Source organism: Sylvia atricapilla, chromosome 6 (assembly GCF_009819655.1).
Source record: "Sylvia atricapilla isolate bSylAtr1 chromosome 6, bSylAtr1.pri, whole genome shotgun sequence".
In the NCBI taxonomy this organism is placed as follows: domain Eukaryota; kingdom Metazoa; phylum Chordata; class Aves; order Passeriformes; family Sylviidae; genus Sylvia; species Sylvia atricapilla.
Window position 1 is genome coordinate 34111663 of NC_089145.1, and position 69629 is coordinate 34181291.

At 53.4% G+C, this 69629-nt stretch overlaps 1 protein-coding gene across 4 annotated transcripts; it reads left to right on the forward strand.

The window, feature by feature from the left end:
- Nucleotides 1–9679: 9679 nt before the first annotated feature.
- LRFN5 (leucine rich repeat and fibronectin type III domain containing 5) lies at nucleotides 9680–49807 on the forward strand. 4 transcript variants are annotated; one of them, XM_066321456.1, is made up of 4 exons: nucleotides 9681–9929; nucleotides 40177–41584; nucleotides 42574–43286; nucleotides 49401–49807. In XM_066321456.1, exons 2-4 carry the CDS (start codon nucleotides 40197–40199, stop codon nucleotides 49508–49510), a joined length of 2211 nt encoding a protein of 736 aa, XP_066177553.1. In that variant the 5' UTR covers nucleotides 9681–9929; nucleotides 40177–40196; the 3' UTR covers nucleotides 49511–49807. The 4 variants fall into 4 exon arrangements, with proteins under 4 accessions (XP_066177552.1, XP_066177550.1, XP_066177553.1 ...); XM_066321455.1 differs by lacking the exon at nucleotides 49401–49807 and having other exon boundaries at nucleotides 9680–9941; nucleotides 42574–44106; XM_066321453.1 differs by lacking the exon at nucleotides 49401–49807 and having other exon boundaries at nucleotides 9680–9929; nucleotides 42574–44106.
- Nucleotides 49808–69629: the final 19822 nt, after the last annotated feature.

The window sequence follows — 69629 nt, forward strand, 5'->3', positions numbered from 1 at the left end:
CAGTGTAGCACTGCTAATTGTACAATTGTAATGTAGCATTTGGTAATTGCTCACTATACAAACACTGTAAAGGCCCTAGAGAATGCATCTAATTACGGCTTTTGACAGACGGCAGGCGGGAAATCAGCCCACGCTGCTGAAGTGAGCGGCTCAGCTTCCTCAGCTTCCTCAGCTTCCTCATCCTCACGGGGCAGCGGCAGATGGAGCTACAAGCCAAGTACATCCACTAGCCCGTGGCCACCAAAAACTTTCTTCATCCTCTTGTTCCACATCCTGCTCCTCCTTCTGGGTTTGCTGTCCAGCTTCTGCAGCAAAGGGCTGAAAGAGGTGCCGGGAGGCATCTGTTGTTTTCTGGCCTTGGTGAGGGTGTAACTTCAAAATTAATCCAAGAATGGACCTTGGCTTTTACTGAAAGTGGTGTTGAGCATTTTGGAGTGGTTGTATGTGAGTTAGCTGTTGTGATGATTTCTCGCCGGGATGAAGTTGATTTTCTTCCAGTAGCTGGTCTGGGGTTGTGTTTGGGATCTGTGCTGGGTCCCTGGGGATGTGTCAGTCCCTGCTGAGCAGCACTTGCACAGTGCCAGGGGCTGCTCTGCTCCTCACCCACCCCACCGCCAGGGGGGCAGCAGGAGCTGGGGACACACCGCTGGGCAGCTGATCCTGACTGCTCCACGGGATGTCTGTGAGCAGCAGGGACAGGGCTGACCACCTTCCTGGGGTGCAGGAGGTGTGTGGCTCTTGGGGTCTGGGCCAGCTCATTGGCACCCCAGGAGCCCCACACCTTCCTGAGCAGCCCTGACACAAGGGGAAAAGCACCCGTTTCTCTCTGATTTTCAGCACTTCTCAAGCTGTTTAGATGACCAAACTCTATTTGCAGCCACATTTTTGAGGCCCGTGTGGCAGCACCAGTCTTCATCCTTCGTGTCCTGTGTGAGCTCCCAGGGCTGGCAGACACGTGGCCTGGCAGGGCAGCAGCTTGAGGGTGGGAAGAGAGAGGTTTGGTCTAGGGGTGGGAGCACGGTCCTCAGCAGCCCCTGATCCCCTCCCGTTAACCCACAGCCAATCCCAGCACATTGGGAAATGTTACCCAGGGCCTGAGAAAACCTTCCTCTCTGGGGCTGGACTTTACAAAAACAAAAACAAAACCAACAACAAAAAGGAAAAAACCCGCTGTGTTTGGAAGTTACAGTGGGAAGCTGAAGATCAGAAGTAAAACACACTCTTTTTTTCGAGGGCAGCAAGAGATTGGAGCAGCTTACCCAAGGGACCAGTTGAGTTTTGCCTGTTGAAGTCGCTGTTCTTTAGCCCAGCCTGCGTTCATTTCCTGAAGAACTCCGAGCTGTAACAAACCCCAGGACCGTGTGGCTGTGGGTCTGTGCCTGTGGTGGGATGCACCTCCCACCTCTCCTTAGGGAATGGAGCCCCCCCGCAGCACCAGGATCCTGTCCTGGGGAGGTGACAGCGGCAGCAGCTGCAGAGAGCTCCTGTGAGCAACAGGAGTGACAGGGTAATTAGCAGTGACAGCTCCTGACCCAGGCGTCCCCGACCTCCCTGACTCCTCTAAAGGAAGTTATTAGTCAAATACTGCGCCTTTGTGGGAAACAATTACCGCTAATTACCGTCGAGTCACGGCATCCCGAGACTTTAAACACGGTGTGTGCATGGCTTGTGTGATTAGAGACCCTCAGGAGACTGTCTAAGCACTTGCCATGCAGCATACTCCTGGCAGGATGGTTCATGCCAAACAGGGGACTCTCAGTGGTGTTGAATCTGCACATAATATTATTAAAATGAAGCAGGCTGGCAGACTGAGATGCAGCAGACAGCCTAAGCCCTCCTCTTGAACCTCTCAAAAGCCAGATTCAAAGGGGATACCTGGGCCCTTCTGAGTGTTCCTGTGACTCCTGATCAAATTTTTGGCTGACACAGCCCACAGCTCAGCAGCCTGGTGTGTGGTGGGAGCAGCATCACTGGGTCAGAGCGAGAGCCCCACGGTGGCAGGAGGTGGCCAGGAGGCAGAGGTCTGTAGTGTAGCTACTCTTGCCCATCCCTGCAGCCAGCATCTCATGCCAGCATGTCACCTGTCAGGAAGCTCAATCCGAGTCTGCTGACTCTTGGGAATAGAACAGACCGTGCTGGGGGATATAAAAATCAGCTCACCCCAAAAGCCTTTGCAGTGGATCCCACAGCAGTGACACTGCTGAGGTTTCCCGGCCTCCTTTTGTGCTGGAGGGGACACTCCATGATGGAGGAGGAGGAGGAATGAACGCTCACTCCTGGACTGAGATCTTTGCTCAGTTATGGCTTATACATTATGGAATTTCATATGGCTCGAGTGGTGAATTCATGTGAATCCCTCGGGCAAAGGGGATCAAACCCTTGTTTGTTGTGCTTGGTTGTTGTATCTCCTAATGAGCTCATTAAAAAGCCTAATTTACAGAGGCACTTTGTCCTGTACATTTAAGGGATCCAAGAGACCATGACACCCCTCCTTTGGCTCTTCCTGCCAGCTCCCAGCTGTGAGGAAGTGTCTGTGGCCAGGCCGGACAGCAGGGCAGACAGAGCAGGGGAGCAGGGCTGCAGGGGAGCAGAGCTACAGGGAAGCAGGGGCTGCAGGGGAGCAGAGCCTGTTGGCACAGCTGAGGTTTCCACCTGCTTGGAGAGGTGCAGCAGTAATGCTGAGCCTGCAATATGAAAGGAGAGTGGGCACCAGGAGCAATGAGGTGATTTTTAGCATCTCTGTTTCTCTAGAAAGGGTTAAATCCAAGCCTGACTCAGGACCTTGAGCCCGGTGTGTGTCATGAACACACCCAAGACCCTGGCAGTGAATGCTCAGGCCAGAGAGAAGAGCAGATCCTGGGCTGGCAACTCTGTGTCGTGGTTAAAGTGAGGAACTCAGACTTGGAAATTGCAGTCTCTGCCTTATTAGATTATCTTGCTGCTCTTTCTTCCTCCTCTGTAGAGTTCTTTATTCAGAATTTGCTCAAATATTTTCCTTCAGAAGATTTAATATCTCAAAGTGCAAATATCCAAACCCTGTATCATTTTGTAATTTCATACTCTGTGGTTCTTTCATATGCATATCAATCATTTGCCATCCTTTTGAAGGATGCAGCTTGAGTAATGGTAGTGAAAGAAAACCCATTCACTGTTGATTTTAATTGAACAAGCTTAGAAGCAGTGGGGATCCATGCCAGACACCAGTTTGCTCTTTTTTTAAGAGTTATTACTAGAATTCTTTTGCTTCTGTGGTTTTTTTTTTCAATTAGCAACTTCTCAAAAATATTAGTTATCTTATTATTTTCCCAGTTCTGCTTGTTTGGGATGCTTATGCATAATAACCATTAAATTCACATTCTCCTCCTGTTCCAATGGAATATTGTATTCCTTGTCTCTGCTGGAGCAACACTCCAGCCTGCATTCCAGAGTAATTTTTGCAGTGAAAATTAACTCATTTCTGGTGCAACCTTTTCATTGTGGTTATGGCAGTGGTGAGCTCCTGTATGCTCTAAACTGCAACTGTAGAGACTGTAAACATTATAAATTGAAGACTGCAAAGACTGTAAATAAAAGTTTATTCTTTCTTCTGTGTACAAATGAGGTGTAGGGTAGCTCTTCATTCTCCCATCATGATGAGTTGAACATTAGGCCTCAGATAATGTTGCTTGAATATAAGAGAGGAAATGGAATATCCGGAAGAATAATAGTTCGAATTATAGGACACTCCTATCCATGCAAAATTTGGCTTAAGGAAAAGACTTAAATCAGCAGCTGGTACAAATTCCTGTCTATTATGGAAACAAGCTGTGTACATGGCTCTGACAGTGCTGAGGGAATTGAGGCAGCCTGGTGATGGAGACTTTGCTGTTTTCTATTGAGAAGTTGTCTGAACAAAGAAGAAATAAATTTGGTAAGAAAAAATATGAATAAGGAAGAATTTTAAAAGAGCATGGCCCAGAATTCCAACAAGAAGAGAGTGTGAGTGTTAAGGGAACATGTTATTAAAATTCCAGAAGGAAAGAGGAGGAGACAGGCAAAGAAGCACCTCTTTGGGTTTAAAGAGGCGGGGGGAAGGGTGCTGAGCCCTGCTGGCACAAGATTAGGTGTCTGTGCTGCTTGTCAGGTGATGTTCATCCCATCTGCACAACACCCAACGCTTCTGGCTGCTGAAATCATGGAATCACAGCATCATTTAGGTTGGAAAAACCCTCTGAGAACATTGAGTCCAACCATTCTCCCAGGACTTTCAAGCTGTTTGACGACTGGAAGCTGCACTCAGGGATGGGCAATCATTGTTTCTCCAATTCAGCAGGCTTAGTGTCACCTTCAGAAAAAAGTGGAGCTGTTTTCCCCTAAACCAGCTCATCAGACCACTGCACAGCAGCCTTGGGTCTTTCCCTGGTGGACAGATTGGCTTTGCCTTCCATGGCCCCTCAAAAACACAGGAATGTCTGTTTATAGAGGTGGAAAGATGAGGCTGGGCTGCCCATGGTGTCAGCAGCCCTCTCCTCATGTAAGCTCTGCCCCAGCTCCGTCCCACACCTCAGCACTGCCTGTCAGCTGCAGGGAGCCTCTGGCAGTCCCCAGCTGCTCTGGCCTCTACCTGCCTTGGGAACACCAGTCCCAGTGCCTGGAGGTGACAATGACACCTGCCAGAAGGAAAAGGCCTCTTGCAGGTAACAGGGTTTTTTTGGACAGGCTGTTTTTCTAAATTATGACTGGGCTTAGTCTCTCTTTTTTTTATCCACAGCCCTGCAATATATCTGTTTCTTCCCATAATATTTCCTCCCACCTCTATTTCCAAATTAAACCAGCCATGCTCCGGGCGAGCTCGTGTCTCTGCCAGGCCACCATGGGGGTGAGAAGACCCATTGTGTGGGGCACAAAGCTGGCTGAAGAGAGAGAGCCCTGAGCTCGTGTGCTGGCTCTAGGGTGGGCAGAGCCTGCCCACGAGGTTTGGGCTGAGGCAGACAAAGATCCTTGTCAATACAGCAAACTTTTCCCAGTTGTGCGTCCAGACTTTCCCAGACAGAAGTGTGCTCGGGCAATGCAGAATTGTGGCAGGTGTGCTCATCCACCAGCTTGTGTCTGACAATTAAAGCACTTTTTAAATAAGCCAGGTACCAACAGCTGGAAGCCTTCATATAATCATGCAAGAAATTTCAGCACACTATTTTATTTCTCGATCAAATCTGTTAAAGATTAAGCAAACAGATTCTACAATTACTTTACTCATTATTTTAAATCTAAGCTGTTTTTTGATTAAAAATGCAAGAAAGGGTGCACTCCAACTATGAAGTATCTTGGTTTGGCTCCACCAGGTGAAGCAAGGGTGTTTGAGGATAAGCCTGTCACCACCCCCATAGTGGTTTGGGGTGTGAGGTGATTCCCTGGCGGTGCCAGTGGCAGGGTCAGGCACTGTGGGGCTGGCACATGAAGGCCAGGGCATCAACATATGCTGGGGCTCCACCACCCACCGACACACCCCAGGGAGAAATGTCACACCAGTTCACCCCAAATAAACACAGAGGGAGTGCTGAGGGACCTGTGTGCGTGGGCCAGGCTCAGCACCGCTTGTCCTGAGCCTCTCTGGCCAGTGAGGGTGACAGCTGGGGACACCAGAATAGCTGGGGAGCGTTGTCACCTCTGGCCTGGCAAAGGGGAGGCAGAGGGCTCCGGCAGGAGCAGGATTGGGCCCTGCCGTATTTTGTACAATGCAACAGCTCCCCCATCTTACAGACTTTAAGGAGAACTTAAAATGCAAAAACATTCCCAAGGAAATGATGGATGGGTTAACTCCACATGCTCCCCTGGTTCTTCTGGAAGGAGAGGCTGGCGTGCACTGGCACCTGAGGTGTTCTTGTCTCCAAGGTGCTCCAGGGAAGGGAAATCTACTTCACACAACGTGACATTTGACATTTCAGTGATTAGGGCAGTGAATTCTCTCCTCGTAAGGATGAATAAGCACTGCCGGTTCCAGGCACTTTTTCATGAGGCACCACGGTCTCTCTCGAGGAGTACCATGTACTGCCTCTTGACATGTTTTCCGCCGGGCCGTCGGAAGCTGCCGTGCCCGAGCGCCGCTCCCCTGCACTGCCGCTGGTCTCCTTTAGGGTGTACACGCAGCACGCGGTACAGCATCCGCTGCCTGCCGGGGAAGGGCTCCCGTGCTGATGGAAACCTGCTCAGTGCAGTGACGTTATCCCGAACAGCTCCTGCTCCCGTCCACACCACGGCCGGCACCACCGCGGACACGGAGCCCCCGCCCCTGCTCTGCCCCCGCGCTCCGGCAGCGGCTCCCGGGGATGCTGCCGGCTCCTGGGGATGCTGCCGGCTCCCGGGGATGCTGCCGGCTCCCGGGGATGCTGCGGGCTCCCGGGGATGCTGCGGGCTCCCGGGGATGCTGCCGGCTCCCGGGAATGCTGCCGGCTCCCGGGAATGCTGCCGGCTCCCGGGGATGCTGCGGGCTCCCGGCACAGCTCCCGGCATTGCTGGGCTCTGCGCGGTGGGGCTGGGCAGGAGGCCGGAGGGGATGAGGGACGGGCAGCCCCCTGTGGCACCCGGGGTGTGGGTGTTGTGGGCAGCAGGCTGGCTGAGCTGGCACCCTGTCGTCAGCAGCTGCAGCACGGTGGCACCGTGCCTCGGCTCCAGTCCCTCCTTCCGGAGGCGACTAAGGGTTAGAAAGTGCATAAAAGAGCTTTCTGTGTTATTTAAACAGAACACTTTCCTCAAGGTTTCATTATTTCAGCAAAAAAAAAAAAAGAGAAATGATGAAATAATTTTAAAATTATACCTGTGAGGGGGAAAATATTTCAAGCTAAGGAGTTCCCAGCTCTGTCAGGAAAAAAGCATTTTAACACTAGCTGGTGAGAGTAAGACAAAACCCCCAGAAAGAGCTTGCTCAGAAGGGTAATGGGGGAGGTGACTGAGCCGCAGCAGTGCTCAGCCCTGAGCCCCTGAGGGTCCCCAAGGCAGGGTGAATCCTTGGGGATTCACGCCAGCCAGAGTGAGGTGGGACCTCAACTGAGTAATCCTGAGCATCCTCAGGCCCATGCAGGACAGTGCTGTCCATGAGGTACACTGCTAGGGACTGGGAGTAACGACGCCTGGGGGACACAGACCTGCCCCTTCCCAGGGCACTGAGGTTTGTCCCAAAATAGCCTGTCCCTAGCAGTGAAGACGCAGGCACACCCATGGAGTCACCAGGGGCAGCCAGGAATGCCCCAGGAGAGGCCCCAGAGGAGCGAGGGACAAGAGGGAGGGGAAGAGTTTCAGGTTAAGACCTGCACAGCACAGCAGCCACAGTGGCACTTAGGTCTGTGTGCCCAGGATCAGACAAGCAGGGTTTCCATCCCAGCCATCAGCGAGGGAACCTCCCCAGCACACCCACAGTTCCCAGACTCCTGGACATCCCAGGAGTTTTCCCAGTGGGTACATTAACTAGGTGGTGTTGTCGTCTCAGTCTCACATCCAGCAGGGATTTCAGACTGACAAAGATGCAGCAGCCCCTGCTCAAACACCTGAGGCCAGAGGGCACAGGACATTGCTTTAGCTGCAAGGTTGTGGAGCTCCTGGGCTGTGCTGTACTGGCACCAGTTCAGAGTGGTCCTGAAGCAGCCCTCACAGGGTGTTTGTGCTGGATGGTGCAAATCAGTGCACCCCCCAGTACATACCAGGCTCTGAGCACAAGCTTCCACTGAGTTTCCACCGAGCTTCTCCATGTTCCTACAGCCTGGGAAGCTGTACTCCGATGTTTGCCTCCTCTTCCAATGCCAGCCCCCCTGCTGGCATCACTGGCATGCCAGCCCCCCTGCTTCTGGGGCAGCAGAGAACTGACAGAGCAGCAGATGCTGGAACTTGAAGCCCAAGACACTGGTGGATGCCAGCCAAAACCATGGATGTTTTCCCAGGGAGCATCTTATTGTCTCTCTTCTCTCTCCACGGGGGAGCACACTGTGAACGCCAAATCAGTGCTGAGCACGACACTGCTTCCAGCTCCAAAAGCGACCAGGGCTAGGACCGAGTGTGGGGCAGAGAGCACCCCAGCAAAAACAGCTGTCATGAGTTTTCCTTTGAGGGAGAGAATATTTAGACTCCTTTCCTCCTGCCAGCCTCTCTCCCCCTGTAACAGCAAGAACTAGCTCTGTGAAACAGCAGCTGGTACTTGGAGATAAACACTAACTCAGGCCCAGCCTGCCAGCCCAGCCCTGGACAGCTTCAGAGGCTGCCAGAAGGACAGAGGATGATGCGGCTCTGGCAGCTGTGCTCCTTGTGAGACCAGGGTCACAGGCTGCTGTGGAGACCACTTCAAAGTTGTCAGGAGAGCCCTGAGCTCAGGAATACTGATGTGTTCCCTCTTCTCACCCTCACCGAGGCCAGATGCTGCATCCCAAGGCAGAAAAAACTTTGGCATGGTATCAGCAGAGAGGCGTGAGGACTGCCACTGCTTCTTCCCGTTCCTGGAATGAGGATCCTACCACGTGCATCCCCAGCGAGAAGATGCCCGTGTGTCCCAGCAGCACTGCTCCCGCTGCCTCCAACCGTGCCGAGCAGTCCATGGGTTTTCTCCTGCACGCCCAGCAGCAGTGGCCACGCGGGCTGGTCCGGCCGCAGAGTTCCGGGGCAGCCCCGGAGGAGCCTGCAGCTGCCTCCCATGGCAGGGGGAGGCTGTCGGGGGAGACGGGGCCGCTGCCCAGCGCTGGTAGGGCACGTGCCTGCACATCTCTCCAGGAGCGGGGTCACTGGCCGCTGACGAGGTTCGCTAATTAACTCCTCTTCCAGGCTCTCCAGGCAGTGCTCCTCTTCTTCGGGTCCTGCAACTTCCCCGGCGTTTTCCCACAAAAGAGCATTAGAAAAGCGTGTCAGTGTTCCATAGCACGAAATGCACTCTCGTCCCTTTTAGAGATCCAGGAGACAGGTAACGGTGCCGCAATCCCCAAAAAGGCTCCAATTCACTGCCCCCACAGATGACCCAGCCTTTCCTTCTCCTGCAAGGATCATCCCTGCTAGAAGTCCGGTGTTGCAGTCCCTGTCCTCGGAGCGGCAGGGCGCGGGCAGGATGCGGGCAGCTGCGTGCCCCGAGGGTGGACAGGAGCCCTGCCCGTGCCGGGCGGCGCGGAGCGGAGCCGCCGCCGCGCTCCCACCCCGCGTGGCCGCTCCGAGCCGCGGGACTGTTCCGCCGGTGCATCCACCGGCTGGATCGTCAGCTCAGACTCCCGCGCACCGCCCGCGGCCGCTCCGGACCCGGGGCCCCGGGCGGCGGCTGGGGAAGGGCTGCGGGGTGCCCCGAGGGCCGCGGCCGCTCTGGCCGCCCGTGGCCGTAGCCCGGCCCCGGCGCGGCGGGGCAGGCGGAGGCGTGTCCGTATCCGTGCCGGTGCCCGTGCCCGATCCCGCCCGGCGGCGCGCAGCCCCGAGCCCGGCGCGGCGGGGGGCGGCCCGGCCGCACGTCTGCGCGGCAGCGGTCGGGCGGCTGCGGCTCAGCCGTGCGTGCGGCGGGGCGGGGAGGGCCCGGCTGCTCCAGCCCGCCCCGGCGCGGCGCGGCGCGGGGGAGGCGGCGGCTGCTCCATGCGGCAGCGAGCGGCGCGGCTGCCCGCGGCCGGGGCCGGGCGGAGGCCGGCGGCGCGGAGGATGGGCGCAGCTGCCGCCGCCGCGGAGGGCCGAGCCGCGGGCGCCGCGCTCCCCGCTCTGCCCCGCCGCCGCGGCTGCTCCGCCTGAGCGCGCCCGGCGCGGAGCGGCGCGGAGCCGCATGGCCCTGCCGCCGGCCGCCCCGCGCTAGCGGCACCCGCACCCGGGAGGCGCCGGCCCGGCGGCGGGGCTGCCCGCGCCTCGGCCGCGTCCGTCTGTCCGTCCGTCCGGTGCAGCGCCCGGCGCGCAGGATCCCGCAGCGGGGTGCGGAGCGGCAGCGCTTGGCGAGGATTAACCTGGCGCAGGTACACGACAAGGTCAGCGCCGGCGGGAGCGGAACGGGGCGGGCTGCCCGGTGTCGGGCGGTGCGGGCGGGCCGATGCGGGCGGGTTGTCCCGCGCCTCCCGCCCCCGCCTCGCGTGCGTGCATGTGCCGCCGCCCGCCCGAGCCGCCGCGTGGGGCCGTCCCCGGGCCGCCCTGCCGCCCCGGCCGCGGGCAGCTCCGCCGCGGACCCGCGGTAGGATGCGGGTGGTGAGCGCCGGCTCGGGGCGGAGCGGCGGGCAGCCCGCCTGCCGCCAGCGCCCGCAGCCCGCCGGGGCTCGGCCGCGGCCGCACCCGCAGGGGACGCGCTCCGGCCGCCGCCCGTCCCCGGAGGCACCAGGTAACGCGAGGGGAGTCGCGCCCGGCACATCTGCATTGCACCGCGGTACTGGCCCAGGGGACGGGGCGGTGGGGGGGGGGAGGCGGTGAGGGGCGGCCCGGCCGGTACCGAACGTCCCGGCCAGGACGACCCCAGGGCGCGGCGAGGGGCGCCGGGATGACGCCCTTTCCCGAGAGGGCGGCGGCCGCGGGGAGCGCGGAGCGGCGGGGCGGGTGCCCCGCGGACGGGCCGGGCCGGGCCGCGCTGCCGCCGCTGCCCGCGGGACGGCGCCGGCGGCCGCCCGCGCTGGGCTGGGCCGGCGGTGCCGCGGGACCGGAGACGCCGCGGGGCCGGAGATGCTGCCGGTCTGCGATGCCGCGGGGCCGCCCGTGCCGCGGCCGCCGCCCCCTCCGCGCCGCGGTGCCGCTGCCGCCGCCGCCCGGTTACCCGGCGCCGCTGGCGCTGCGGCGCTGCCCGAGCGGGCGGAGGCGCCGCCGTGCGCGGAGCCATCCCGGGGCGCTCCCGCGGGCGGCTCGGGGGGTGCGGGGCTCTGCCAGAGGGCGCAGGATCCCCGCGGCTCCCCCGGCCCTGTCCTCCCGCCCCGTCCCACCGCCCCTGGCCGCCACGCACACGCCGCTCTCCGCGCGCCTCTGTCCCTGGGGCCGCCGCGGTCCCCTGCGTCCCGGGATGCAGCTGCGCCCCTCTCCCCTCCGTCCCCTCCTCCCCCTCCGTGGCGAACACCGCTGTGTGCGGGAGAAGAAATGTAGGACAGGATGGACCTTCCCCGCTGGAAGGTTCCCGTTGGGGAGATGGCAGAGCAGCGGCGGAGAAGCCGGCGGAGCCTCGCAGCCATGTTGGTGTCGGAGCATCAGCCCTCGCGGCTCCGGGAGCCCAGCTGCGGCCGGCGGCGGGTGTGCGAACGGGCATGTCTGAGCCAGGTGTAATGGGGAAGCTCCTTCCCGGGCTGATCCTTCCCACCATAGACTGGGGAATACTGGCTTTGTGGTTTCTCTGCGTTCTGGCACAGCAGCTCTTCCTTTCCTGCGCTTTTGCCTCTTCCCTCCCAGTCTGTTGCATCTCCGGGGCACTCATTATGTTGTGTGTGTGGAGCAGAGGGATGTGTTGGTCCCAGCTGTGGTCATGAACCCGGCCTCACCAGTACTGGAGACCAGGGGTGGGACAGCAGGTGCCCCCAGCCAAGCCCAGCCCTGTGTGGCCTTAGGCTGACTGCCGTGGGACTGGACAGGCTGGGAGCCCCTGCCCTTGGCCATCGCTGTCGTGCTGGTGATCCTCCCCACCCACACTTCCATTTCGCATGTTCCTGTGGCACGTGGTGTCAGCTTGTTCCTTCTGAGCATCCTCGGGCGAGCAGTCATGTCCAGGGCTGTCAGGCCAGCACACCGGTGAGGCGAAATCAGTCCCTCCTGGAACTGAAGCCTGTTTGGTTCCAGCTGTGCGTCTGCAGATGGAGGGGTCTGGACTGGCTCTGGCGGCAGCGATCCTGGCCATGGCTCTGTCCAGGAGCGTGGGGCAGTACTGCCCAAATGGAGTGCATGTGCTAGGACCAGTCTGTCCTGGTGTGGCAGGGCTGCGTCCCAGTGTGCTGCCTGGAGCTGTGTGTGCTGCGACAAGGACTCTGAGGGGGCACCCCTGTCCTGTGCACAGGCCACACCTTGGAGCTGGCCCATGGACTCTATGGTATTGCCAGAGTTGATCCTGGCAGGTAGAGGTGTCCCAGGCCTGGCAATTCCAATGCTGGTCTGGGTGTCAGGTTTGATTTTGCACAAGTCTCTTTGTACCAGAGGCTGAGTGTTCTCAGTGCCCAACACCTTCCTAATCCACGTTGCTAAATATATACTGTACTCAAGGGATTATGCATTTGTTTAAATGCATAATAAATGTGTTTAAATGCATAAGACTGGATCATAATGCACACCAGAGCTTGCCAGTTTGGCCTCCAGTTACGAGCCTCTCTAAGATATATCTCCTGGCATATTAGCTCATCTTTCTGCTTTCAGCAAGAGCAGTTCCTGGTTTTATCATGGCAGAGCAATCAGTGGAAGCAAATCCTGGATATCTCAGGTACCCAGTGCAAGTTAAAGCTGAACTAGTTTGCCTGTTCACCAAAACACTTCCAGCAGCAGGAGGGGTCTTGAGATTGACCCATTCCATGAAACACATGCGGCTGCAGAAGTGGGCTCCAGATTGTCCTATGGCAGTGAGAGCTGGTGGGCTGAGTGCCCGTGTCATCATTACAGCCAAGAGAAGCTGTTCTCGACTGCAGCACTGCTCAGGATGGTGTCTCAGGGGCTTCGTTTGAATTTTTCACGCAGGTCTGTTGTCTGGAGAGGCTCCTGTTGGCCATAGAAGGTGTGAGTGGGGCCAGGGGGAGAAGGATCAGAGGTGGCGCCCCAGCCCAGGATCTGTGCTGGCTGGGAATGTGGGGAACCCAAGAAGAGATGTGGCTGAGCAGCATGGCAAGAAAAAAAAGCCAGATCTTGCCCATTTTTTTTGAGAACCATTAGAGGGGACATACAGGCAGGTGCGTCAGGAAGGGTGGCCTTGGCACGTGGGGTGCCTGTCTTGGGTAGGTACAGAATCCCGAGGTGCCTGGGGGGCTCATGCCTTTGCTGGGGCACGTGGAGATGGTTCAGAGGGTGCAGAGCTAATGGCTTTCCATTGCTGATCGATCCCGCCCGTGCTCTCAGATGTGGTGACGGGCTGGGTTTTAGAGAGCAATCTTTGCATATTCCCTGCACAAGCAGCTGGGCCCAGCGCCGCTCTAATGGCCTCGCTATTAGCGGGCTCAGAACCTGAGCCAGCCTGAAAAGGCTGTGTAAGTGCTGCTCAAGCGTTTTGGGCCAGGCATATTCCATGCATTAGGGAAGATTTGTACTCCTTGGACCAGACATCACTGAGTGTTGTCTATTTATACACATCTAAATATATCCTCTGCAGTCTTCAGACTTTTCTAGCTAGTAGTAAAATTATTTTTCAATATCATGCTATTAAAACATGCTTGCTGACATTATCTGATGCAGTTTATGCTAGGAGAGGCTTACGTGTGTGTGTTTGTTTTAAATAAAAACTATTCTTGAGATAGTTACCTAAAATGCTTTGGAAACAAAAGCTTGTTGTCTGTGTGGCCGGGTAGCAGGGAGAAATGTGGTTGAAGAGAAGCAGCACTGGAGACATGCTCAATCCTGGAAAACCTAATCCAAACCTTATGTAAAGTATAAGGTTTTGTTGCTGAAGAGTGAACCATTCTTTCTAGAAATTTTTTATCAAATAATCATGCACTTTGCAGGAAAATGGAAACATTTGCTTCAAATTAGTCAGATTTACCTTCTGGTACTCTGGAGTTTGAGATGTCATTCTGAAAACAGAATGACAAATCTTGAAGTAATGTAGGTAATGGAATTCCTCTGCAGTGCCCAGCTCCAGGCTGTGGAGGGTGTTCCCACAGAGAGCCCTGCTGCAGGGTGGGTCTGTGCCCCTGTGTGCAGTTCTCTGAAGATGGTGTCAGTCTTAGTGGGGCTCCTGGGGAGGGGTGGAGACCTCAGCTACATCCCCAAGCAACCCATGGGCTTGCTGGCTGGCTGGTGGTGACAGTGACAGCTGGCTGAGTGCCTGCAGCCTGACATGGAATAGTGATGACCATCGTTTTGTTTTCTGTGGCAGCTCTTGCTGTCGGTCCTTGGAGAACTAGGAGGCTGTGGAGAAAGAGTGAGAAGGGAAAAGGGTTGGTATTCACAGGGGAGCAGGTGAGATGAGGAGAGGAGAGGACAGGACTCTTGGAGAAGGCCCTGGCCCACTGCCCCTTGAGCCAAAGACAGTGCTGATCCCCTGGGCCGCTGCAGGTCCCTTGGCTGGGGCTCTGGGCTCCACAAGGCAGAGGTCTTTACTGTTGGTGGCATGGTGTGGTGCCAGGAGCCGTATCCTGCCCAGGGTCATGGGCCCAGGTACTTGGCACTGCTTTATCTGCCTAATGGACGCATTTACTTAGGTGCTGTGAGGGTGACTGTGGTGTCCCAGGGCTCGCTGCCTGTGTGCCTTGTCCTGCCTGGCTCGCTGGCCACTAAGGCACAGGCTGGGCATGCTGTGCCTGCTGCTGGGCTGGGCAGCAGCTTTTGTGTTTCCAGGGAATAAATGGCTCTACAAGTCATATTTGTTTTGAGCAGGCTGGATAATATAGAAGGTGGTTAGTCAAATGGCTGAGGCAGCAATGAGAGCCTTGGTGGGTGCCTCTAATTGTGTAGCACGTGGCCAGTGGGACGTTGCAGTATTTGAGCCGATCCCAATGCTGCAGAGCTCGTGTCCAGTGCTGTGGTTTTGAGTTTGCTCTTGTAGATGAAGCTTCTCCCCAGGAACTGTCTCATGGCAAAACATTTCCATGAAAACATGATTATGTAGCTTTGCATTAAAGTTGAGTATCTTTTTTTCCCTTGAAGTTTTTATTTAGGCTTCTCTGTCAAGATCACGTTGGAATTCTTTTGGATTGGAGACAGATAAAATTCTTCAGTTTTCGTTGCCTCAGCATTGTTTCATTGCCAGACAGCTGATATTCCCTGTGTATCTATTTCCAATTATTTATACTTCCTGGTCTCTGTAGTTGGCCATGGGGAATGGAGAAGCAGGAGCCCACCACAGTGAGCTATGACAGCTCTGTGACTCCTGCAGCAGGACTCACCAGATGTAGGACAGCAGGTGTAGAGGGAAAACACAAACAAAGAGGAAAAGATGTGGTGGAGAAAGTCATACTGAGAGGAATCCCCAGGATGTGTTCTTAGTCCCCTGATGCTGCTGGTTCTGGGACTGGGATGGGATTGACTTAACGCCAGTGAGGAGTCATGCAGAGACATTCTGCTGCACATGGGTGAGGTGCTACTTCTCTGTGCTTAAGCCAGAGTTAAGAGTTTGCCTGGGATGTGAAGTGTCTGCCCTGGCACAGGAAGGCAGGTGCTCTTGGTACAGAAGGCACAGGATGGCACAGGAAGGCAGGTGCCGGTGGGCACAGGAAGGCAGATGCCACTGGCACAAGAAGGCAGGTGCCATCAGCACAGGAAGTCACAGGAAGGCAAGTGCCAATGACACAAGAAGGCAGGTGTCACTGGCACAGGAGGGCACAGGAGGGCAGATGCCATTTGGTACAGTAGGGCAGGTGTCACTGGCACACGATGGCAGGTGTTACTGGCACAGGATGGCACAAGAAGGCACAGGAAGGCAGATGCCAATGGCACAGGCAGGCAGGTGTCACTGGCACAGGAAGGCACAGGAAGGCGCAGGAAGGCAGGTGCCAGTGGCACAGGAGGGCAGGTGCCAGTGGCACAGGAGGGCACAGGCAGGCAGGTGTCACTGGCACGGGAAGGCAGGTGCCGTCGGCAGCGCTGCTGGGGCTCTGGGAGCTGCGTCGTTCCTGTTTTCTCCAACGCACTTTGGAGAGCCTTGATGTAAGGCTCCCTGATAGGGCTCGTGGGAGCGGGTCTGAGTAAGGCGAGCGGGATTTGTCGCCTTGTCAGCTGTGAGTCAGTGGTGCTGCCGGGTACGTGGTGTTTCTCAGGAGCCTTCTGCTGCCGCTGCCATCGCGCGCCGAGCCGGTGTCGCTGCTCTGTGCGTGCTGTGGGCAGCTCTGGTGTTGCCGTGGGCAGCTTTGGTGTCGCTGTGCCGTGGGCAGGTTTGCTGTGCTCGTGGCTCCTCCTGACACGTCAGCCTTGTGTCTCATCTCCGCCGGCGCCCAGCTGCAGTGACGCTGCTCTCAGGACTAGGCTCCAGACTGCAGTTCCCCAGAAGTGACTGCTGCTTTCCTGCCTCTGAGCCTCAGCTTCGGCCGTGGCTGCCTCTGGGGACAGTCTGCTGTGTCACAGGTGTGCAGGGAAGGCTCTGCACGCCAGCAGTACCCCGGTCAGGAGAGCACCGAGGCCCTGAGTGCCACAGCTCAGCCTGGGCAAGCTGACATAGACAACTGAGCATCTTTCAGCTGCAGTGTAAAGAACCAGGATAACAGCACAAACCCTGGTCTAGGCTGCAGTGGTGTCTGTCAGTGCCCAGCAGTGGGATGTCCCAGCAGGCACTGTGCAAAGGTCCTTGGCTTGGCCTGTGGTAGGTTGGAGATGTGCTGCAGGTGTCTCCAGGTGACAGCCTGACCTCATAATGTGGGTCTGGTAACATTCAGGCCACATATGCTGTGCTGAAGACCAGGGATGGGGATGAATGTGGAGACAATCAGCTGCCCTGGTTACATGTGGCTTCAGAGGCTCAGCCAGCAGAGCACCTGCATGGGGACTCCTCTGTGGCTTGTCATCACTTGCTGCCCTGGTGTGTTGGGCCATGTCAAAGAGATGTGTCTTCATCCCCAAGTATATAGCAAGGATTGCATTTAGTGACTGGAGGATGCAGCCTCCTTTCTAGTACTCCATGAGCACAGAGCCCCCTGCTCATCTGCAGCTGGATCCTGCAGGTGTCCCTCAAACATCTCCCCCTCTGCATTCCCACTGTGGTCAGCAGTGGGGATCCCTTCATCAGGGTCCAGTGTTCTGATGTGATTGAAATGAGGTGTCTCCCCAAGGGCTGGCATTCCTGTTGGGTTATTATTGCCCATTTCTGCTCTGAGTTGAACACACCTAACCTGTGTTACTTAAGAAGCATTCTGCAAACATACAGTTTCTGTGGATTGAAACAATCCCCTGTCCTTTCCTGATCTAGATGGAAAACATAATAAACACCATGGAAGAAGACATGGTGGGTCAGGATGGGTGGTTGCAGCTGCTCTTGGTGCCTGATGAGGATTGTGTTGATTTCTAAAGGAGCAGATTAGGACAGTAGTTTTTACATGAGCATTGTGCTGTGTATCCAGATGGGTCCCAGCTGAGCTGCTCAGGTGAGTGCCCTGTGCAGCTCCACTGGGCACCATGACCCCTCCTGGCTCTGCCAGGGCCTCCTGTGGTGTCACCAACAGCCACAAAGGACTCGGCTGAAAAAGCTTCATTTCTTCTAAGAAGCGTTAAGGGAGCCAATCAACATACAGAGTGTATGACTGCGCTTAAATTCCATCTGGAAAGTTATAACAACAGTAAATAAAGAACAATAATGAGGGGTGAAATTGTGTGGCCAGTAGAATGCGAGACTTGTAATGCTGGGGAGAGGCTGGACTTGCTCCTTGCCACCTGGAATTTGGGTGTAGGTATTAATAGGATATCCCCAATGGTCAGTAATGCTTCCCTGGTTTATGCTGGGGATGTGGGGGGAGAGGTGAAGGCTAAAGGAGGAGCGAGAAGGACAGTAGTGTTACAGCTGCCACACACAGATCAGAGGAATCACTCGTACTCCAGAGGCACAGCATGGTGTTCCTGTGATGCCAGGCACAAGAAGTCTGACCCAGGCATCTGGGGAGCAGCACACATTCTCTGGCTATCCAGGTGACCCTGTGCAGCAGGGACAGCATAGAGCATGTGGGTCCCAGCCACACTCCCAGCCCCATGCTGTGTTCCCTCCATGCTGCTGGTGTGGCCAGCAGGGCTCTGTGCCCTCCAGTGTGGCCAGCATGTGTCTGTGCCCCCTTCTGTCCTTGTCCTCAGCATGGCCAGCAGTGAAAGCTGGAGCAGCAGTGCTGGGGGTTGAGATACTGAAGTGGATTTTGTGCAGCAAAGGCTTGATCCTGAGCTGACACTGTGTACATGAGGCATCATGGAGCAGGATCCCTGCCTCGTGCACAGCATGGTTTGCTCTGCCAAGGCTTTTGAGGTGTGCTGAGTTTCATCGAGGTGGTTTTGGTTTACATCTACAGTAGCAAGTTGTGTGAGGCAGCAGAAGGGCATTTCTAGGGTGAGATGGTGGGTGAGGAGGACCCATGTCCTCTCCATGTGTGTCTGAGGAGTCAGTGGGACTGTGTTGGCAACCCCAATGAATCAGGTGTGGATGGGGGCTGGAGGCAGTGGTGGGGCTGCAGTGCTCACCTGCCTACAAGGCTGTGCCTGCAAGGGGCAGTGGGTGTCCTCTGGGGCAGCAGGGGGGTCACCCCACACCCTGCACACGGGGTGGGAGCAGGCTGGGAGGGAGGGGGCTGCAGGGCAGTGGGGGCTGGAAGGACAGGGTCTGACTGCCAGCCCCTGCTGGTGGTGGCAGCTCCAGAGCCCTCAGCAGCAGTGCTGGGAGTGCTGGTGCTGGGTCTGCTGGTGGTGTGGAGCAGAGCAGAGTGTGGCTCAGCTCCCTTTCCAGCTCAGCCCAGAGCTGACTGCTGGCATATGACACTCGTTATCTTTCCAGCTCAGAAACGCAGTGCTCAGGGCATCCTGATGGATTTGTGACACTTCCCATGGGACTCTGTGCTCATAAACCAATTAAAGGATTACATCCTTGTAATGTGGAGAGCATTCTTTGTTTATTAAGTAATGCAGGTATAATTCAATTAGTGACAGGCTGACCTGCTGATGTCAAATGTGGATGCCAGCCAGGTTGGTCTCAAGCTCTGCCCCCTACCAGATTGGAGCAACAGGAGGTGAGGGGAGCAGCTGCCCCTCCTATAGCTCCCCATGCCCAACATGGAACAGTGAGAGTTTTTTATGGCCTTTACTGACATGTTTCCTTTACAGAGTCACAGAATACCGGAATGGTTTGGGTTAGAAAGGACCTTATGGCTCATTCCATCTCCTGCCATGGCAGGGACACCTCCCACTGTCCCAGGCTGCTCCAAGCCCCAGTGTCCAACCTTGGGCACTGCCAGTGACCCAGGGGCAGCCAGAGCAAAACTGGGCACTCTCATAGGGAAGAAGTTCTTCCATGGAAGTGAGATGGTTTATTACTGTGAGATGGTTTCGGGCTGGGCTGAGTGTTCACTCACTGCTGTGGCTCAGAAAGCCCTGTGTCACCAAACAGTGTCCAAAGCACAGCCTGTGCCCCCCATGCCTCCATGTGGGTGACTGGGTGGCTGCTGTCCCCTCCCTGTCCCCAGCTCTGGCTCTGCCATGTGCTGATCCTGGTTCCTGCAGCACCGTGCTCTGGGTGTGGGCACCGCTGCAGGAATGCCATGGTGTGGAGGGGTGAAGAATCTCTCCCTTTGGGGAGGTCCTCAGTGCTGACCTCAGTCCTGTCCACTGGGAAATCCCTCTGCTCTGGGGCTTGTGACAGCCAGGGAAGGCAGAGGGCTGCAGGTTTTTTTCCCTCTGGAAAGGGGAGTTCAGGGGCTTGTGGGTGACTCGTGGTGCCTTGGCATCAGAGCAAAACACTGGCTGGGCCCCTGTCTGCCAGGAAAGGTGGGGAGAAGCAGAAGTGTAAAATACCCTGTACATCAGTAAGGCTGTGCAGGAGAGAATCGAGTAGAACAGGACTGATTCAGCAGATTTGGAGAATAAATTAAAGTTCAAATCTCAGTAATGGGTGGTTTGCTCCTAGGTGAGAGAGTGCAACTTGGACAGCACACCACCGGTGTGGCTGGGAAGAAGTGAGTGCAAAAGGTATTTCCAGACTGCCAGACCTTTCCAGAAAGACCAGTATGTTTCAGTGTCCTGAATAATAAATGCTGGTCAGAAGCCCACCCTGGTTTTTCATGCAATCTCATGGCCGAATTGCACTTAGTTTGCGGCACAGATCAAGCAAAACGTTGTGTTGAATGCAAATATAATGTGGAAAAGTGGGATCTGCAAGTGTGGGCTAAATAGAGGCACAAAGCAGCTCATGTAGCCTGGCACTGCTGGAGGAACATAAGCACCTGACAGCAGAATTATCTCTGAGGACCACAGACTGACTTGTAAACTGTGGAATAAATTGCTCTTATTTTGTAGCATTTACTTGCTCAGCTGCACTTCACAGGGTTTTGCTTGTCTGGCAATTCCTATTTGTCAGGTGGAAAACCTGGACTGCTGGGGGCTGGCAGCCAGTGAGCTCTGAGCTGGGCAGAGGGTACAGCCCTGGCAGTGAACCCTTTCCTGACAAAAAGTAACAGGTAGAGAGGCCAGGAGAGTGATCTTGGCAGCAGGGCAGAGAGGCTGAGGGTGCTGCAGAGGGGGGCTATCCTGGCCCCCTCTGCCTCTCCCAGGGCAGGGCAGTGGAATCCCCAGCCCTCAGCAGAGCAGCTCTGCCCTCATGGGCATGGCACAGGCTGCCTGAAGCACGGTCCCTGCTGCCCAGCCTTGTGCTCCTGGGGCTGCCTATTTGACACTGGGAAACCTCTCAGGTGCTGCTTCTGTCAGTGAACCTTGAGCAGCTGTTTGAAGCCTTCCAAAATGACGAGATTTGGATTGCTTTTCTTGGCGGACCGAAGTGAAAGCCCAGGATCTTCACGCTCAGTCACAGCCTGGCAGCTCTCCTGCCACGCTCCTGCTGGCAGTGATCCTCTCTCCTGACGTGTTTCCTGTTCCTGTCCTGCTGCAATGCAGTGCCTACTCACCTGTGCCCTGCTGCTGCTCCCAGGTCATGGCACTCCAGCCCTCCGCAGGCTTTGTGCCCTGGCACACCTGGGTCATGGCTGTGGGATGCAGTTTTGGTCCTTGGGAACGTCCGCTTGTGTTGGTGCACTAACACTGTTTCCCCGTGAGTTTAATTGCAGCTGTGGCACTTGTGGGCACGCAGAAACAGCCATCACTGCCATGCTCACTGCTCCTGAGATAAAGATTACAGAGTCTGAAGGAGTTCTTGGAGGGGCTGGAGCTGGGAGGGTGCTGATTACCGATGAGTGAAGGGGAAAGAGACTGTCTACTCCCAGCGCATGGAGACAGAAATGGAAACAGCAACCTGTGCACATCTCTGGTGACTTAATGCTGATACAAATCCTTGCAAGTATTGGCTTCCTCTGCACAGTTTGTAGTGACCTGTGCTCCTGGAAGGCAGGATCCCTGTGCTCCTGGAGCTGTGGCAGCACAGGGCTGAGTGGCAGGTTCAGGATGGTCTGGGCTGATGGATGGTGCAGGCTTCCAGCAGATGGGGAGTAAGAGGCATGCAGGGCCTGCAGCACACATGCAAAGGTGCTGGACTGCCTGTAGAGCACGTGAGGCTGTGGGCAGGAGAAGGAGGGATGGGTGCAGTGCTGTCAGACCGTGTGCTCCTGTGTCCCTGTCTGCCCGTGCCAGGCATGGAATGAATCCTGCAGGAAACTCCTGTTTGTTGGACTGATGCCAGGATGATTTTTTGCCTTTTCTTTTATATACCTTTTATAAAACTTTTATGTGTCCTGAGTATTCTTAACATGCATACTTGTAATTCCTTAAGTCTGATTACTTGGCACAGCCCTAGTATTCTGTTAGGCCAGGAGACCAAACATCCTAGAAAGCTTCATAGCCAAGAGGCCAGAAAACCCTCCTGTATCTTGGGAAACCAAGGTCCTCTCTAGAACACATCCTGTAAACCAGATCCAAGGGAGAATTCCATGGATGGGGGAGTATCACGCCATTCATCCATGTAGCCCTGGTTTTGTGCCTGAGATGTTTTTTCGGTTTTCTGAAATTCTTTTCCCAGGGAATTTTCTGTAAACAAGAGAAGTGTTTTTGTAAACTGTACTTATGTTTTCATTCCTTTTCCTAGGAGGGATTTCTTCTTGATGTCCCTCTGGTCTGACCAATGTGAGTGAAGAGGTTTTGCCTTTGTGTCACCAATCAAATTGGTTTGTGTAAAATAGTATAAAAGGGAGACACATCCCAAAAATAGAGGAGTCATTGTCAGCCTTCTGAAGTCAGAGTCTGTGTCATTGTGGTGTAAAACAGCATCACATCCAGGCCTGTCATAGGGGTATCCTTGTTAGATATGTCAATTTGTAAGGTCTATACATTGTATATGTGATCTATCGTGTGTGCATTGTAGCACATTCCACCTTGGCAAAGGGATGCACCTTAAGGATGCTTATTAAATACTGAGGTAAACCCTCTTTATCCCTTAACTGTGTCTGGCTGTCAGTTTTTTAAGACCAGGGAAAGACATCAGGACCACGGTATCTCATTGCTGCTGCAGAGGTGTCAATGCCTCTGTCACACATAGGGCCCGTTTGTCACATTTTATCAGTGTGTTCACAAGTGTTATCACAGGGTACAGAGCTGGTGGCTGCAGCCGTCTGCTGTGGGTGTAGGCTGGGTTGATGTTTGTCAGCCTTGGCTATGGGGGCACCAGGCTTCCAAACAGGGTCACTTCACTTTGCAAAAAGTCTATTCCAGTATAATTCCAGCTGTGCCCTGGTGGGTGCATGTGTGGTGAGGAAATTGCATGTAAAAGTGGCTTTTACACTGAGAGGGTGCTGTGAGGACAGCAGGATCTCATCCAGATGGGGTGAAGGAAAGGCTGCCCGGGGGTGAAGAGATCCTGCTGCGGGAGATCCTTCTCCAGGAGACCCTGCTCTGGGAGATCTGGGGATTTGTTTGTTTTCTGTGAGAGTTTACTGGCAGCACATAGCAAAGTATCCCATTCCCTAATTCACATGGGTGAAGGAGGGTGAGGCATTGACATGTCCCTTTTCAGTGGTGTGGGCGCTGTGTACACTGTGTGGGAACTGCTGGATAGAGCCCACTGTCCCCATGTCACCCCTCAGCGCCAGAGCCAGCAGAGGAGCTGTCCTTGTGCCTGGTGCTGTCCCAGGCCCCTGCGGCAGGGAGCTGAAGGTGTTGGCTTCCTTCCTGTCCCTCATTTCAGAGTGGGATGTCACGTCTCTGGAGCCCCTCTCCTGAGATGAGGGTCTGCATTTCCCAGAGCAGCTTGCAGCTCTCCTCTGCTGGCTCTGACACAGCCTGTTGGTGTCTGTGTTCCTCCCAGCAGCTCCTGGGTGCTCTTGTTGGGGTTTTGGCAAACCTGGGCCTGATGCTGATGCTGCCAGGTGCTTCCTCTGGTCACAGTCATTCTGAGAGTGGCAGCATCATGCCAGGATGTTTTACTTTGGCCAATTTACTCTTACCCCAAGCAGTGTGGTCTAGTGGGAGGTGTCTCTGCCCATGTGAAGGGATAGAACTGGATGGTCTTCAAGGTCCCTCCCAACTCAAACTCTTCTGGTATTCTGTGGTGTTTCAAAAGCTCCACAGGTCCTGTTCACTGGAGCTGTGTAAGGTCACTGTGCCCACAGAAGCAGTGGTGCTGGAGCTGCTGACTTATGAAAGGATTTGAAAATGAGTCAGTCCTGTGAGCAGGATTGGAAGTGCTGCCCAGGGCATCATTCTGCTCTGCTCTGTCCCCTTGCTGGGACACTGAAGTAATTTAGTTTTCTCCAGCTCCCCCACCTTGTTCTTAACTACGAAAGTGAACAAGAGGATCAAGCAGCAAAAGAGATAAGCAAGGGAGAGCTTAGATAGCAAGGCTGAGAGTGAAAAAAAAAGTTATGGATTCCTTAAAATAAGATTTTTTTTCCAGTGGAAGGCTTTCTTATTAAAAGAGATTCAAGTGACATCAGATCTTTGCAGAAGAAATTAAGTGCATGCAGAAGAATTTGTGTATCTCAAGAATCTCCAGTACAGTGGGAAGTTGCTTTCTTTAATATAAGAAAACTTGAATTTAAAAAAAGGGTGAAAAACTTAAAAAACCAATCAGCAAAAACACAACTGTCGAAATGTTGACAGGTGGCTGTGTACTTGTCTGGCACTGTGATCTGCTACAATGTCCCCTTGCACTGTCCCAGGACCTGTCCCCTGTCCCCTCTGCTGCACTGGAACCTGTCCCTCGCCCTCCATCCCTGGGGTCACTGGATCCATATTTTAGCTGTGCTCAAGCCTCTGGGGGCTTCCTGAGCTATAACCAATGAGCAGCTTCTTCTGTGTCAGGAAGTAAGCAGAAAATTGTCAAAGTAAGCTTCTCCACTAAAAAATGCCATTTTTTGGAATACAAAGTGCTCTTCTCAAAGTGTGTCCCATTTGATGGCTTTTCCTTATATTTAGGACAAGCTTTGGTGTGGCCTGCCTAGGATGGGGGGCTTGGTGTGTCCCTGGTGCTGAGCCAGGCATGCTGAGCCTGCAGGGACAGCTGCATGGTTCTCTTGTGCCACCAGCGCTGAGAACCCTGCTGGTGGTGCTGACCCTCATCAGCTTGGGGTGTTTGGGCTCTCCAGAAATAATTTTGAAGAAAAGGATGGATTCTTGATCCGTTCAGAGTGAAACAAAAGTTAAAGAACTCCCAGTGACATCCCCTGCCGTCATCTCTGTGTTTGCCTCTCACTTTCTCTCATCTCCTTGTGTAAATCCCAGGAGTGTCTGAGCAGCAGGAGTGGCTGTGGGAGTGACTGGGAGTGGTGTTTGTGTCTTGTTCCCTGTACTCGTGGCACCTGGGATCCTGTTCTGTCTTTTGAGGCTTGGAGTTCTCCCCTCTGTCCCCTTTGCTCCTGTTCATCCCTTCCTGCCAGACTTGCTGGGGTCAGTGCGTAGATGTGAAAGGGGCATGTCACACAGACACGTTCCTGTGCTGTGGAGCTGAGATGAGGAGCAGTGATGCTTTTTTAAAGAGGACATTGTGTGGAGGGCAAAGTTCCTCTCTGCTTTGATTTCTGGGCATAATTTGAAGGTAACTCAATTAGCTGCAGTACAGACACACTGATTTACTTGAGGTAAGAGTTCGAGGTTTCTTGTTTTGTTTTACAAACATTTCCTTACACAATTCTCCTCTGCCTCCTCTGGTGAGAGGGAAACTGTATAATTTTCCTGATATTAATTAAGATAAGAGAGAATTATACCAAAATGTATTAAATGGGAAATAAATAAGTTTAAAACATGCCCAAACTCCAGATCACAGTCCTGGGCTGCTGGCACAGTGCTGACACCCCAAGCAGGGGCCTCTGTGGGGAGCAGGTGTGGAGGCCAAGTGAGGGGATCCAGCTGTGGTGGCACTTGGGATCCACGTGGACTTCACTTGCCTTTGAAAATTGTGGTGAGCAGGGAAGGCCTACACAGAGAGGGGATGCAAGAAAGTGGCTGTACTGTGGCCACCATGAGCTGAAGTGTGTCTGAGCTCCTAGATGTGCTGGCCCAGGGGATGTACAGCTCGGGAGCCATGCACAGCCTCTCTCTGCCCCTGCTCCCAGGGTGTCCCTGTGTGAGTGACCAGCTCTCCCAGTGCAGGTGCACCTGGCCAGGGCACAGAGCCCTGTGTGTCCGAGTGTGGCACCACGTATGCTCCATCTCATGGCTGGGAGCTCTGGGTGCAAGAAGGTGCTGTGTGCTGGGTGCTGGAGCTGGGTGCTGTATGCTGGAGCTGTGTGCTGTGTGTGCTGTGTTCTGTGTGCTGGAGCTGTGTGCTGTGTGCTGTGTGTGCTGTGCTCTCTGTGCTGGAGCTGTGTGCTGTGTGTGCTGTGTGTGCTGGGTGTGCTATGTGCTGTGTGCGTGCTATGTGCTGTGTTCTGTGTCCTGTATCCTGTGTCCTGTGTGCTGTGTGCTGTTAGTGTGTGCTTTGCTCCAGAGCTCTGTTTCAGAGCTGTGTTCAGTGCTGTGTTTCAGAGCTGTGTTCAGTGCTGTTCACCAGAGTGATGTACCAGAGCTGCCACTCGGTTGCCTGGAGCTCCAGAGCTGTGCTCCTGCTCCTTGCCATGGTGGTGGCAGGCGTGGAAGCACAAGGGGTAAACATGCTGCCTCTGCAGGCTCCATTCCCAGCCTGGCAGGGCTCAAGGAGGTGGTGTGTCGGAGCTGGCAGTGCCAGTGCCCAAGGATGAGCTCCACACGCTGAATTCCCTTTTGCTAAAGAGTGGAGGATTAGGTTGTTCCGAGTGGGCCCAGTGCAGGTTGCTGTGCAATCCCAGCCAGTGCTGCTTACACCTGATGGGACTCAGGAGCTGCCTCTTAAAATGGTTCAGAGTACAGTGCTGCTCCTGTGAGCCCTGGTGAGGTGGTTTGGTGTTGATGTGGGAGAAGGTTGCCAGGATCTGCCAAGGTCTCTGCCTTCTCCAGGCCATGGTTGGAATGCAGGATGAAGGCTCCTACAGCATAGTTGTAGGCATGTAGCACAATGGGCAGAGCCTGGCATGGTCCTCAGCAGCTTCTGTGCAGTTCCTGCACAGCTGGCCCACAGCTGGACTGTGATGTGAGCAGAGCAGCAGGTGTGCAGCCCTTGTGAGGCATTGCTGCAGCCTGGGGGGCAGGATCAGCCTCAGCAGTTCAGCTGGATTTGGGTTGTGGGTGGCTGTCTGTTGGCATCGGTTTCTTGACTTCTGTGGAAATCTTGCCATAGCAGCACGCTTGATCGAATTTTGAAGCAGCAATTAAAATCTAGATTTCTTTGCCAAAGCCTTAAGTATGTCTCTTATTTGAAATGCTCAGACACTTTGCTGAGTGAGGAACATTAGGAGCAAGAGACCCATTAAATTTTCTGGCACAGACGAAGGAGATAAATCCTGCAAACTGATGGGATCGCATGTGGCAGATCTGATGGTATCTGCTTCATGCACTGAGATGTAGAAGAGGAGAATGACCTTTCAGAATAATTTCTCTGGGCTAGGAGTTTTGGAAGTGGCTGTCTTCTTTTTCCAGAAATTTGTGTAAAGTAGTTTTAATCTTGTCCAGCTGAAGGGAAACCCGCTTTATTTGCTTATATTACTTTTTCTATCCTACAAGATGTTTGAGCTGTCTTTTGGAAGCAGAGGAAGGGACACAGTGCCACCCTGTCAGTCCTTGCCTGAGCAGTTCACACCATCTCTGGTCATCATGTTCACAAACTTTCCAGCATTGTCATTCTGATGTAGGTGAGGTCAGTGTCATGGTTCAGTTTCTCCTGGTGTCAGTGATGCTGTCCTCCCCTAATCCATGGTCTGCAGGTTCAGGAGCTGTGGTTCACTGTTGGGAATAGCCCCACTCAGCTCTGAGCTGTGCTTTCTGGCCAAGGCTTCCATCCTAACAACCAGCAAACAGCAGTGTTGGCACTACCCTGGGGGCCTCGACAGCAGGTCTTGCTAATGGGAGGTGGCAGGGGATGGAGAAGTGGCTAATTAACAGATGAAATAATGAAGCACTTGCTTGGTGGCAACTTGTCTGAAGCTGTGGGTCAAAGCAGCTGCTGGGGAGCCAGCGGTGCTGGAGTTTCTGCTGCAGTATCTGCCCATCTCACCACCCTCTCACAACCCACATTCCTGCCAGACCACTGAATTATAGAACCATCAGCGCTGCAAGAGCTTTCCAAGAGCCTCAAGTCCAGCTGTGCCAAATCCTTTCCCCAGCCCAGAGCACTGAGTGCCACATCCAGCCATTCCTTGGACAGCTCCAGGCATGGGGACTCCAAACCTCCCTGGTCTGCCTGTTTCAGTGACTGACAACCCTTTCCATGAAGAAATTCTTCCTGTGTCTAAGGAGTTTAATTCTTGGCTCCACTGTCCAAACATGTGTCTGCACACGCAGGGTCTTTTTTGTGCCTAAATATCTGTCTTCTGAGATTGGTGGAAGGTTTCTCATTAGAATGTTCAATATGCTTGGGTCAGGATACTAGTTGCAGGAGGAGAACTGCCTTTGAGATACAAGCATAAGCCTGTTACAGGGCTGGACCTCACAAGGGAGAGTGGGAAGTACATTGAGGTGATACAGAAGTTTTGTGTGATTATTTCTGTTTGCCATTTGCAAAGGAGTAGCAAAATGCAAACTCATGGCAGCTGTTCTCTACTGCTACAGGAGGTAAGAAAAAGGTTAAAAAGGGACAGTTTTAGTAAGGCAGTTTAAAAGTGGCAGAGCTGGATAACTGGTACCCAGGAGTATTAAAATAATTGGCCAAGGAGCTCCCTAAGACAGTAATGGTTTATTTTTAACAAATCCTGAAATGCTGAAGATGAACCAGAGGCATGGGAAAAGGCTAATGAAAATTGATAGAAAAATTAAATATGATTTGGTCTAGGGGGAATTGTGCCATCTGCTCCTCCCAGACTGGATCCCTCTCCCACTGGCTCTGCTCTCCTCCCATTCACATCCCTCACTGTTTCCACCACAGGTTCTTCCTGCAGACCTGGACAGAGAAAGCAGTGAGGTGTCCTGTCCTTCCTGCTGCTGTTGGATGTGTTGCTGGGACAGCACGGCCATGCTCAGCCTCTCTCCCCCCTGTCCTGGCACATTTGGTGGCTGGGCAGTGGTTTGGCTGATGCCATCAGAGGCTGTGTGACAGATAGCCTGGACACTGGTTCCCTGGCAGTCCCACAACCCATGGCCTGTGCCACCTGCACCAGCCTCTGGTGTCCCCAGCCCGGGAGGTGCCAGCTGGACCCTGTGGGATGTGACCATGTGATGGTGGTGTGGTGACAGGTGCTGACCCAACCAATGACCGGTCCCAGCCCCGGAGCCTGGGGGCACCCAAGGCCAGGTCAGTGTTCTGATCTTCACTCACCAGCCCTCATTCCAGAGCCAGGCTGTGCATTTCACAGGCGTTGAGGTTCTCCGGTCTCATCCCACCCAACATAGCTTTCCCTAAGTGTTCCCTTGTACACTGAGGCCTCCTGTCATCCCCAAAGCAGATCCTGGAGCCCTTTGGTAGGATTACTGTGTTTCCTCTCAGCGTTTACGGAGAGAGCCGAGGTGAGCCAACAGCACAGGCTCATGTGTAATTTCCTGATGGTGTGACAAAGATCAGCCAGGGGACTTTCTGCTGTGTGTTACCTTGTGCTCTGCAAATGTGCTTTGCCCTCTTTCTGAGGGGGCCAGCTCCCTGAGTGTGGGACCCAGTGGAGATGCAGTGAGTTGTGTTGTGCCTCTCCTGAGGGAGGGACATGCTGGGTACCACTGAGGGGGTTGCTGGGGTGCTGTGGGTCATCCCAGTCTGTGAGCCAGAGCTGGTGCTGTGCTGAGGATCTCGACAGACCCACCCAAACACCTCTGCAGCTGACCATCTTTGTGCCCAAACATCCCTGCATCCAGGCATCTATGTGTCTGAGCACATCCATGTGTCTGCAGCTGAGCAGCCGTGTGTCTGAGCCTGTCCTGACCTTGGCCACAACTCCTGGGCAGTGCCTGAGGTTCACTGCCACCTTCTCTTACCCCTGTCCTCCTGCAGCTCCGCTGCTGATCCCAGTTTGCTGTGTGTCCTGCTGCCACAGCTCTGTAACATTTCCTGCAGTTTATCATTACTTTCTTCTGTTCTTATTCCCTATATCAGGAAACCATAAATATGTATTTTAGAGCCGTCAGTTTTTTTGAGCGTGTGGAGTGCTGCCTCCTGAAAAATCCCAGCAGCAGATTTTGAGCCAAAGGGAAGACTGCAAAAATAGTTTCTCCCTTATGGCACATTGAAAGTTTCCCTTTTAGGCGAAATTGTCCAACCCTGACAGATGTATCTGAAGTTTTAAAAAATATGAGTCCCAGTATTTCACTTAAACTGTCATTCCTGGTAAAGGAAAATATTCCTTTTGGTATGGCCATTGATTTCCTTTGGCTCTAAACACAGGCTGAGGCCTGTCGGGTTCCTGCTGCAGCTGTGTGGTCAGTGAGCTCCGTGTCTGTGTTGAGCAGCTGTTGCAGGCTGGCTCTGTGGTCAGACCCTGCCCTGTGTTGCTGTGAGCTGGAGGCAGTGCCCTGAGCCCTGTCCCCTGGCCAGCCCTGGGCACCAGCTGCCTGTGCTGGGGCCTGAGCCCCTTCAGCACACACAGGGAGGACGTGCAGGGAGAGAGGGAGGGGGTTCTGCTCTTTGCTGGGGACTGTGTGACCGCCACGTCTTTCACAGTCTTCAGCTGAGAGGAGGCAGCTCCCACTCTCTGCCTCAGCCTGTGTCCCCAGAGTCCCTCTGAGCAGGGTGCTGGGACAGGGCATGTGCTGCTGCTCCTGCCTTGCCTGCACTGCCAGCACATGGCAGCCAGGCTGGGGCCAGGGGCTGGCCTGGCACTGCCCTGGCCCTGCTCTGCCCCTCCTCTTGGTGCTGTTGGTGCTGGACACAAGCTGTGTGTGGTGATGGAAATGCCTGGAATTTACTCCAGGCTGGGTGAGGGCATCTGCCAGGGGCTCATCTGCTGGGGCAGTGTCACCTCACATCACACCTTGGGGACCTCCCTCCTGGGGGCATGTGGTGCTCTGGCTGTGGCATTGCAGTGGGACACTGGGGCTGGAGCAGCAGTAGCAGCTTTGGGGTGCCCGGTGCCAGGGCAGTGGGTTCTGCTGAGAATCCCTCTCTGGGGTGGTCTTTGTGTTGTTAGTGTTTCATGGCACATGCCAGGGGCTGTGCCAGGGGCTGTGCCAGTGGCCATGCAGTCAGTCAGTGCCTGTCCTGCCAGGCAGGATTGCCTGGGTTTCCAGACGAGATAACACGGTGGATTAATTAGATAGTAAGTGCTAATAGCGATTGAAAAGAGATGTGCTTGCTCCCAAGTTTGGATTTATTACTACTACTTTCTGTATGGCCTATTAATTTTTGATGACTTTAGATAAATTGCATTCAGCCCAAAATAAATTAAAATAAGTGCATATAAATCATGTTCTATTCTTGGCTTCTGCAAAACAAATTTCCATTTCATCTCTTGTTGTCCTTCCTTTATTACATGTATCCTGCCGGCGCGTGTCACCCGTTATTGTGATGGAAATGTTTTATCTCCTTGAGATTTCCTGGGTTTGCCTTTGAAGTGTCAGGGCTGCTGTAGACATGGCACATCTTAGATCATCTCAGTAGCTAATTTGGCCACATCTGTTTGATTTACCAGTTAACAAGCCAGACCTAAATACTAAATAGGTGTTCTTCCATGAGAGCGATCTATGGTTTGTACCCAGTACTCCTTGACATTAAATTAAATTTTGGAACTCAAAATCCAACTTGTTTTATGACTCACATCGTCAAGTGATGTTCAGGCAGGTGTAGAGACAACCCTAATAAATGCCTGGTTTTAGATTGTTTAATTTACTATATGTTTCTGTAAGAGTACAGTGACTAAGAAAAGAAGTGGCCTCCGTTAATGCTGCGACGGTTGCAAGGTATTATTATGCAGATAATAAATGTCCATCTGGAGTAAATCATTGTTAGTTTACTTTTCATTTAATTTGGTGGGCTGTGCAGAAGCAAGGCCATGGAAGAAATAAGTTATTTTTACAATGCTTGATAAAATCTGTAAATTGTTTCAAAACTTGCTTATGGTTAATCCCTCATTTTGCTCTGGTGTGTTGTGCTGACAATGTCACCCTTCACAGTTACCTCTGCTTCTAATTTCCCCCAATTAAACTGTGTGTGTTTGGTGGGCACTTGGGTTTGTCCACAGTGCCCTTGCCAGTGCCTGAGTCCCTCTTCACCCTCATCCCTCTTCCAGTGCCCGCTGGGGAATGACAGTGCTGGTACATTAGAAAGGGTGGCATTTGTTGGCAAAGGAAACCTTAAGAATAATTTTATTCATAGACTCGCAGAATCCCAGAATGGTTTGGTTTCTGGGGGCCCTTAAAGTTCATCTTGTTCCATGCCCCTGGCTGAGGCAAGGACACTTTCCAGTAGACCAGGTTGTTCCAAGCCCTGCCCAATCTCACCTTGAATATTTCTGGGGATGAGGCATCAATTACCTCATTTTTCCCTTATTACATATTTATCCCAGCAATAAGTTAGAAGTGGCCAATGCTGGATGTCCTTTACTGCTGTAGGGTGGTATCAGAGAAGGAGAGCTCCAGTGGGTTTGGAGTGTGTGGGAGGCTGTACATCCACCTGTGTGTCCTGGGGCCTGTCTGCTTACCATTTCTGGAGTCACTCTGCTGCGCCCTCCTTGCTCCCCTCAGCACCTTTGGCAGCCACACAGAGCTGTGTGGTGTGGTCAGCACCTGGAGGGAAGGGATGGCATCCCCAGGGACTTGAACAGGCTGGAGAGGTGGGAGTGGGTGAGGCTCAGCAGGAGCACTGGTCACTGCTACGTGAGGATGTAAGGTGACAGCCCGGCTGTGGCCAGGGAATGGTTTGGCTGTGCCGCCCTCTGGAGCACCTGCTGTCCTTCCCACCCCCTGGGGTGCCTGACAGGGGCAGCCCTGGCACTCGCTGGGCACCAGTGGGCATCTGACACTAAGGTGGAACTCCCAGATTTCCTCAGTGTATGGCTTGGCCGTGTGTGGAGCGCTGCTGTCGGGGTGCTGGGGCAGGAGGAACTGCAGGGAGGGTGTGCAGGTGAGAGGAGCCTGTGCCAGGACAGGAGGGGTGAGTGGCTGGCATGGCCAGCACAGCTGGCACAGCTAGTGTCCTGCAGCAGTTAGCCACCCTGAACTTGGGTGCACACCTCTGGGCCTGAGTTTTCTGGGTCTGAGAGATTTTAGCCTGCTAGCAGCTGCTGACTTCTTCCCAAGGAAAAATTTCTCAAGAAAGTTTCTTCTCAAAACAATCTTGGCAGACAACTCTCCTTTCTCAAAACAATCTTTCTCCAGGTGGTGTTTGCTGTTTCTCTGGTTTAACCAATGGGATTAGAGAGGTGTCGTTCCTATTCACCAACCATGGTAAGTCCGTATGGGAACAGGCTTATAAAAGGTAGTAAGTACTACCTTATAAAAGGTAGTAAGAATTAGACAATAAAACCTTTTTTCTGTGCTCTTTGCCTTCTGAAATACTTGGAGTCTTTCGTCTTTCTTTCATGTCCTACAGTGACACACGCCTGCTGGTGCCCTGCAACCCCCATGCTCTGGGTGTGCCTCTGCATGCCAGGGACTGCACCAGGGTCTGGTGGCCCTGAGGAGCCTCTTCCCCACCTCACTGCTTATCACGTGTCCCTCTGAGCCAGACCTTTGGGTGGAGGGTGTGGGGCAGGTCCTGCAGGGCCACCGTGACTACCTGACCTTCCTGTACCACCTGGGAATGTATGGCTGTGGAACAGAGGGATGGGGTGTGGCAGAGAAAATCCCTTCACATCCCTTCCTTGTGTTGTGTTTTTATGTTGCAAAAACAGTTTTTAAAATGTCACAATACCCCAATTCAATAAAAATGTTCTGGTAAGTTAAAAGCTGCCTTGTTTACACAATTATTCGCTTAGGCCTGCTCCTGTTTGGAAGCTGCATGGCTGATGCTGATGTTGGTGTCAGTGTTTGGCATATCTGTGTAATATTTGGTACAGGAACCCTTCAGGAGCAGGAAAGCTTTGTATAGAATCACAGAATGGTTTGGGTTGGAGGGACCTTAAATGTCTTGCTGTTCTGACCTTAAAACACCATGTGTGTATACCACTGTACCTAAGATGTTTTTTGGTGACATCTGCCTGTGCAGAGCTCTGCCCTGACTCCTGCACTGCACTGCATGGGGGCTGTGGGGTGCAGGGTTGGTGGGGTCAGGGGGATGAGGTTGAAGCTGTCTGGGATGGCACTGGCAGCCCTGGGCTGGGCTTTGGGAAGGGGCTGCAGCTGGGCTGGGAGGTTTTGAGTCTAGGCACTGGGGCTGTGCTGCTGTGTTCCCTGTGTTGCATACCACTGCAGGGATGGTTCTTGAGGGCTGGAGGAAAGGAAAAGGATGGAATTCCTAATGCACATTTTATAGAGGGGGCCAGGGAAGTGAAGCAGCCTGTCCAGCTGTACCTGTGGTGTCCTCAGAGCCTGGCTGACTGGCACATGGACCAGCAGCCCTGGGTGCTCATCAGGGCACAAGGACAGTCATGGATGGTGATGGACAGTGCCAGTGTTATGTGCTGCTTACACAGGGGTTAGAGGTGCCCTGGGAAGCTGCTCACTGCTACTGGACTGAGAGACCTTCTGCCCCAAGGAGCTGGAGGATACAATGGAAAGACCCAGAGAGGCTCTTGGCTGTGCCTGCAAAGCCCCAGGTAGTTACACAGCCTTGACAGCACGAGGGTTTGACAGGGGGAGAGATGGGAGTGCGGAGTTGTCCCTCAGACGTGGGAGATAGTCTCTCCAGGTGTGTCTCTGTCACAGGGTGTTTCTCAGGCACTGCTCTGTTTTGTGCTTGGTTCAGTGCCCCTCTCCCCCTCCTCGGGGGAACAGCAGGAGGTGCCCCCAGCCCGGGGGCCGTGGCATCATCCGGCGTTTCCTCACGGCACAGCTATTAATACCGAACCGAGCTGCAGTCGTGCTCTGCACTGCCGTTGACTCATCCCCTGGATCACTCTGGGCTCTTGTCTGTGCTACCAAAGCCTCGATGAGCTGCCTCCACCGAGCCCCACGTTGTGTGGGAGCCCCCCTTGCTCCCTGCCTGGCTCAGCCGGTAATCCGGGCTGGGGCAGGTGCGGTCAGGCCAGCAGGAGCAGGGCAGCCCTGTGCCCAGCTCTCACGTGTGGCTGTGGGGCTGGGCCAGCAGCAGGTGTGCAGGCAGTGTGCTGGGAGTGTGCAAGAGGGCAGGAGGCATGCTGGAGTGTGCTGGGAGTGTGCAGGAGGCACACTAGGACCATGCTGGGGGTGTGCAGGAGGCACTCAATCCGTGTGCTCAGGGCAGCTCACTGACAGTGAGACAATGGGACTGGATGTGTGATGGATGGACAGAGCGTGGGGCCTGGCAGGGAGCAGAATGAGAAGGAAAAGAAATGCAGTCCCTGGAAATGCCGTGTCTCTGCTGCCCTGGCCGTGCTGACCCCAGGGTCATTCTCCGAGGGGAGCTGTCCTGAGCAGTGCTGGGGGTGAGGGCCAGGGCTGTGAGTGCCGGGCATTCCCCTGGGTGCAGCCATCCTCACCCTGCCTGTGCCTCCTGGGAAGGCTCCAGCATTCTTGTGGAAAGGCAGGACACAGGACGCTGTGTCAGCAGAAGTGAAGGGACAATGCCTAGAATGTGCTCAGGCCTCTGTTGGAAACACTCCAGCTGTGACATGTGTGCTGCTGCTGGAACCCCATGGGTTTTTTGCTTTTCTGAGCACTTGGCATTGTTGAGTGTTGTCTGCTCCAGACAACGTGAAGCAATTCTAAAATAAAGTGCTTTTAAAAAAAATATTCTATTTTTCTCCCTGATTTCTGAACTTTATGGGCATGTTTTTAAGCTGAGTGTTGCAAGGGCAAATGCTGAAGCTGTTTGTTGTGTAGAAGACAGGGGAAAGTCAGCAAAAATCCAGAAACTGAGCTTTTGAGGAAGGAACATAGATTATATCAGAAGAGGTATCATCCCTGTATGAACTGGCAGCACTGCACCTGGCCTTCACTTTAGGCCTGGGTCTCCCCTTGCTCCTGCATCTCAGATTCACAGGAGTTCATGGCTGTCTGAAGCCCTTTCACTAGGACCAGGATACAGGATTTCCCAGTCTTATGCTACCCCATGGGGATTCACCTATCTAGTCCTATAGCAAGTGTCAAACCTGGTGACCTTGTGGCCCTGGCTGGTGCTCCTGGATGGTGACCCTGGCCAGCTCAGCATTGGGTGGCTAGCACAGCCCCCAAAGCAAACCTCTGAATTAGTTTCTTCCATTCAAATGGGTTTTTTTCCTCAGGTACTTTGTTTCCAAGTCAGCAAAACCATCCCTTCTGTTTAAAAACTGCTGACATTTGTGAAACTGAAGCTCCTTGTTCTCCACTTTACTGGTCCCAGCAGCTGGAATTCCAGAGTCTTCTCTTACACACCACATTCTGGCATGGCTACTGGATGCCTGTGGTGCCTGGTGCTGTGATTTCCCTTCCTCCATCCCCAGCAGATGAACATCATCAGCTTTCAGACTATTTTTTCCCCTGTCACGAAACTGCATTTGCAAAGATGCTGAGAATCCTGACTTCTGTCTGGGTGGGCAGGGCAGTCAGGAGCTTTGCTGTGACCTCAGTGATGACACATGATGTCTGAGCCAGGCCCTGAGTTGGCTGCTGGCTCCAGCAGCTCCTCGTGTGCACACTGGGCATCCCTGGCATGCTGACCATGTGTAACTCTGGCCACCCAAACAGGAGCTGGATGTAGTGGAAGTTGTTTGCTAATTAATGGCTGTCTTATGGATTCTGCTGCTCCCATGTGTTGTGTAATCCACAGTATGTAAATGACCCTTTGGAGCACTGTGCACACTGGCAGATGCTGAACTTCATATCCCAAACAGGAATAGGCAAAACCCCAAGCATGCAGAGTGCTGGGCACAAGGAGCCATCACAGTCTGTACCATTTCAGTCCTGAGTTCCTTGGTTCCATTCCAGGCAGGAATTTAAGATTCATCAGCACTTTCAGCTGACCTCTGTCTGTTGCTAGAACAGGTGGGGAGTTTTTCCCCCTGCCTGCTGCTGCCTGGGTGCCAGGCTGTACCTGCTGCTGCCCTGGCAGTGCTGGTGGGGGGCTCAGAACAGCTGTGCCCCACAGGGGCTGGGCTTACTCTGGCCATTGCCCAGCCCCTGTCAGACCCTGCAGAGGTTTGAGGTGGGAGTCTGCCCTTAGGAAGTGATGGCCAGAGGGGCTGTTGGGGCTGTCATCCCTGACAGGAGTGGGTGGCTCCTCTGGAAGCAGTGGAAATCCTCTAGTGGGTCCCACAGAGCCTTGTGTGGTTCTGGAGCTGGAGTGTGCCCAGCTGTCCCTGCACCCTGCCTGTGTGGGCTGGGTGAGCTCAGGGCTCCTTCTCTGTGCAGGGCTGGCTGTTCTGCAGCTGCCAGGATTGGGGCTGGCAGGTCCCTGGCATCCACACTGGAGGGATGGAGATCTGTGCTCCATAGCTGGGCTGGAGGCGGCCTGAAGGCCAGAAGACCTGTGTGAAACACTTGGCAGGGGAAGGACCATGGAGTGTTCCTCATCGTGTGGGAATGTCCCACTTGAGAGTGGCCAGGGGAGGGTGGGCAGGGGGTGACAGCTCTGGAGGGGTCCCTGCCTCCAGTGAGCCCCAGCCCTGCCCAAGCACTGTCTTACCTGCTCCATACCTGAGAAATGGGGGCAGGAAAAGCCTTTCTCTGCTCAGAGACAGGATCAGCAGTCTGAGGACTCCAGTCAGTCCCCTGCAGCCAGTGGGGGAGCAGTGGAGGGGCTCCCAGCCCCTGGCAGTGTGCTGGGGCTCACAGGCTCCCTGCTGTTTGGAGACACTGCTCCCACTCTGCGTGACCATAAGCCATGCGGCCCACAGCAACTCAAACTGAGGTTTTATAGACAGATGAGTAACTCAAAATTATCAAATGCAGCAACAGAATGGATGTAAAGAGCAGTGTATGTGAGAGGCTTTTCTTGTGAATCACAAATGTCACATGAAGAGCTTGACTGCCCTTGTCCTGTTGCAGGCACTGAGCAGTAAATGAGCAGTGCTCACCTTCCCAGGAAGCTGGCATTTGTTTTATGTATGAGTGCAGTTTCCTTCCTGTTTTTTGTCTTTTAAGCAAGTAATGAGAATCACGTGTTGCTTTCATTAGGCAAAAAGTTGTTTTCTGCGCTGAGCTCTAAGCCATGTCAGTGTTGCTCTCTGTGTGGGGGATGAGGTATGCTGGGAGAGGAGGGGACACATGTCCAGGCTGACTTGCAGCAGATGTGCTTTTTGATGACTGTCCTCCTAAGCCATGAGGTCCTGCAGTTTATATGGTTGTCTAGTATGTCTCAGTGGTGGGGCACTGCCAAAAAACTGCTGCACCCTGAGAGGAAATGCTCTGGGAGGAGATGCTCTGCTCTTTTCAGCAAACAGGTGAAATGTTTGTGCTACCCCTGCAGCAAGGGATGATGCCCAGGCTGGGGAGGATGGACTCTCCCTATCCCTGCACAGCTTGTGGCACCAGCTTCCTCATGCAGATCCAGGTATGGCTTTGCTTTTTCCTTCAGCTAGGCATCCAGATGCCAAATCCTCACAGGTCTTCGATGCTTGCAGGGCTGGTGGGAGCTCAGCACTCTGACCCACCAGGACCTCTCCACAACCTCCCCATGCTCCCGAGGGCCCAGTCCCTCCTAGTTCAGTGTCACTGGCAGATGTGTGTGTGTGTGGGGGGGGCACTCACTTCTCTGCCCAGCTCACTGGGAGAGACATGGGAGAGGACTGTCCCTAAACCCATGGGAGACAGTGCTGGCCACTGGCCAGTGGCTGGTCTTGCCCCATGTACTGCAGCCCCTGGAGCCTGATGTTCACTGATGGCATCCAGCTCTGGCCATATGCTGGGCATTTGAAAATTCTCTTTACATCCAAAAAAATCCACCTCTTCTGGTAGGTAACTCTGTGGTAACCTTGTCATCCCAGCTGTTGTTTAAGTGGTAACATCTTGTAATAGTATTTCCAAACTTGTGACTTGCTGATTGGGGTTCAAGCTTGTGTTAGTCTTGGGTAGCTCTGGCAATGGACTTGGCTGGATCCAGGCACATGGCTTTAACCATGGCCATGAATCTAAATTGGCAGCATTAAGTTAGTAAATTTAAAGGAGTGTGGTGTCCCCAACCAAGCCTGTCCAGGAACCCCAGTGGCTGTGCTGCAGTTGCCCTGAGCTGCTGAGCTCATTCCAATCTAATACTTACCAGATGTACATTAAAGGAGTGAAGTCCCACCTGGAAAGGACAGGTGACAGTCCCTGGCCATGAAGTATAGCTGCTGGGTTGGGAGGTGGCTGGTGGGTGACACCAGTGGGGTTTGGAGGTGCAGCAGGCAGTTTCCTCCAGTGCTTGGCAGTGCCGTTCTCCTCCAGGTCCTTGTCACCTGCAGGGCCACCCTGATTTGCAGTGCTGTCATGAAAGTGAGTCCACAGAACAAACCTGAGTACTGCCAAGGCAGTACTTTGCTTTTTGCCACGAGCCATGGCAGGAGGAATGGTGCTGGTTATACTGGTTGTACTGGTTATACTGGTTATACTCGTTCTGGAAGCAGACCCCAGCACTGTCCACAGTAGCAGACTCCACTTTGGACTGCAGTAGCAGTCTTTTATCTTCCAGTGGAAATTCAAAAGTTGGAGTAGTCCTGAATACTTGCAGTTCCCAGAAGTGTCAGGAAGGAGTACATGGATTGTTCTGAAAAGCAGGGTCTAGGGCTGGTATTTTCACTAATTTTTTTTGTTATTGTTGTTGTTGCCTCTGCTTGCATGGCACCATGGATTTGGTTTGGGCTATGGACGGACCGGACAACAGGAGCAATAATTGTTGTTCTAACATTAAATGTCTTCAAATATCAATAACGATTCAAAACTTCTGGTTCTGGCTAGCTGTGAAACTGTATTTTGGCTGAGCTTCGTTAATGCATCTCTGGGATGGTAATGGGTCTGAGTAATCTGATCCAAATGTGTATAATTGTGCAGTCCCAAAGGGAGCTGAGTGTTTCAGTCGCAGTGTGGGGCCCTTCTGAGCACCACGGCTTGCAATGACATCAATTCCTTCTCAGATACGTGGCTGCTTCTCCGTGGGACCGTGCTCCTACCTGTTCCATGGAGGAGCAGCCTCCAGCCCTCCTACCTGCCCGTGCCATGGAGCCTTGGGCATAGTCACTGATGGATGATCTCACTGAGATGGCATGGGCACTGCTGCTGTCGGCCCTGTTCCCACCTGCCACGAGGAGCAGGGCCTGGCAGTCTAGTGATAAAGCTGATTGAACTGCTGGGCTTTCCAGGGGGAGCCAGAAAACTGTGATCAGCTAAAATTAGCCCAAGATCCATTTTTATTTAGATCTCTGTTGTGGGGGCTTTTCTTGGGTTTTGTTTCTTTTTTCTGTCTTGTTTTGTTTTGTTTTATTTGCATTTTTGGAGTTTGAATGACACAAAATTAGCTCCTTCTGAGTTTATTCTGAAAACAGCATTAAGAGCTTAACTATTCAGCAGAGATGGCTGTAAACCCATTGAGTTGCTGTGATTGCAAGGCCGCTGAGAGTTTCAGCTTAGCAGGTGAAGCACATGTGAACCACTCCTCATTTTCTCTACCTGGACATCTGTCACTATGGCCAGCAGCCTGGGAGGCGAGGGGCTCTGCTGGGTTATGATGGTGTGCTGGCAGCAGGATGGGCTCTAGCCAGAAGGGCCAGCAAGGGGCTTCCCAATCGCTTTGTCCTTTGTATGTGAGTGTCAGGGTGTGGATACCTGTATCTGCAAACATCCCTGGTTCTCAGCTGTGCTCCTGTACAGGCACTGTTGTGTCAGGATGGGGGAAAGAGGAAGAGCCAGGTAACACGATGAGGGTGACTCGCTGCTGCCTGAACTTCAGTTCCATGGTTTAACCACAGACGTCTGTCTTGACTTTTTTATTTTGTCCGTCATACCTCACAGAGACTAACTGCTGTTTGTTGTCCCTTGCAGGCTCTTGAATCAGTTCTACAATGGAAAAACTGCTTTTGTTTCTGCTGTTCATTGGCGTAGCGGTGCGAGCTCAGATCTGCCCCAAGCGCTGTGTCTGTCAGATCTTGTCTCCGAACCTCGCCACCCTCTGTGCCAAGAAAGGGCTCTTGTTTGTTCCTCCCAACATTGACAGGAGGACCGTGGAGCTGCGGCTGGCAGACAACTTTGTTACAAACATTAAAAGGAAAGACTTTGCCAACATGACCAGCCTGGTGGACCTGACGCTGTCCCGGAATACAATCAGTTTTATCACACCTCACGCGTTTGCTGACCTGCGCAATTTGCGGGCTCTGCATTTGAACAGCAACCGATTGACTAAGATCACTAATGACATGTTCAGTGGGCTCTCCAATCTCCACCACTTGATACTGAACAATAACCAACTGACTTTAATTTCTTCCACAGCTTTCGACGATGTTTTAGCTCTCGAGGAATTGGATTTGTCTTACAACAATCTGGAAACCATCCCTTGGGATGCTGTGGAGAAAATGGTCAGTTTGCACACTCTCAGTCTTGACCACAACATGATTGACCATATTCCTAAGGGGACCTTCTCCCACCTCCACAAGATGACCAGGCTGGACGTCACCTCCAACAAACTGCAGAAGCTCCCACCTGACCCGCTCTTCCAGCGCGCTCAGGTGCTGGCAACCTCAGGAATTATCAGCCCCTCGACGTTTGCGCTGAGCTTTGGTGGGAACCCCTTGCATTGCAACTGTGAGCTTTTGTGGCTGAGGCGCCTCTCCAGGGAGGACGACCTGGAGACCTGTGCCTCCCCTACACTCCTGTCTGGCCGGTACTTCTGGTCGATCCCCGAGGAGGAGTTCCTGTGCGAGCCCCCGCTCATCACCCGGCACACCCACGAGCTGCGGGTGCTGGAGGGGCAGCGGGCAGCGCTGCGCTGCAAGGCCCGGGGTGACCCCGAGCCAGCCATCCATTGGATTTCACCTGAGGGCAAACTGATTTCCAATGCTACCAGGTCCACGGTGTACGACAACGGGACGCTCGACATCCTTATCACCACGGTGAAGGACACGGGCTCCTTCACCTGCATCGCTTCCAACCCGGCAGGGGAGGCCACGCAGACGGTGGACCTACACATCATCAAACTCCCCCACTTGCTGAACAGCACAAACCACATCCATGAGCCTGACCCAGGCTCCTCGGATATCTCCACATCCACCAAGTCGGGCTCCAATGCGAGCAGTAGCAACGGGGATACTAAAGTCAGCCAGGATAAAAAGGTGGTTGTTGCGGAGGCGACCTCCTCCACGGCTCTGCTGAAATTCAATTTTCAGAGGAATATACCTGGCATACGTATGTTTCAAATCCAGTACAATGGTACTTATGATGACTCCCTTGTTTACAGGTAAGGCAGCCTCAGCCTGCCCATGTGGGACCATGCTGGGTGCTTGGTACTGGCGCGTGGCCCCTGGCCTGGGCGGCCCCTCTGCTGGAGTTCCTCTGCCATGCCATGCCAGCTGAATGGAGCCCAGCCCCAGCAGCTCGTGGTGGGAGCCTCAGGAAGGAGTCATGCCATTTCTACTCACAAATAGGAAAATTACTTAAAACAGTATTATTTTTAGATAATCCAAATGGACCTCTAATCCTCTGAACTGATCTGAGAAAGGTTGTGAAGGTAGATGGATTAAATGGGTCCTAATGTGCTCGGTTTTATAGAAGCACAGGGAGGACACCTCACAGTGCTTTCTGGTGGTGCCTGTGCTGGGGAAGTACAGAGGGGCTCTGTGCTGCCTAGTGTAGCTGTTGCACCCTTCAGCACAGGCTTTGCTTGGTCATTGCTTGGTCATTTCTTCTGTGAATTTCTTTGTCCGTTACTACAACAAGGGGTGCTGGCTTCAAACTGAAAGAGGATAGATGTAAATGAGATAACTAAAAAAAATTCTTCCCTGTGAGGACAGTGAGACCCTGGCACAGGTTCTTCAGAGAAGTTGTGGGTGCCCCATCCACTGAAGTGACCAAGGCCAGGCTGGACAGGGCTCGGACCAATCTCGTGCAGTGGAAGGTGTTCCTGCCCTTTGCAGAAGAGTGGAGTCTTTAAATGTTGCTTCCAACCCAAGCCATTCTGTGATCCTATGATTCCATATTTTTGATGTGGCTGTTCTAATGGGGGAGTCTGCTGTGCTGAGCCATGCCAGGGGGCTTGGCAGTGAGTGCTGCTCCATCAAAGGGCAGGCAGGAGCTGCTGGGGGGATGGAGAGCAGCGATGCGGGGGCTGTGGCAGAAGCAGGATGGACAGGCCATGGTGGTGCCTGGTGTGGCCTGGGCTGCCCCACAGGGTGGGAAGGTGCCGGTGTGTCCTTCAGGTTCATTCACACTGGTTTCCTTCTCCCCCAGAATGATACCTCCCACGAGCAAAACCTTCCTGGTCAACAACCTGGCTGCGGGGACGATGTACGACCTGTGTGTCCTGGCCATCTACGACGACGGGATCACCTCGCTGACGGCCACCAGGGTGGTGGGCTGCACGCAGTTCACCACCGAGCAGGATTACGTGCGCTGCCACTTCATGCAGTCCCAGTTCCTGGGCGGGACCATGATTATCATCATTGGTGGGATCATTGTGGCGTCCGTGCTCGTGTTCATCATCATCCTCATGATCCGCTACAAGGTGTGTAACAACAACGGGCAGCAGAAGGCCACCAAGGTCAGCAACGTGTACTCGCAGACCAACGGGGCTCAGATGCAGGGCTGCAGCGGGGTGCTGTCGCAGTCCATGTCCAAGCAGGCTCTCGGGCACGAGGAGGGCATCCAGTGCTGCAAGGCTGCCGGCGATGGTGTGACACAGTCGCCGGACGCCGGCTCCAGCCAGGACTCGGCCACCACTACCTCTGCTTTGCCTCCCACCTGGACTTCCAGCACTTCCCTGTCGCAGAAGCAGAAGCGAAAGTCGGGGCCGAAGCCCAGCGGCGAGCCGCAGGCCGAGGCCGGGGGCAGCGCCGAGCCCCAGAACTCGAACAGAAATAACTCCACGGCCCTGCAGCTGGCCAGCCGCGGCCCCGAGGCGGGCCCCGCCGCCCACACGTACAAAAGAGCACAATCCAAGCCAAGTAAGTTCCTGACGCTGCCGGCAGACGCGTCCCGAGCCAAGCGGCGGCGGTCGCTGGGCGGGGAGCTGCTGGAGCCCCGCGGCGCCGGCCTGCGCTCCAAGCGGAGCATGTCCATGAACGGGATGCTGCTCCAGGCAGACTGCGCCGGGGCCCATAGCGGAAAAGCAACTTTCTCCAGTTCTGAGTGGATATTGGAAAGCACTGTGTGACCTGCTTTTTTTTTTCTTTTTTCTTTTTTTTCTTTTTTTTTTTTTTTTTTTTTTTAATTTTTTATTTTGACTTAAACACCAAACGTTGTGTGAAACTCCCTTTCCCAGGGAATTGGATTTGGATGTCCACTGCTGTCTTGCTGATTAATGGCTTGTTCCTGCAGGGTTCTGTATAAGCCACCCAGTGCACACGGGGGGTTATTTAGTTTTCGTTTGGTTTTACTTAATATCAAAACCGAAGGCAACATTCAGAGATTAAAAAAAAAAAAAAAAAAAAAAAAAAGGAAAAAAAGATTAAGGGGCGAAAAAAAGCACGAAACAGCACCAGTGCCTTCCCTGCTCTAGGACTGGCTTCCTGGTTCTGCGGTAGCAGAAAACAAAAGAGAGAGTTTTCACAAAAAAAGCCTTTTATAAAGGAAATGCAATTTCCTCCAAGCTAACAAATAACCACTTCTGGATCAATCAGTAAAATGATATTTTTTAAACCGGTCAGACTGTATATTTCTTTTCCGTGACAATGGTGTTGCCTTTGTTTTTAGGCAAATGCTGTACAGGAGCAACAACGCTGTGTTGTTATGTTGTGTAAAATAAAATATTCACTCGGTACTCCAGCCGGCCTCGCGGTGACTGCCCTGCCGGAGCCGGCCGGGGCTCGGTGCTCCACAGCTCCCACCGTGGGGCTGGGAGGAGGACGGGCAGGCACCAGGCTGGGGCTCCATTCCCTGGGCCGTGCCTGGCTGACACTGGGGAGCACTGGGGTCCCAAACTGGTGGAAAGGTGCCTGACCCACGGTCCCAGAGCACCCACAGGCCACGGAGCAGGACCTGTGCTGCAGCCTCTGGGGAGGGAGTGGGGCTGGGGCACCTCGGGGTGCAGGGCAGGGCTCGGGGGCCCTGAGTGGGGCTGGCAGGGGGCCGGGTGGGCTGGCAGGGGCCAGCTGGGTCACTGAGCAGGCAGGGGGCTAGGGGGTCAGGCAGGGGGCTGGGTGAGCAGACAGAGAGGTAGGCAGGGGGCTAGCTGGGCACTCAGGGGGCTAGAGGGGCAGGCAGGGGGCTAGCTGGGCACTCAGGGGGCTAGGGGGCAGGCAGGGCTGCAGCCATGTGGCCATTTGGCACCTCAGTGGGGCTGGGCCAGTGGTAATGGTCATCTCCTGCTGTCCTTGACTTTTGGGGCATATTTCCTTTGAACTTTATGGACTGATCCAGTTCTTTTCAGTCCCTGAGTGCATTGAAGGGCCTGGAAGATGATGGTCTCACCTTTAAGCTGCTCTTAATTGTGGTGCCTGTGGGATAGAGTGATTTTGGGCCACTCTGTATGGACAGAGCCCCACAGCAGCAGGGGACAGCAGGTGCCAATTTCGTTGTGTGGATGGCAGCTGCTCTGCTTACTGTAAAGGGAAGCCTGCAGTTAATATAAATTAAACTCATATGGTCATCATATTCAAATTAGAGACAGCTTAACTCTGAATATTTGAGCATTGTGCATTTTCAGATGCCAAATAATAGGCTCAGGATGGGCTTTGTGGCCATAAAAGTAAGAGAATAGTTCAATTTTATACCCTGTATGCTTGTTCTTGGGGGCACCATAATTAAGACAGGTGCCTGAGGCCAGCCTGGCCCCAGCCAGGGCAGCAGCCTCAGCGCACTTGTGGGGGAACATCTCAGAGTGGGGCACAGCCCCTGGCACCCCATCTCTGTCACCAGGATCTGCAGCCTGGGGCTGAAGCTTTTGGCCATTGTGGACTGCCCTGGGTGATTTTATTGCCTGTCATGGAAGAGCAAAGTCAATGGGGGTGGTGTAAAGGACCTAAAAGGAAGAGGCTGCTTCTTTTTTAGAAACCCTTTTTGCTTCCCTCAGGAAATGCAGAGACCAAATAGGAAACAAAGCCTCAAAATGAGAAAACCCTCTTCCTGCTGGAAAAGGTTTTAAAAATACAATAAATCCCTCCTCAGATTTCTCTGGCAACCCATGAGCACTGCAGGAACAGAAGGGAGCTGTTAAATAATGTGCTGTGAAGGACAGGGGTGTCTGTCCAGGGTCTGGCAGTGTGGTGACAAGGGCTTTGCTCAGTGTGGGTCAAACGTGAGAGTCTGAGCCCCGGTGAGGGACTGTGCTGGCAGAGGCACCTTCTCCCCATGCTGGAGTACAGGGAGAGGTTTGCTGTGGAGTAGTTGGGTTTGATAATGCATTTTAAAAACATCAAATGAAAATGCTTTTATATGTTGTCTAAAACTGGACCTAAATCTGTGTGATGTTTTGTGAAAGTGCTAAAATACTAATGTTGTCTTGTGGTTTAAGGAAATTTATTTTTATATTTGTAATTTTTCACTCAAAGGAATAATTTTCTAAGCACTGCAGCTGATGTTCTGTCCATGGTGCCTCTGTGTCAAGCAGCTCCAGGGACCATATGGCCCTGTGTTTGGTTTGATTCTCTGCTGAGAGTGCAGGAGAGGGGATCTGGGCAGCCAGGGATTGCTCTTGTGCCAGTTTCTCTCCCTGGCTGAAAGAATCGTCCCTTGGGAATGCCCTGGGCATGGAATCATCTGTTCCCACTGCAATAACTCTGCAGTGGGACATTTTGTTTGATTCAGGCTTGATTCAAAGTGTGGGACGCCTCATGGCGGAGGAAATTCTCTGTCCTTTCTGTTCTGCAGAAACCATAGGTTACCAACTGCGTGAGACAGAAAAAGTGCTAAGATACTGCTGGATGAGAATAACATCAGGTTATTTCCCCAAGCTGGAATAACTCCTCACTGTAGGAAGTGCTGGAGTTAGGGGTGTGATGAGCTGTGGCCCCAGCATCACCCCAGCTCTAGAGGGGTCTGCAGGGACATGAGCCCAGGGTGCCTCCCTGCCCCTCAGGCATCGCCTGCCTGCAGCTGGGTCTGTGTGCTCCTGCTCAGCTATAGAGTATCTGAGATTTTAGCCCTGAGAGGGTCTTTATTCACAGATGCTGATGGAGGAGAAACTGCTTCAGGCAGTTCTTGGCTCTTACTGCAATGGCTGGAGCACGCGGGTGTGCCCAGGCCTTCCCTGGAGATGGGGCTCTGTTGGGGCTGGTTGTGCCTGGTGGAGGAGCAGCTGGGTGTTGTGTTGTGTCTCTGGTGTCTGTGCTGCCCTCCTGCTGTGTCCAGGCACGTCCTCACCGTGAATACATGGGACTGCTTTGCTCTGCTGCCAGCCTGCCTTTGTGTCTGCAGTGTGTCCCCTGCATTTGCCAGCCCTCCCCATGTGCCCACATGGCTCTGCAGCCATGCACAGGGGGCTGCAAAGCACAGCCATGTGTCCTGTGCATGAGACAGGGGACACAGCTCCTGGGCACGCTGCCCTGCCTAGGAGGGGCCTGGCACTGCTGGGACAGGCTGCCTGCCCCAGAGCTCCTGCCAGGGCACTGGCACCAGCTGCTCCCATCCCTGCAGGACGCTTGGGGCCAGCAGCACAGGGATGCCGCTGCCTCCTGGGGACCATGGCAGCCCTGCTGGGCATTGCTGTGGGAGCGTCCCAGACCCGTGGGGTGACACAGAGCTGTGTGTGCCCTCTGGAACGTGCAGCAGGGCCCTTTGTGTGCCATGGCAAGACTCTGCCTGAGGCCATGGTGGGCACCCAGCACAGAGAGAGAGCACGCTGCTCCCTTGGGAATGGCTTCAAACCAGCAGTAATGGCTACAGCTGCTGCCAGGATCACTTCTCTTCCCATCGAGCAAGGGGAAGCAGAGCAGCAGTGACACTGGAGCCTGAGCAGTCCCACCCACAGAGTGGTCACAGCTGTCAGCACTGTAATAACTCAGGAACATTCACCTCCCTGTTCCATGGTGCTGCTGCCCAGGCTGCACCATTGCTGCCCAAAAGCTGCACTAACAGCATCCACCCAGTTGCACGGTGCCTTCTCCTGGCAGTAATTTAAATGTTGGTCAGAGTCCTGATTTAAAAGCAGCAAACTGTGGCCAGTCTGTAGAGTCCTGCTTACAAGAATCCCCCTTACAAGTAATGGGAGTGGTTCTCCCATTTCCCCTCTGCAAATGCGTCCCTGCGTGCCTGGCTGTGTGCCTGGCTGTGTGCCTGGCTGTGTGCCTGGCTGTGTGCCTGGCTGTGTGTTGGGGTGTGTTGGGGTGCTGGCCTTGGGCACAGCCTGTGCTGCCAGATCACACCATTGCCCACCACGGCCCCTGAGCCCAGCTGGGGCTCCCTGCAGGCCACGCACCAAGTCCTCAGCCACTGTTTTGTGCTGCTGCACCCCCGTGACTGTGGAACTGTCTCTCAGGCACAGCAGAGGGGTCTGGCTGGTGCCAGCTCAGCAGCAGCTTGTCCATCCCTCACTGCTGGCTGTGGGCAGGCAGCCAGGCAAAGCAGCTCCGTGAACAGCAGCACCTGTGCCCTGTCTCTGAGTGCCCAGGACTGGCGAGTGGCTGAGGTCTGGCACAGGAACAGGTCTGTGGTGCCCAGCACAGCACCCACACCCCTCACCAGTAACACCAGCCCAGCAAAAGATGAATCCTACTGGGTTTGCTGGCTGTGGACTTCTCATGAAATACACTCATTCACAAGAGCCAATGTGAAGGTTGCTGCTGCACAGAAAGGGAAGCTTGGCTTGGAAGGAAGGAAAGTTGAAAGGGAAAGAGCAAATGTGGCATGTGGCTGGCTGCAGACCCGACATCAGGGACTGTGTGTGTATTAAAATGAACAGAATAGGCTCCAGGTTTTGTAGTGCTGTGTCACCTCAGGTCATTTCAAGAACTGCACTTTAGAAGCATCTGGGTCAGGAGTCTGAAAGGTGAGCCCAGGCTCGTGTGCCTGGCTTGGTGTGAGCTGGTTTTCCTCCTGCACTGCCAGGCTGCTGCTATGGAGGCACCTGCAGTGCTGTATGTGAGCTGTGCCATCTCCTCTGCAGGGGAAATTCCCACTGGGAGAGGGAATGAGGAAAAGCAGTCGGGGTTAGAGCCCAGCCCCCGCGATGGGCACACAGCGACCCCCACCTGGCACAGCCTGGGCTCCCTGTGGCCACTCTGGTTTAAGGGCTGTGACCAACAGCAGCCCAAAGATGAGTTCAGAGTGGTGCCTGGTTGGTATTTGCACATGACAGTGTCACCTCTGCACTCCTCCAGGTGAGTGGGGCTGTGCTGGTGGCAGGTGAGGCCAGTGCAGTGGGACCAGGTGAGGCTGCCCCATGGGCTGGCCCTGTGCCCTGGGGTCGACGTGGGGCAGGACAGTGACATGACACATCCTCGTGGCAGTGACCTTTCCTCATGCCTTCAGACCTCAGGGAGGTGAATGCTGCATCTGTGCCCACGTGCTGCTGTGCTCTGGTGTCCCCAGCTCTGTGTGATCCCCTGGCAGTGTGTGGAGCTGCAGTCCCTGCCGTGGGCAAAGGTTTGCCCTATGCAAGGGCAGAAGCGAATCTAGAAAACGGAGAAGTCTCTGGCTATGGGACAATGGGCTTTGCTGGTGGTGTTGGGGGGTTTTGGAGGTTGTCTTGTTATTTGGATTTTCCCTGAAGCAGCAGCAGAAGTGCTGTGCCTGCACTCCTGATGATGACAAGACTTGTGGCAGAGTGTGGCTGGGGACCCTGGGTGCTGTTAGCCCAGTCTCCTGTCAGCTGCCATGCTCTGCTGCCCCAGCCTCTGCAGTGCTCATGGCACCAGGACAGTGGGTGCCAAGGCCGAGGGCAGGGTCTGCTGCTGCTTCCTGCCCGGGCTGGCTCTGTGGCAGCCTCTGGGAGCCCTGGTGCAGTGCCCCGCTGGCTGTGCAGCAGCTGTGGGACCATCAGGGGGTACCGTGCCCAGGCTGGCCCCATGGCAGCTCCCGGGGCTCTCGGTGTGGTCCTCCCACGTCAGCCTGGCTTTGGCCATGGGGAAAGGCTGGTGCTGCTGCTGGTCCCCTCACTGTCTGTGTTCTGTCTCTTTGTGCAGAAGCCGGGGCCTCTCCGCAGGATACCAGCCCTTCTGCACTCCCCGAAAACGTTTCCACCGATGTTGTTCCTCGGCAGAAAACAATTCGGTTCCAACTCTCTGAGGACTGACTGTCGCACCGCGCTCACCTTCCGAGTCCTTTACTTGAAGCTGCAGCCATCAAGGTCGGCTGCCTCGATAAACTGTCTTCCCCCTCACAGGTGTCCCATCTCCCATCTGCCACTTCAAGTCTGAAATACCTGTTTTTTCTGGTGTCCAAGGTTTTTATAACTAAGAATTACGATGAAGAATCTGGTGGCAACAGCTGCGGTCCCAGGTCATGTTCCATGTCGCCAGTGGTGAGGTCACGAGCTGTAAACATGGTAGCTTCAATCACCTGAACAAATAAATGTTTTACTACAACGGCATGGGCATGTTGGTTGATCCAGGGGGTTATGCCTGGCAGGTTGGTTGGTCCAGAGAGGCCCCTTTCTGTCCGGGGTCTGTGCCATGGAGAGGCCCCGTGCTGCCCAGGGGTCTGTGCCCACAGAGGGGACCCCTTGCTTTTTGGGGTCTGTGCCGTGGAGAGGCCCCTTCTTGCCTGGGGTCTGTGCCCACAGAGGCCCCTTGCTGCCTGGGATGTGTGCCATGGAGAGGCCCCCTGCTGCCCAGGGTCTGTGCCATGGAGAGGCTCCTTACTGCCCAGGGTTGGGCACTGCAGGAGTGATGATGGGTGATTCCTGTGCTCTGAGTGAGCAGTGAGCTGTGCCCTGCTGCAGCCGCAGCTTGCAGCCATTGGTGCCACTGGCCCAGGGTGCCCAGTGGGGTCAGGCAGCCATGCCACCAGGGAGCTGCCTGCTTTGCCCCTTGTGCTGGGTAGTGACACGGGCTGTGGGCAGAGGGAAAGCCCTGAGACCCCGGGGTGCTGCCCCACAGAGCCCTTCTTCCCTGTGCCAGGAGGGCAGCCTGGGCTGTGCTGGGTGACAGCACTGCAGGCTGCTCCAGCACCATGTGCCAGAACTACCCTGGGGCAGGCAAACACTCACCACCGTGTGCCAGGAGTGCCCTGGGGCAGGCACAGCCCTGAGCCCAGTGCACCAGGAGCTCTGGGGCAGTGTCAGCCCTAACAGGACGACCTAGGGTGGGGAGACAGGTGGGGACTGGCCTTGGACTCTCTCATGCCGCCCCAGCCCCTTGGTCCACACGGCCTGGCCTTGCTGCTCTAACAAGACCAAAGCAGTTTTTTTGATTTTTTTTTCCTCCTTTGTCAGCATTCCATCTGGCTCACAGATATAATTAGAGCTTCCTCAGAACCACAGTGAATCAGCCAGCCTTAACATAACTTCAGGAGAGCAGATGACAGCTCTGGTGTGTCTTGTCCCTAGGACTGGGTCTCTCCTGGGCCCACTGCTCCTTGTGGAGGCTGGTTCTGCTTCTGACCCCTGTCCTCCTGTGCTCATGATGGACCTCAGCTGGCCTGAGTGACCTGCCCGTGGTTGTATCAGCAGAGACATCAACACCTCCCCAGGACACATCAGTCCATGGAGGACAGGCTGAGCTGAGCCAGGAGCCTCACCGATCAGGTCCCCTCCTATGCCTCCTCCTCTGATGCTGCAGAGACAGGATTCACCCCATGATGTTGGCAAGGAGACCCCAAGCTTGGCACCCAGGGTTTGTGCCTGTGTGAAAAGCTCTGGTCTGGCCCCACAGAGTCTGGGCAGGTGATCCATGATGGATCCAGTGCATGGAATGCTGTGCTGAGTGGGACTGCAAGGGGAAAAGCCAAGGCTTTGATCAGGACTGGATCATCACTCTTCTCCCCACGAAGCCTGAGCAGGGATGCTCCTGGGGCTGCACACAGCCTGGATTTCATGTGCATTGTAGGAACAGCAGCTATTGCTCTTCCCTTTCCCTGCTGTGCAGTGCAAATGGGGTTTAAACTCTGGAAGAGACTGAGCCCCAGACAAACTACTCTTCAATAAAGTGTTCAGTGGGTGCTGAGCCCACAGATCCATCCCCTCTCTCTCTGCAGACTGGAGTGAACTTTCCCCTGGGAAAGTTCAGGATAAATGACCCTCCTTGCAGCAAGCAGGTGACACTGAAGTCTGCGAAGCACTTGGGCAGAGCAAATACCTGCCCCAGGTGTGTGAGGTACAGGAATAGCAGGGGCTGCTGCTTCCTTCTGGCATCCTGCATTCAGCTGTGCAGCTGCCAGAACCTTTGTTACACCAACGTGCTCCAAGTTCCAACCTGCACATCCATGCTTAGAATTTCTTTCCACATTACTATCATGTTATTCCCCTCATTCAGTGGCTCCAATTTCAGGCTTCCATGCACAGAGCAGAGCTACTTTCCCCTTGCTGATTCCTTTCTGCATCCTTTTAATTAATTGTCAAGATAAGTTCCATATGTCCATTTGATGTTAACTGGAAATTCAGCTTTTGTGGGGCAAAATTCACTGCAGCTGTGAGTCAGATTTGGGAAAAAAACCCTTGGAAGTCTGGGGGGTAGAGTGCTTTTGCTGTATGGTGCCATGAGTGATCCTCTTGTTGAGCAAGAAGCAGGGGCTGCTCTGCCCAGGATGGCATTTCACCCATAAAGGGTTTAGAGGAACATCAACAAGCAAAAGTGACATATTGTGAGGTTCAGAACTTGGAAACTTACTGAAGAATCATGCAAATATCTCAGTTGCTAAAGCTGAAGGGCGTTCTGGCCCAGAAGCAGCACTGGTGGGTCAGCAGCAGTGTCCCATGGCAGCAGTGGCCAGGGTGGGCTCCTTGCCAGGGTGGGCTCTGTGGTGCTTCAGGAGCTTCCTCAGGGGGCTTCCCATGGGCCTGACCCTGCTCAGCAGTCACTGACTCACCACTGGTGCTCATCACAGGAACTGAGTGGATTATCATGGGAATTGCTTCTCTTACTGCGTTACCAAAGGCCAGGAAGTGTGTCTGTAGCACTGAGGATGGTGGCCAGGGTCCAGGGGAGGCCATGGGATGCAGAACACCCTGTCCCTGCAGCCTCGAGGGAGCTCAGCCAGCATGCCACTCTGCTCTGGGGTCTGACCAGATGATGGTGGTGTGAGGAGTTGTCTTGTGCTGTTCCTGGGCATCCTCAGTGGGAAAAGCCTGGACACTGCAGCCCAGCAGCATTGTCACTGCAGCATGTGCTTGGCTCTTGAAGTCCTGCAAGGCACCAGAGACAGCTAATGGTAATTTTCAGATTAAATCTTGTTTTCACAGAAATACAGAGATTTATCATGGTCTAGTTCTGTTTTTTTGGTTCTGTTTACTTCTTTTTTAAGTAGGGAAAAAGTAATTGAAGAAAAACTTTCTGTTTGGAGAAGAACGACACACCAGAGCAGATTGGGAGGCATCACTCTGGGAAGCAGGAACTCCAGATAGAGCTGGATTTGCAGTGGGGGTGTAAATCTCCTTTTCCTTACCTGATGCAAAAAACTCTCAAAATTAGCAGATGCTGCTGACAACTTTCTTGGTCTTTTCATTTGGGTTTTCAATTGGTTGGTTGGGGTTTTTTGTTTGCTTTTAATCTCACGGAAATGTTACAAAGTCCTGGAAGCTCTTCCAGGCAGCACATCCCAGTTGTTCAGGATGTTCAGGTCTTGGGGCAGCACAGAGGCAGCTCCTCTGCTGTGTAGGCAGGGGATGTGGACCTGTGGGGGCTGGGTTTGCTGCAATCCGGGACTTGCAGAGGCATTTTCATAGAAATGACAAACAGTGGCAGCCAAGTGCAGGGCAGGGCACTAAAGGGGACTCAGGGGTGGCAAAGGTGCTCACTTGGGCACATGCTGCTCAGTGGGCATCACCATACTCTGGGAGAAGTGGCCCTGACATTCCTACTGGCACAAGGAAGCTGGAGACACCTTGGAGGAGCCTTCCTTGGAGTGTCACTGTCAGCCCCTGGGGCTGCCAAGGATAGGCACAGACAGAGGCAAGTGAGTCACCCCCAGGTGGCCCCTGGCACAGGCATGTGAGGGGTTCTGAGGAGTGTGATGGTGGGTCACCCTTTAAGGGATCGCTGTTTCCTGTATTTTTTTCCATAAATTCTCTTGTGTACACAGGGTTGGAGCAGGGCTGGTTCAGCCTTGGCACACGTCATAGGATGACACTGTCAGTCTCCTAAAAGAGACTTTCCTTGGCTACCAGGCAGGAAAAGATGGGTGAGATGGAGAGGATGTCACCACGCCACACTGCTGTCTGCCTAATGACACAGCAATCCCTCTGCCCAGTTATACTGGAAATAGTGAATCCTCCAGAATTATTTCAGGTTGCAATATGCACCACCACATCTGTGCTCATGCTGCTGAGGAGCAGCAATTACACTGCTCATAAACACTCTTCCATTCAAAGTGCCCTATATTCATCTTCATTATTCAGGAATGTTCGTCCCTAAAAAATATTCTGACCCTTGAAGTCCTAAAACCCTGCTGAAATTTGAAATAGATGGAATCTAATCTGTGCCTGTGCTGGTGTCCTGTTGCTGTCTGGGAGGACAATGTGGGTAACTCGCTGTTGGGCTGGAACATCCCCTGAACATCAGGGAGATGCAGTTTTTTCTTCCTCAGCATTTTGTGCCGGGGTTGCTAAGGAAGCAGGGGAGAAGTAGGACTCTGCTCTGCTCCTGTCCAGCTGCTGGCCCAGTGGCTCAGGCTGGATGTTGAGGAAGCCTCCCCTGGGCAGTGGAGCAGGGAGGACAGTGTGGGACACCCCTGTCCAGGGAGGTTTGTGAGAGCCAAGGGGGCAGAGCCCTGCATGACCTGGCCTGAGCCCAAGGCTTGCCCTGCTCTGAGCAGGGAGCAAGGCAGAGAGCCCTGGGGTCCCAGCCAGGCAGTTCCATGTTTCGGGATTCGGCATGGAGCAAGGCAATGGGGGTTCACCCAAACACCTGCAGAGGAGGGGATGGCACTGCCTTTGGGAGCTGACCCCTGCCATGGCAAGCTCAGGGGGCACTGGAGTTATCTGCCAGACATGCACCAGGCCTTTATTTTCTCTCCAAGTGTTTCACGCTGCCTGTGCTGTGCCCAGGATGGAGCCTGCTGCCAGCCACAGAGCAGTGCCACTGCAGCAGGAGAGATGAGGAACCAGCTGCCCCAGCCCAGAACAGCTCCTGGTGTGGAGCTGCCCCAGCTGGGACTGGGCAGGGAATGGGGAGCAGGAGGGAGGAGGATCTGCCGCTGGTTTTCTGGGTGAAGCTGCTCCAGGAGTGTCAGCTGGGTGAACCCACGCTGGTGAGAGGTGTTTGCTTTGCTGGATGAAAGGGGAGGCAGTGAGATGGGAAAGTTGCTGTACCAGAGCCTGACTAGGATGTCCTGACTTTGGGGTGGGTGTGCAGGGCCCTGCAGCAGTTCTGGCTGTGTCAGGGAGGGATGGCAGCTGGTGTAGGAGGCTGGCTCTGCCATGTGCAGGGGGCCTGCACAGGGAGGTGGGGATGTGTGCCTGTGAATAGCCTCCAAGGGAACATCTTCCCTGCAGGTTTGTCTGTTGTGCAGTTCACTGAAAGCAGAGAAAATTTAAAGTCAAGTATATTTGCCTAGTGTTTTTGTAGAGTTGAAATCCCTTACGGGAGGTGAAAAGGTGAAAGGCAAAGCCTTAGAGAACATTTATTTTGCAGTCACAATGAAAGCCATTCTTGAAAGAAAAAAGAATCAGTTGTAGCTTTCCCAGAAGGCTTCTTACTGTAACCCATCCAAACCTGGGCTCAGGCTGACTGAAGGTCAGGGCTCAGTGGGTCACCAAACAGTGTCACCGGAGCAGAGGAGGGTGGTCAGCTGGGGACAATGTGGCCCTTGGGATGGTGACAGTCCTGGCTGGATGCTCCACAGTGCAGGCCAGTGGTGTGCTGGGGATGGGATTGAACTCGTTACACAGTGACTGTGTCTGACACTACAAGAAGTGTAGTCAAGAAGTGTAGAAGAGATATCCCTGGTGAAAAATGGTGCTGTGGAAGCACAGTGGGGAACAATGCTGTTTGAACACATGCTGCGTGGTTACTTGTGCTGGATACACCTGTCTGGAGCTCTGTGGAGTCTCAGTACTGCTTCTTAAACAGGGTCGAGGTCTGTATGGTTCTGCTGATGTAGTAGATAAATGTGGTGCACAAGTGTCCTTTCTGTCCCCATTACTCCCTCACATTAACTGAACAAATAACAGGTTGAGCTTGGCTGAGAGGCTGCTGGTTGTGCTTTGGAGTGATGCAGCAGGGTACAAATTGCAAAGAGCGTCTTGACAGGTTGCAATAAACTGAGCTTAAAAAAAATTCCTGCAATGTGGGAGAGCTGGGATTCTGTTTCTCATTTGGACACAGAGGAAGGTTATTAATCGTGCACTGACTCTGCCAGAGGCACACGGCGTGCCTGGTTTGTGGTGCTGCAAGTACCTGTCCTGTGTCCAAATTCCTAGTGGCCTTGGGATTTGTTCCTCTCTCCCTAAGGCAAAGGCTGTCCCGGATAGTGCAGGGAGGAAGGTGCTGGGGTTTAGAAGGGACTCCTGGTTCATCACTGATTGCAGCTGATGGCAAAGGTTGTGTTCATAGAATCACAGGAGAGTTTGGGTTGGAAGAGACCTTAAAGCCCATCCCATTTCCACCCCTGCCATGGGCAGGGACACCTTCTACTGTCCCAGGTTGCTCCAAGACCCAATGTCCAACCTGGCCTTGGGCACTGCCAGGGATCCAGGGGCAGCCACAGCTGCTCTGGGTAACCTGTGCCATCTCCACCTTCATTGTAAAAAAACTTACTTATCTCTAATTCCTGTTGCTGTAGTTAATGGTAGATCGTACATTTCTTTCCAGCCTTTACTGATCAGAGAATTGAGATGCTCAAATGAGATCTAGAACATGATGCCAGTGGAGAGAGAAGGTTTCTGTTCCTGTTGACAGGGTTCTGCTCCTGCTGCCGGTTCTGGGTTGCTGCAGTGGAAGCAAGAGCCTCGGGCAGGGTGCAGGGTGAGTGCAGGGAGGGTGTAGGAGCCCTGGGCAGGGCGGGTGTGGGGTGGGTGCAGGGTGGGCTGAGGGTGAGTGCAGGAGGGCTCAGGGTGGGCTCAGGGTCAGTGCAGGAGCCTCGGGCAGGGAGGGCTCAGGGTGGGTTCAGGGCGGGCTCAGGGTGAGCTCAGGCTGGGTGCAGGAGCCCCGGGCAGGGTGCAGGCTGGGTGCAGGAGTGCTCCGTTCCCCGGCTCGCAGCCCTGGCTCACCCCTCGGCTCCTGCCGTGCCTTTCCCGTCACACGGAGCCCTCACCCGGGCAGAGGCAGCGGGAGCGGGCCGGGTCTGTGCCGTGCAGGAGGAGCGATGGTGCAGCTCGGCCCCCGCACGGGTGTTTATTTCGGTGCCGCAGGAACGCGTGGGCTCCTGGAGAGCGGCCAGCGCTGCTGGCAGAGCGCAGGCGGCTCGGGGGGACGGCTCCGGCTGCGGTTTGTCCCGGCTCGGGAGCGGCGGAGCCCGCGGGATGCTCGGCTGCAGCCCCGCTGCCGCGGTCCGTGTCCCGCTGCTGCGGCCGCGGCTGGCGGGCAGGGCAGAGAGGGCTGTGGAGAGACATTTCTGCTCCTGCCACAAAAACATGACCCCACAGCAGTGCCGAGCTGCTGTGGGCACAGAGCCCCGCGCTGTGAGCTGCACTGGCTCCGGTGTGCTGGAGGACGGGCCGACGGCTGGAGCTCTGTGCTGTGCTGTGCTGTGCTGTGCTGTGCTGTGCTGTGCTGTGCTGTGCTGTGCTGTGCTGTGCCGGCCGCTGTGTCTGAAGGACAGGCCCCCGGGAAGGAGCGAGGGATTTAAGACTTGCATTAAATATAAATCATAAATAAGATTTCAGGAGAGAGTGGTATCCGATATGCTGATAGCCTTCAGATGGGTTTTGAAGGAAAAGGGTGTACATGGGGTGTGACTGAAGAGGAAAGGGACCATCTCCCTGGTGTCTGGGATGGATGGATGGATGGATGGATGGATGGATGGATGGATGGATGGATGGATGGAGGGATGATGGATGGATAGGTGGATGGATGGGGAAGCAAATGGAGGGTTTGCAGTGCAGGTGGGCTGAGGGAGAGCCTGGGAACTGCAGAGGTGGGCAGCTGGGGCAGCTCACTCCGGGGGTCTGCTGTATGCTGAGGAAAGTTCTTGCACGGCAGACTGCTGGGAATGGCACAGAAATTTTTTGAGGGGCTCCAAGGATGTTCTTGTGATTCTGTGGTAAGAGAAAGTGCTCCCCTCTAAATAGAAGTCTTCTAATTTTGCAAGGAAACCAAATGAACTGGGGAGCTCTCACACATATTCAGAGCCCGTTGCACTTGACTTTGCTCCTGAGCAGTTGTTTTGCCCAGCACACAGAAGAAGGAGGGAGTTGATAGATAAAGCCACTTGTCCCACTGTACCCCCTGCAAAGTTTCCTTGAGGAGGAATCTAGGGGAAAAGAGCCTTAAATCACACTAGCAAACCCTTGGTGGAATTGTGTGGAAGACGGAAGTTCAGCTGCTCAAGGAATGGGAGTTTTCTCTGTGTAACACAGATGTGCACAGACAGACACACTTAGGGAGCAACAACACAAGACCCCATTGCCTGGGCATTTTCAGAGCTCTCCGACCCAATCCACTCCATGGTTTGGTGTACCAGGCACACATACCCTCTTCCCTTCACGTTTCATTCTTCCAGTTGCAAAATGTCGACTTGGGTTGGTTTAGAAGATGGTGACAGTGACTACAAGCATAAGGAAATCACCCCAGGAAACCTTTCAAGGTCTGGATGAGGGTCCTGGATCCTCTGTGATAACAGAATCACACCTCAGTTACAATCGTGAGAGAGCCTGTGACATTCTGCTGCTGGATTGTTGTCACCACACTGCTGGCTCTCAGCTGCTGGGCTCCTGCAGCCTGGTGGCTCCTGGGCTCTGGGGTTTGTCCCTCTGAATGGAGATGGGTTTTTTCCAGAATGACTGAGCTGCTCTGGACTGTGTTGTTGTGGTGGCTCCACACAAACCCTGCCCAGAGAGCCACCTCTGCTCGCTGTGCTGCCTGTCCCTGTGCCAGGCTGCGACGTGCCCACTCTGCTGGGGAGGGATTTCCCTGCCTCAGTCCCTCTTCCCACTCGGTTCGGATGCCAATAGCAACTGCCGAGCCAATCGACTCCTTAACGGGGTCTTGTGGGAATCTGCCCAAAAGGCATTTGCAATTCTTCAGGCACTTCCCTTCTGCTCCACATGAAGTGCATTTGTAGCGTGGAGCCAGGGCCACTGACTCAGGATAAAATCCCCGTTTCCATCCACAGCTGCCCCGGCCGTGGCGGATGGATCCACGGGGGTGGTGGGTGCTGAGGGGGAGCTCAGCATGAGGGTTTGCTTCCACTCAGCACACTTCACTGTGGAGCTGTCCGGGATTTCTCTTTTAACGAGCTCCCTCCCTCTGTTCCCTTGGCCAGTGCCTTAGGAAGAATCTCAGGCTTGTGGCATCTCCAGCCCGTGGGAAAAGCAGCCCAGCTCTGCCAGGACCTTGTGCTGGCAGGGTGCCCCCAGCCCCAGGACCGAGCCTTCTTCTGCCCCTCCTCTCCTCAGCTGGCTGGCATGGAGGGGACCTTTGGAAAACCCAAACCCACACAATTCCTTAAGCAAAATGAAAAACCACCATGTAATTTAAGAAAGGAGTGGAACAGAGCTGAGCGGAAGTTCCTGTGTTGGTAAATTATTTTATACAGAGGAACAAGGGATGCAGTAAGAAATGGTTTTGGGGTTTTTTTGTGGGTTTTTTTTGGTGGTGGGTGGTGGTTTTTTTGTTTGTTTGGTTGGTTTTTGGGTTTGTTGTTGTTGTTTTGTTGTTGTTGTTGTTTGTTTTGGGTTTTTTTGTGTTTTTTTAAATTTATTTTAATTTTTTGGTTTGGGGGGGTTGTGGGGTTTGTTGTTGTTGTTTTGGGGGCGTGTTTTTTTTTTTGTTTGTTTTTTTTTTTTTTTTTTTTTTTTTTTTTTTTTTTTTTTTTTTTTTTTTTTTTCTCTCTGTTGGATTTCATCTTTGCATGGTGAAATAATAAAACCCAGCCCTGCTCTGATCCAGGTAGACCTTTCCAGTTCCTACGCATGTACTGATGATTTGAAGGAGGAAAAAAAGGGGAGGGGAAGGGAATCCGCAACACATTTCACATGGTTTTACATTAAATCTTCATTATCTTTACCCCACTGGGTGTATGTGATAGCACTTCATTTGCCAGCTGTGCACAGCTGGATGCTCCGGAGCACGGCAAAGCCCCGAGGAACACGGGGTGGGCTGGCAGTGTCGGGGGGAGGCTGGGAGGGGTGCGGGGGTCTCGGTCGCTCCCGGTGCCCCACCGGGGTCCGGCCCCAGCCGTGCGGGGTGTCCGCGGGTGTCTGGGTGGGGACCCGGCCCCGCCGTGCTGGATCCTGCCCTGGAGCATCCCTGGGGTCCCGGTGCTCCCCTCTGCCCGGGGACAGGGGCGGCGGTGGGGACAGCACCCACCCGCTCTGGGCACTGAGCTGCGGCTGCCCAGCTGTGGCCAGCTGTGGCCAGCTATGCCCGGCTGTGCGCAGATGTGCCCAGCTGTGCAGCCCCGGGGCGGGAGCGGCCTCTGCCCGGGTCCTGCTCGCCAACAGCTGCAGCCCCTCACATGGAGCCCCTTTCCCTTCTCCTCGGCTGTCAGTCTGTGTCGGGAGCAATACAAACACCTGAGAGTTAACAGAGTGAGAAGGAGGAGCTGGTGATTCCTTCTGCTTTCCCAAGTTACCTTCTGTAGAGTGTACGGGCGTGTAACTGACGTGGACAAAGAAATTGTCATTAACGGCTCCTTTTCATCTCATCCATTTGCTGTTGGTTTCTTCCCCCCTCCAAAAATCCAAAGTTTGTTTACTTTTCGCTATCTACTATCTCTGTCTGCTTTAAATTTCGTGTCCTTTGTCTTTACCCCATTCAGAATCAATGAAGCGGCGAAAACGGAAGATTTGCATGCCAAAGAATGTGCATTGTAGCAGCGCACTTAGAGTGCTGGTGTGTTTTGGTTGGTTTGGGATTGGGTTTGGTTTGGTTTTTGGGGAGTGTTTTGATTTTACTTTGCTTTGGATTTTTGTTGTTTTTGTCGTGTCGGCTTTTTTTTTTTTTTTTTTTTTTTTTTTCATTTCCAATTTATGGCTGGAACTTCTTGAATTCTCATACATTCCCCGCTGTTGTTCTTGCCAATACCAAAGTAATTTCAAACATATTTTTTTCCCATCTAAATGTGTTAAGAAAACAAAACACCTCTGAAATGCTTTTTTTTGTGTGTGGTTTTCCTTTGGTAGTTCCATTAAGTGCTGTGAGGTATTCCCCAGCACCTTTCCTGCTGAGAGGAGACTCAGACCTGGAAAAAAAAGGCATGGATTGGAGAGACTGAACCCTCTGGGTGCTGCATTTGTCACCTGCCCAGTGAGTGTCACTCTGGGCTCTGTGGGTCCCAGGCATGGGAAGTGAAGTGCGGGTGCCTGGGCATCCCTCAGCAGCCAGACCTGGGCAGGGAATCCGACCCAACCCGTCTGCGGAGAGCTGACATGCCAGAAGGTCATCATTTCTGAGGAAGTCACCAGTTTATTTAAATGTTCCAATGCAGGGACGAAGCGAGGCCATGACTGCTGGGCCTGTTATCCTGCACAGCTTCAGCCGTTCCTGCTGCATTTTGTGTGAGTCCAAGAAACGAATCTCAGGTTTCTCCCGGTCCCAGTGTGGGGACAGGTGATGCAGAGGGAGCACCTGGTGCGCCCTTGGGTGCGATGCTGTGGGAAAAGCAGCGCCTGGCTGAGCTGTGGCAGTGTCTGAGTTATTGACTGCTCTGCAGCTTCACGAGGGCTGGGATCAAATGTTCTGAGCTGCAAACAGCTTGTGATGGATTGCTTCAGTATTTTACTTCAGTTCTGCTCAGACACTCTGGGCAGTCCTGCTGCTTGTTATGGATATTTTGCTGTTAAACACTGAAAATCTTGCATTCTTGGCTGCTTGCCCATAAACTTAGGCTAAAGAAGTTTCCTGACCTTGGAAGGGTGAAAAAAGAGGCAGGCGAATGCATCCATGTGATATTTGAGAAAGTCACAAATCCAAGCTGGAATGAGAAGTAATTTAGTCACCCCTTTGGAGTTGTTTTCTATAAGAAAATATGTACTGAGTATCGAATTTGCATCCAGTTGCTTTGATATCAATGGTACGAGACAGTATGAATTTCTTAAAAGACAAAATTTGAATTTGCCCCGTGTTTGTGGGTAGCCCAGAGCCAGGCTGGCAGCCGGAGCTGGGATTGGAGCAGGTTCCTCTGGGCGGCTCTGAAGGCTCTACTGGGGATGTGACAACTTGTTTTGCACAGAGTGTGTCCTTTGAAAAGCTACTGCTGAGACAGCTGGGCCAAAACTGTGAACACGTTGCATTTTGAAGCTTCTAAACCAGAAGGAACTCTTAATTTTTCCGAGGCTGAGCTCAGGTGTGAGACACAACCCTGCCGCAGCGAGTGCCCGGGAGAGGCGGTGTGAGCTCCTGTTCCATTCCGCCAGGCTGGGCCGGTTGTTCCATCGTTCTGCACCACCGAGGGCGGCTAAATCCCGGCGGACATGTCCCCACTGCTCACCCAGGGCCACCCCCGCTGCCGGGCCGGGGGCCATTCCTGCCGGGCTGGGCTGTCCCTGCCCGGCTCTATGTGTTGGGATGTCCGGGGATGGACACAGCCGTGCTCCGTCCCTGCCTGTGCCCACTGCCAGGAGCAGACCCGGGGGAGCTCAAGGCTTCTCCCTCACACCGGCAGCTCTCTCCGTGTTCTGTGGGAGCCGTGCCGTGAGGCCACTTCTGAGCCCAGCAAGGCCAGGGTGGGATGGCGGCCACGGCTCTGGGCCAGCTGCTCCCTCTGGCCTTTGCTCCCTGGGTGCCTCCTGCTCCCTGAGCACCTTCCCCAGTATTCATCACGGCTCAGCTGGCTTTGACGTTTTTCCTCGCCAAACGAACTCTCCAATATCTCATTAGTTTTCGTTTTGCCGTTGCTAAGGCCGCACTGTGGGCTCAGGAGGTCTCGTCCCGGTGCCAGCTTGGAGCTGGGGGCAGTGCTTTGCACCGAGGCACAGCGCCTGCCACCGCCGTGCGTGGGCAGAGCAAACTCCTGTGCCGGGGTTTGCTTTGGCTGTAGTTAACTTCCTTTAATGAGGGACTTGCTCATGCTAATGAGGATCTCTGCTGAGGGGTGGGAGCCCTCTGTGACCCCCAGCTCACACAGTGTGATGTGTGGAGGTGCCAGCACCCCCAGGCCCCGTGGGCCCCAGCTCCAGGAGCTCCTCCTTCCAGAAACACTGGGGAATTCACCTGGGGAGGCTTCAGCTGTGTTTTTAATGGCTTTTTAAATAATGGTTAGCTAGTTTGGAGTGTAAATGTTAGTGCTGCTGTAACTGGACTAATAATAACTGCTGCTCCTGTTTCGATGAGGCTGGTAAAACATTAATGGGAGCAGCAGCAAATCCGGCCCCTGCACTGCACTGCCTCTGCCCGTGACACCGCTCGGGGTGTAACAAATTAACTGGATAGATTTTTATGGCAAGCCATAACACTTCCTCTGAGGTATCTTGGGTTTCACTGATGATTCCAGCTAATTGTCCTTGAGTCCATTATTGAGAAAACTCTGCTGTTATTTGAAGTGATGAGGATTTTTAGGCAGGGAAGGTGACTGTTCAGTGGTGATACTCAGCCAGACATCCCTATTGCAGGTGCAGGGTTGTTATATGGCATTCCCCCATTGTTTCTGCCGATGGAAGTGAGAAGAGTCATTGCTGTCAACTTCTGGGATGAGGCTGGTCTTTAACTCCTCTTGGCTGATAACTAACTTCACATGGCCCTGCGGGGACAAGGAGAGCTCGTCAGGGACTATCCTGGCCCCAGCATTCTTTGGAAGGACAATTCAGCCCACAGCAGCTTTGGTTTGTAATCCACGCACCGTTCACTGAAAGTATTTTGCAAACATGTGAAAGTAAGTTTATACTCGTGGAATAAACAAACAAAAACTGAAATTTGTTTCAGAGTCTGCGACAGCTGTACTGGGGGCACAGCTCTTTGAGATGGCACTTTTTTTCCCTTCTTGTTGGCGTTTCAGTGAAGAAAGGATTTAAAATACAGCACATTTTAAGGGTATGAATAATCATGTTCACTATCTGATTTACATCTACTTAACTAAAGACTAAGAGCTTGGAAAAGTCATTTGTCATTTGAGGGTGTTTTTGTGGAAGGTTTTTTGATTGGAAAACAAATGCAAAGCAGAGAACATGTAAGAAGCAGACACAGCCACTGAACTAATGTTTTGCAAATCCTTTAAAACTTTCCACTCCTATTGATGTAAACCCTGCGATCAGGTTGCACCAAGCTGACATGGATCAGTGCTCTCCTTGTCTGTCGAGAGCACAGCAGATGGCACAGGCAACAGCAGAGTTCTGATCCCAGGAAAAGGGAGGATAAATGAATTTATGGGATGTCCTGTGGGAACCTGTGTTCCCCCTGGCCTGCTCTGGGAATGCCGGTGGGGCTGTTGACAGGGAGTGACTGATGAATGATCAGGATGGGGAATGGGATAAAATAAAAGGGGCAGAAAGTGCAGCTCCCTGCCTGTGCCAAGATCCTGCTTAAGCCTCAGTGTGGGGATTTTTCTGGTGTTGCTGGTACCTTGCAGCTCTCACCTCTGAGCCAAAAAGAACTTTACTTGAGCCTCAAGTCCCTTTGTCCACCTTGGCTCACTGACAGCAGAGCACCTGGGCAAATTGACATCTCAGGGTGGGCAAAATCCTGTTTTGCTTTTCTATTTTTTGTAACATCTCTGACTGCAGATCTGACACTTGTCACCAGGTTTACTGGTTTATTCTGTGCTCAGCATGGAGGTGAGCCCTGCCCTCCGTCCTCCCAGAGCACCCTGTTCATCTCTAGAAGGGGCCTTTGCTCTGACATGCAGGACTCCTGTTTCGCAGAAAATGAAGATGAAGGTGATCTCAATTAATCAGAAATTTTGCAGTTTGTTTTGAAGAGTAATAACTAACTGGGGTCCACTTGATTTGAATGCCTGGCATTACTTTGGGTACCTCCTGTGCCAGTGTTTCATTGTTGCATAAGGAAAAAGCATTTTCCTTTGTCTCTTGGAAAAGCTCTGGATTAATCTGTTGGCATAATGGCACAGGGGAGCAGCTGTCCTGCACAGACACACAGACTGGAGCATTTCTGGAAAAGCCCCTGATTTATTGGGACCTTGGCACAGGGGAGTGCACGGGCTGGGTGGGAGATCTCTGCTGAGCCCCTGTGACCCTGCCACAGGCAGCATTTGCCATGGAAAAAGGGCCTCTGGCCCAGCTCAGGGGGTCTCTGGCCCAGCTCAGGGGGTCTCTGTCAGGGTCTTGTGGGCCATGGGAGAGTGGCTTTGACCCACAGCAATGTCACTGTGCTGTCCCACTGAGTTCAGCTCAGCTCTGGGGCCCCTCTTGCTGCCCTGGCCCTGCAGCAGCTCCTGGAGGGATGATGGTGAGGAAAAGGCTGGCACAGAACGTGGCTCTGCAGGTTGTTTCCACAGGGAGGTTGGGTTTGAGTTCCTGTGTGAGGCACATCAGGAGACAGCAGTGAGCCAGCCTGGCATTCTCCAACGGATTCCCTGTGCTTGTATGGGAGTTTGTACAGCCCTGCTCAGTCTCTCACCATCTGGAAGGTGACTGCAGAGGCTGGAGAGGGCCTGGCCCCAGGCAGGGGCCAAGGGCATTCCTGAGACAAACACTGCTGAGCTGCCAGGCTGCAAACTCAGCAGACATGAAAGGAAATCAATAAACAGGCTGAGCTCTGCAGGGCAGAGTTGTTTCTGCCCATGCAGATGGGCTGGAAGGCAGGAATGCTCTGTGTATCCACTGCCAGCATCCTGAGCAGATGGTGTCCACCAAAACTTGCCTCTAGGTCAGGCAGGGCATTCCCTTCTGCACAGGCAGAGCAGTTTCTCCCTTTATCCAGTGCAGGGGAGGGAGGAGCAGTGCCCTGGCCGGGTGACACCAGCCCTTCCTCCTCCCGGCCAGCAGCCGAGCTTGGGACCCCAAAGCACAGGAGCCCTTTGCTGGGTGGTTTTGCACGGAGGGCTGGTGATTCCTGCCCTGGGGATGATGCTCTCCTGCTCACACAGCAGCACAATTGGCCACAAACCTGCTGCCGAACTGGATCATGTCCTCCCCAGATGCAGGGAAAAACCTCTGCTCAGTTTCAAGGCACCCTAGTGCTGATCAAATGATACCAACCCACTTCAGAGGATTTGTTTGATCCTTTTCTAAGTGGCTTAGTCTCCTTCACACTGAATATACAAAATCTTTTCTTATATCCAATTAAGGTTTCTTCTCGGTCCAGGTGACACCTCACTCCCTGTTCAAAGGCTCCTTTCCCTGCTGCAGGAGAGCTCAGGCTGGTGCTTGGAGGTGTGGGGAGGGGGTAATTTCCTTGCTTGTTTTTCTGGTCAATTTGTCAATGAAATAGTGTTTCACACAGCCACAGCCACAAAATAATTGTCTACACTGCACTTTCCTGGGTAAGTACCTGGGAACCACTGTGGGAAAGATGCCTCCTGTGCTGGGCTGATGCTGCTTGTGCCTTGTGAGCCCCAGTGGGGACACGCTGGCACTTGTGGGGTTTGTCTGCCAGCTGCCAGGGCCAAACTGGGTGTGGGAAGTGTGGGGAATTGCCCTGGCAGGGCTTTCCATGAGATCCTGTCCCCTTGCTTCTACAGAGGGGTGATGCTGCTGCACCATCCTTGTGCAACCCTCATGTTCAGATGCTATTGCACATCCCCGTGGGCTGTGGATCACCACTTGATCAGGGAATTGCTGAATGCTAAAACCTTTTTTATAGGTATTTATTTCCTGTGAGGAGTGTCCCAATGTCTGAGTAACACAAAACCTGTCTGAGCTTCTTTTTCCCTATGCAGCCCCAACACTGAGGAGCGTGAGCTGAGCTGTCTCCTGCATCTCCAGTGGCTTCTGCTCATGTGGCCAGTCAATTATATTTTAGCAATGGCCTCAAAGGCATTTTGTTTGCACAGGTGTCACTGAAGATTAAGTTTAGCATATGAAGTCTATTATTTGGAGCTCATGCTTCCCCTATTCCCGGGAAGAGACTTGGCTCAGTTGTCAGAGCCTTGGAGAGGTTTGCAGAGCTGGCAGCCAGAAATACAAACAGCTTCTAACAGCTCTTGTAATCCAGCAGAAATAAAGTCTAGAAAAGCCAGTCAGCGAGAGGTAAACCTGACAAACTCCGGCAGGGCAGCACACACAGACTGGATGGGTGGTTGGGATGTTATTTCTGTGGCGTTCAGAGTCATTGGGACTCAGATTTGAGGACATGGTTTGGTGGTGAATGTAGTGGTAGTGCTGTGTTGTTGGCTAGACTTGGTGATCTTGGAGGCTTTTATCCAAAATTAATGATTCTATTAATGACCCTATGAAAAGTCAGTAGAGGAATCTGTACTTTACTTTTCACTGTTCCCCTCTTTCCTTGGGTTTAGTGATCAATAACATCAGTATTGACAATTTCTTTGAATGATGGCTGAAATGTGCATCAGGACAAACTGTTCAGTCATCACTCAGCCATGACTGGTAAAATTCCTTGTATGATAAATTTTGTGGGAAGTCTTCCCAATATCCCACCTAAATCTTCTCTCTTTCAGCTTAGAGCTATTTCCCCTTGTCCTGTCACTTGCTTTCCCTTGCAAAATATCCCTCTCCAGACTCCCTGGAGAAGTTTTCCTTTTGCAGTTTTTGGGCCAATCCTGCAGCCCCAGTGGTGCTGATGGGACTGTTCTAGTTTTAGGTGACATTTTGTGGAATTGAATTCATGTTTTTCAGGGCTGCTGGTGGTGCAGCTGCTCTCAGGCATTACCTTCTCAGCTGTGCAGAGGTTAAGTGTACATTAACAACCACTTTCCTTGGGCACTCTCTCCAGACTCACCTCTAAAGGAGTTTTTAAAAGAACTGGCTTTTCTGCAATGTGACCTTTTCAGCTGTGAAATTACCAAAGCAGCAGTGCCCTCATCACACTTGCTTCTAAGAGTTATTCTTTTTGCCCATAAAATAACCCAAGTAACTCTTCGCTTTCTGTCTTAAATCACTGCAAGGAGGTCCCTGGTTCCCTGGCGCTGTGACTGTCATCCTGATGGATCTGCATGTGCAGTCAGTGTCTGTCCCTGCAGCTGCCATTGGCTGCGGGTGTGGCAGCACAGTGGGCAGAGCTCACGTTCATTGCCCGTGGTTTATTTGTGGTAACTCACAGGGCAGTTCTGTTTTATTTGTTTTCTTCCCCTACAGGAAATCCATAGTGAAACGGCAAAATCTCACTGCTGTGGAACTGAAATCTGCTTTACCTTGGGCTTGCTTTTGGGCTGTTCATTTTGTACCTCTGAGAAGTTTCCATATGACACAACATCAGCACTGCTCAGAGAGGCTGGGAGGATGCTCTCAATGTCCTTTACTTGTTATTCTAAATTTTTTGGTTGGGATTTTTTGTTTGTTTGTTTTTCTTTATTCCATAAAATGAGGCACTGATCCACAAGACTTTTGGGAGACCTGATCTTGTGTAATATTGACCCTCAGTGGCCACAGAATCAGGAGGAAATCTCAGCTCACCTACACCATCTTTTTCTCTCCCAAGGTACCATCAGCTACTCCCACTCCTGCATGTTCCCGTGCAGCCTGGGGCCTGCTGAGATCTCCAGGGAGCAAGTTTTCCTGGCTGCCAGGGATTTTCTGCCTTTACCCCTACCCTGAATGTGGCTCTTCGTCCGAGTCCAGCCAGCTGCAATCCCAGATTTTTTACCCCAGAGCTCAGCAGTGCAGCCCTGCTCCTCCCCAGCCGTGCCTGATGTTCCCCCTCCCAGGGGCTCTGAGCATAGCCCTGTGTCCTGTGTGGATTTTACCTGGGCAGTTCACCATTCACAGAGCCTCAGGAGCTATGTGGGAGCCTGTGTAACTTGTGAGTGTGCAAGAAATGTCTTTGTTGGGTAATAAAGCAAGGAGAGAGCTGCTGCTGTGACAGCCAGGGCTGGGACATGGCGGCACAGGGATGGGTGGTGCTGTGGGTCCTGTCCCTGCAGGTGACCACGTCTGGGAGCTGAGCAGATGTGCAGGGCTCTGCTCCCTCAGGTTGGGCTGCTTTGTGTAGAGTCATGGTTTGGTTTGAAAGTGGCCTTGCGCACCCTCCTGTTCCAGCCCCTTCCACTGCTCCAACCCCAATGTCCAACCTGGCCTTGGGCACTGCCAGGGATCCAGGGGCAGCCACAGTTACTCTGGGAATTCCAGCCCAGCCAGGAATTCCCAATCTCCCATCCATCCCTGCCCTCTGTGCCCCTTGCCAAGGTATCCTTTGCTTCTTCTCCCTCTGGTGTAGGGCTGGGATCTGTTCCTCCCCATTATCCTCTTGCTGCAGTTCTGGAGGTAATTAACACTTCTTTGGAGCACAGAGGCTTCTTGAAGTGTTCACCATCTGCTCTCACTTACCACATTAATCACAGTCCAAGGAACAAACTAGTTTTGAATTGAGGTTTCCCGAGTAACTGAATTTCTCTGTTTTAGATGCTATTATTGATAAGTCTGAAGTTTTGCGAGATACCTTATGTTCCTGTCATTTCTTCAATGGAAAAAAGCAAATAAAGATAGTCCAAAACCACTGAATCTGAAAACAAAACTTGGACTCTTCTGATTTTGCAGCAAAGCTTGGGAACACAGGATGCTGCATTTCTGACAGTATTACAATTTAAACTTTCATGACCCAAACTGAAAACATACCTCTGGCAATATTTTAATATTGATAGGCAAAATTGTGATTCATCAACATCAAACTGTTTAATTCATTAGCCAACAACTTCTAGGCAGTGTGGGAATACATTTAAAAGAGAATGAGATGAGACCACATATTAATTATGCAGTCACTGCACAAATTGATAATTATATGTCACAAAGAGCTCCCTATGTATTAACACTTTAAAACCTGCTTCCTGCCCTGATTTGTAAGTTCTTTTGAGGTGCGTGGATATGACGTATTTTTAAATCAACTTTTCTCAAAAATGGTAGGCAGAACCAAAGATGAAAGACTGACGTAACTAACCCATGATTTTGGTGGAGGTGAAGTCCTGGAATTCTCTGATCCCCATATGTGTGTGATTCTCCTGCATAATTGTTGATAAGAATTGTCATAAACGGTTTTGTGCCATAAAATTACTTTTTTGCCTTATATAATGTTGGCCTTGACCACATGGGCATG

Excerpts from the sequence above, each read along its gene's own strand:
- LRFN5 (XM_066321455.1), top strand. The coding sequence starts at position 40,197 with ATGGAAAAACTGCTTTTGTTTCTGCTGTTCATTGGCGTAGCGGTGCGA. Across the intron at positions 41,585-42,573 it reads GATGACTCCCTTGTTTACAG|AATGATACCTCCCACGAGCA; the intron begins GTAAGGCAGCCT and ends CTTCTCCCCCAG.